This window comes from Polypterus senegalus, chromosome 7, assembly GCF_016835505.1.
Source record: "Polypterus senegalus isolate Bchr_013 chromosome 7, ASM1683550v1, whole genome shotgun sequence".
NCBI lineage: Eukaryota > Metazoa > Chordata > Cladistia > Polypteriformes > Polypteridae > Polypterus > Polypterus senegalus.
The window spans coordinates 30,877,550-30,949,638 of record NC_053160.1 but is presented as its reverse complement, the minus strand read 5'-3'; the positions used below and the strand labels follow the sequence as shown (position 1 = coordinate 30,949,638).

General features: G+C 36.8%; 2 protein-coding genes across 4 annotated transcripts in view; one reads left to right on the top strand and one right to left on the bottom strand.

Moving 5' to 3' along the window:
- Positions 1–2,564, bottom strand: part of LOC120532242 (ankyrin repeat domain-containing protein 31-like) — a 66,581-nt gene extending 64,017 nt beyond the window's left edge. Inside the window, exon 1 of the mRNA XM_039758092.1 lies at positions 2,405–2,564. Within this exon, the coding sequence (XP_039614026.1) occupies positions 2,405–2,509 (105 nt within the window). The 5' untranslated portion in view covers positions 2,510–2,564. The remainder of the gene's footprint in view (positions 1–2,404) is intronic.
- A 35,041-nt stretch (positions 2,565–37,605) lies between these two features.
- On the top strand, positions 37,606–71,599 carry hmgcra (3-hydroxy-3-methylglutaryl-CoA reductase a). 3 transcript variants are annotated; one of them, XM_039758426.1, is made up of 20 exons: positions 37,606–37,692; positions 45,581–45,762; positions 46,495–46,606; positions 46,699–46,786; positions 47,964–48,048; positions 54,008–54,113; positions 56,076–56,182; positions 56,350–56,469; positions 56,795–56,952; positions 57,823–58,064; positions 58,151–58,314; positions 59,496–59,690; positions 60,034–60,192; positions 61,148–61,305; positions 61,399–61,504; positions 61,596–61,766; positions 62,283–62,423; positions 62,619–62,777; positions 66,385–66,539; positions 70,771–71,599. In XM_039758426.1, exons 2-20 carry the CDS (start codon positions 45,598–45,600, stop codon positions 70,823–70,825), a joined length of 2,646 nt encoding a protein of 881 aa, XP_039614360.1. In that variant the 5' UTR covers positions 37,606–37,692; positions 45,581–45,597; the 3' UTR covers positions 70,826–71,599. The 3 variants fall into 3 exon arrangements, with proteins under 3 accessions (XP_039614360.1, XP_039614361.1, XP_039614359.1); XM_039758427.1 differs by having other exon boundaries at positions 37,625–37,682; XM_039758425.1 differs by having other exon boundaries at positions 37,633–37,993.
- Positions 71,600–72,089: the final 490 nt, after the last annotated feature.

Here is a 72,089-nt window from a genome sequence, read left to right as displayed (position 1 = left end):
GTTAAGGATCTCTTTGTATACCACATTGTGAGTTGGCCCTCGGTTGTAATATAACCAAGCTGTGCGCTGAGCTTACTCTTAAGCATGCAACGTACAGTTGGCCATGTGAACAGTAATCTTGTTTCAAATCTCACAGCTTGGATTGCTGCTGTCATAATCGGTTTGAGTTTCATGGTTTGTTTCAATTATGACAGTATTTGTAGGACTTGTGTTGAAGTGACATTCGGCATCTGTCAAGCATTGTAAGTATACAACCAGTTTCATCGATAACTTTACATCCAACTTTTGAGAGTTTAAACATTCATAAACATCAAAGTGTCCACTACTGAAACCGTCACCTGTGAATCTAAGATGTTTAAGAGGCATTGGCGGTTGTCCAAAGGTGTAAAATATTTGGCCATTTCGGTACACTTGAAAGCGTCAACCGAACAATTCAGCGGCAGCCATCAACTCACATGCAGAACCATAGGTGAAGGGCTTAAGCATTTCACTCTTATAGTGCTCCTGTGTAGTATAATTATCTCCTGTACCATCATCATCAGTCCACACCTTGAACCTGTCCCAGTCATTCAATACATAAGACACAATGTTTCTCCAGATATCAAGAGTGAGCCTGATATGGCCGAGCAATATGTAACAAAGAGAATGGAAAAGATAGGTGCCATCTCCAGCCATGGAAACCACTCAGTAAGTGACAGTTCTTTGATCGATGGTGATCACCTCGATAGACATGTTAATGTGGGTAAGGTTGGAATGATAAAGGAAATGGGTACCTGAACAATGTAAAGTAAGTCTAAAATACCGACACAATAACTATAATCGTAATAAATGAACAATAAAACAGCGGAGAAGCCGTGGATTAAATAAAAAGGCTGTAGTTATCAGCAGAGAGACGTGAATCCCGTGGCAAAGCAAGGAAGGGAATGAAGAAACTGGAGCAACGGACGGCCTTATATAGGCAGGCAGCCAACAACGTGGGAGGCGTTGGGACGTGGGACCCAACGCCACCTCACACGGTGACCGAGCTGCAGGCTATGGACGTATATATGTATGTAAGAAGGATTCAGTTATGGTTGGGAACCTGCATATCAAATTTCTTGGAGATGGGCCCATAAGTAACAAAGACCGTTGGAAAGTTCAATATGGCGGCCGACAGTGGCGTTATACCACCGAAATAAGTACGTACATTGGTTCTGGTTAGGGCAGGGAAGCTGCCTACCAAATTTCGTGAAGATGGGGCCATAAATAATAAAGTTCAACATGGCGGACGTTGTCGACTGTTATGACCGTTACGCGTAGAATTTAGAAATGAAATCTGCTTAACTTTTGTAAGTAAGCTGTAAGGAATGAGCCTGCCAAATTTCAGCCTTCTACCTACACAGGAAGTTGGAGAATTAGTGACGTTGGAAAGTCCAATATGGTGGCTGACAGTGGCATCATACCACTGAAATAAGTACGTACATCAGTTTCAGTTAGCGCAGGGAAGCCACGTACCAAATTTCGTGAAGACGGGGCCATAAATAAGGAAGTTCAACATGGCGGATGTTGTCGACCGTTACGTGTAGAATTTCGAAATGAAACCTGCTTAACTTTTGGAAGTAAGCTGTAAGGAATGAGCCTGCCAAATTTCAGCCTTCTACCTACACGGGAAGTTGGAGAATTAAGTGATAAGTCACTGAGTGAGTGAGTCAGTCAGTCAGTGAGAGCTTTGCCTTTTATTAGTATAGATGTGTTTTTCAAGCCAGAGACTTGAAATTTGGCACAAAGGTACAGTACTTCTTATACTAAGTAAGATTTGTGGCATCTAATCATTAGCCATCAAGTTCACTGAATTCTAAGACCACTTTCTTGAAATTTCAAGTATGTTCTTTAAAATATGGCACAATAGCATTCATTTACTAAAAAAAAAATTTTTCTAACAGATTGTTCATTCTAATACTTTTTCTATTAGAGAGCCATGAAACCTAATCAACTTCTGTTCTCCACATTATGCTGCAACATTTCTAGAATTTTCTATAAGCATAAGTACACCAACTCACTTATAACCGAGATTCCAAATTCAATACTTTTCTGCAATTTATATTATGTACAAACAAATCAATGCTAACAATATGTATGTACAAGTGTAAGGGAAATAAAGTTTGTTGATATATAACATGTTATTACTGTTAACCTTTTACCTTTCCACTTTCTGAGCAGGGCAATGACAAATAACTCAGCTTTTAATAATTAATACGCATAATAAATTTAATTCCTTTAGGATTCAACCAAAACTCTATAATAATGCATCATTTAAAGTTCATTTCAAGATATAATAGATTTTTTTTGTTACCTGGACTTCATCCTCCATAGACTCCAGTGTCATGTTTCTCAGGGTAGTTGACGCATGCCTGAATGCACTTACCTGGGTACCTGATAATTCATCCATTGTTTCTGAGGAGCTCTTAAGTATTTTCTGACAAAACGTGTCAAGTTCCTTCAGCTCCACATCATTAGCATTGGAAAGCATAGTATTGTTTTGTTCCTGTATGTCTATTGCAAGATCGGATATGTATGTAGATGGTAAACTCTTCAAAAATGTTAAAGTCTCATTTGACTGACAATTTTCAAGTTCTTCCAAGGACTTTATTTCTGGTGGAGTATTCTTAGCTTCTTGTGGATAATGCACCAATATGTTGTGCAAAGGTAATTGTACGGATGAAACGGAGGGTGTCATTTTTACTGAATTACCTGTTGCAAAATCTATTTCATTGCTACTGGTTGAATCCATATCAACAAAACTGAAGTCAGGCTTGGTAAATGAAAGCTTTTCTCCTGTACTGCCTGAGAAATCCTCTGAACAAACCACTGAAGTGTCCAACTGTCCACATATTTGGAATCCATTATCCACTCTAGTAGAAGAGGTGGCAGTAATTAGAAGACTTTGAGAACACACAGTTTCTGATGAGTCCTATAAATATATAAACATATTATATCTTAACCACCTACATTTAAATACCTTACAAATATTCTGTATTACCTTTTTTATCTTTTATTGAATTTATTAAGACCATGTAACAATACATACATTCAAGTCAAACTTAACAAAACAGAATTCAACTCCCACCCATGAGAAAGAGTGGAAGGCCAACTGCCAGAGTAAAACTCTGAGAGTAGTAAAGAGGGAAAGAAGTCCTTCTCCAAAATATAAATGCTTATTCTAAAATGTCATTGATTAGATCCTGCCAGGTTTTAAAAGAAACGTTTTGAACAGATCCTTTAAGTCAGAATTTTTCCAGTTTCAAATAGTATATAACATCAGTTGCCCACTGACTTAAAAGAGGTGGGCTAGGATTCTTCTAGACTATAAGTCTACATGCTAATAATGAAGTAAGGACAATTACAGTTTGTTTGTCCTTCTCCACTTTAGACCCATCTAGAAGTACACCAAACACAGCTATTAATGGATTATGAGTGATTGCGAAACCAAGGCTGTCTGATAGGCACTTAAAACGTTTTGTCTAGAATGATGTTAATTTAATACAGGCCCAAAACATTTGGCCTAGTGAGTCTGGTGCTCGATTGCAGCGTTCACAGATTGGATCTTGCCTTGGAAACATTTTGGACAATTTTAAACAAGATAGATGTGCTCGATAAAAGATTAAGTTGAATAACAGAATGCTTTGCGCATATGGTGCTAGAATGAATTCTGTGCATGCCTGAAATGTTTTTCTGAAATGATGAGTAAAAGATGCTTTTCCCACTGTACTCTGGGATCTTTTTTAAAGGAAAGGGACTTTAAAATGGTTTTATATATTATAGACATGCTGTCTGAGTCTTCAAGACAGATCAATATTTCTTCTGGAATAGAAATAGGTGGGAGGTGATGAAAATTAGGAAGATTTTGTTTAGCAAAGTTTGAAATTTGAAGATAGTCGAAAAATTTTGTTGATGGGAAGCTAAATTTGCAGTGTAATTGTTCATAGGATGCAAACACATTATTTATATACAAATCTCTAAATGATTTAATCCAGTACATTTTCCAAACATTAAAAACTGTAAGTTTGAAAGAATGGCAAAAGGTGGTTATCATGTAGAAGTGCCACAGATAAAATATTCTCTTACTTGAAGTGCTTCCTACATTGGTTCCATATTCTGAGTGAACGAAAGGCCAATTGGGTTGTTAGTATATTGACGATACCTTGTATTTACCGGGGTACAAAGCAAGGAATACAAAAAAGTACTGCAGGATTTCATTTCAATTGTGGACCAAGCTAGTGTGTATTCATCTATTTGTGCTAATGTCCAGGTTTTTATAGCTTGTGTATTTGCCGCCAAGTGATAATATTGAAAATTAGATAGAGCCATGCCACCTTCTGATTTAGGTCATTGTAGGGTCGCCTTTTGGATGCATGGATACTTTGAATTCCAAATAAATTAAGTTATAATTGAATCTAATTTCTTAAAAAATTATTTGTTGATGTATTTGGGGATGTTCTGTATTACTGTATTAGTCTGATTGTGTTTGTGCAAAGTTAAATGGCAACAAATAATGGACACAAATTAAGAAAAGGGTTAGAAAGAAACCTCTGGCCATAGTACCATCCCAGAACTGGAGTTTAAGATTCCTGCTCTAAAGTTTACTTATAAAGGTAGGAAAAAAATAAAGAACTTCCAGTAAAGAGATGTGTTGCAAAAAGAAATGCATTGTTGATGACAGAGGTCACAGGAGAATGGCCAGACTGGTTCAAGTTGATATAAAGGCTATGATAACTCAGATAACCACTCTGTGCAACTGTGAAGAGCACAGAAGCATCTCAGAATGCACAACATGTTGGAGCTTGGAGGTAAAGGGCAAAAACAGCAGAAAACAAGTCATATTCCATTCCCGTCAACCAAGAACAGAAAGCCGAGGCTGAGTGGGCACAGGCCTACTGAGATTAGACAGCTGAAGACTGGAAAAATGGAGATTAATCTGATGAATCTCAGTCTCTGATGTGGAAAACAGGTGGTAGGGGCAGAATTTGGCACAAACAGTTTGAATCCATGCACCCAACCTGCTTTGTGTCAACAGCCCAGGCTGGTGGTGGTGCAATGGTATAGGCAATGTTCTGAGCAGGATGCACAACATGTTGTCCCTTTAGTAGGATGGGCTACAACAGCAGAAGACTATTTCAGGTTCCACTCCTGTCAGACAAGAACAGAAAGCTGAGTTTGCAGTGGGCACAGGCTCACCAAAACTGGACAGTTAAATTCTGGAAAAACATAGCCTGGTCTGATGAATCTCAATTTCTGCTGAGGTACACAGGTGGTAGGGTCAGAATTTGGCACCAGTAGCATGAATCCACACACCCGACCTGTATTATGTCAACAGTCCAGGCTGGTGGTAGTGTAATGGGGAATAGTGGAAGATATTTTCTTGGCATACTTTGGGTCCATTAATATCAAGCAATCATTGTTTAAATGTTTTGGCCTATTTGAGAACTGCTGTTGACCATGTGCATCCCTTCATGACCACAATTTACCCATCTTCTAATGGCATGATAATGCACAATGCACAATGTAACAAAAATAAGGTTGTCACAAACTGGTTTCATGAACATGGCATTAAGTTCATTGCTCTTCAGAGGCCTTCCCAATCATGGATTTGAATCTAATGGAACATCTTTGGGATGTTGCAGGACAAACCTGCAAAATTTCCATGATGCTGTCATCACAAATTAGGACCAGAACCTCAAAGTAATGCTTTCAACATCTTGTGGAATCCATGTAACGAACAACTGAGGCAGTTTGGAGAGCAAAAGTAAGCCCTAACCAGTATTACCATAGGGTTGCTAATAATTTGTTTAGTGAGTGTACATGTATACCAAAAGATTTATTTGCCTCATAAACTGATTACGAATGCCCATGAATCTTAATCTAATGGAATTCAGGCTTTGAATTATGGATTTTAGACTAAAGTTCGGAACGGAGGACTTGAATGAAAGAATGAATAAACTAATTATACTGTATGTCTGTAAAATGCACTAAATTGTTCCAGGGTTGGCAATAAAATTAAGTGTATTTTGTTATTAAGCAGCCTGTGAAGATAAAGTATTTTATGTTTAACATTTGCCAGGCATACTGTACTGTAACTAATTTTTCTCCCCTCACACACAGCAGGTGTAATCATTGAAAACAGAATACAATTGATAAAAACGTCTCTGAGAGCTTAAAAGAAGAGATAGATCTGCTTCAGACAATATAAAAATAGCAACAAAACTGGCATTATCTATTAAGAGATAAAATATTAATAATGAAATTTATATGGTTTTAATTGGACAAAAAGGCAACACATACCATGTCATCAATTGTATTTTCTGAAGCAATGTTTTCTATCTTTTCCATGAAAGAAGATTCATGTACTACTGTGAAGATAAAACAGCAAAGCCTTTTATATATATCGATACACAATAATATTAAACATCATATAAAAGCAAAATCTTTTTCTAGTGAGACTTTTACAATCGCATTTATTATTCACTTTCAAGTAAAATGTTTTGAAAAATTAAAAACCTGAAACACTTAATAACAGTAATGAACAGTACAGTAGTTATCAAGACTGCAATAATATTTTGAAAATGCAGAGTATACAAATAAGGAATACTGCCTTTGGTAATAATATCAGGTACACATGTGTAGGGCCGCAGGTCATTGTGGTAAAAGTCAAATATTACATATATACATATACTGTTTCAATACAAGCATATTGATTATAAAAAAAAAACCTCTAAAATATAGTGTTTGCTATTAGTTTACATAGAGTGAAGAGACAGACAAAGATACATTCACAATTAGAATAATAATAACTGAAAATCTAAGCTAGAAGAAGGATATCAAAACTCATTCCTAGAACTAGGTTTAGGGTGCTTATTAGCCAAAATGTTTTATATTGCCACTGGACCTAATGGATGCATTTGTCCTCTGAGGAATTCAATTCCTATCTACAAAACATTGTCACCTGTATTCTTGGGGACAAATGGAAGGAGTTGTGAAGAAAAATAGATTGGTATCTGTATCTCATGTGAAATAATGATTTCACAACCTTTTCATGGAACTAGGAGATGGAAGACTCTCAAAGTCACTTATGAGAAAGCCATGGCATGACAAACCAATGGGTGAAATGTAACGGAAAAACTATCAAATGTAGGCAACAGTTTGTAAGGAACAATAATTAGGGAGAAAACATCTTGATTGGACGCATCTGTAAGATAATTTTCTTTTTTTCCCCACACATCACAAATCTGTTTACAATGGATTACATTTTTTATCTCCAGTCATTGGATTTTTATTGTCTTAACAGCTCAAGATTTTATACTTCAAGCCTCCACCTTCCACTTTTGGTCTGCATGTTGGGAATTTATCACTATTCTGTTACAATGCACAGAATTAATTTGACAACTCTTCACAAAACAGCATGAATTTATCGAGGTAAATGTAAATTTGGTAGGTAATCCTGCTTTTGTATAAAATACAATTAATGTTTCATGAGGGATTTTTCTGTACCTTTTACTGTTAAGAGTGCCTGTAAAGCTCATTAAGCGATATCTGACCTTGAATATTATTTGAAAAAACTCAAGGAGAGCCCATCCTTTACAACAACAACATTTATTTATATAGCACATTTTCATACAAACAGTAGCTCAAAGTGCTTTATATAATAAAGAATAGAAAAATAAAAGACACAATAAGAAAACAAAATAAATCAAAATTAATTAACATCGAATAAGAGTAAGGTTCAATGGCCAGGGGGGACAGAAAAAACAAAAAAAACTCCAGACGGCTGGAGAAAAAATGTAGGGATTCCAGACCATTAGACTGCCCAGTCCCCTCTGGGCATTCTATCTAACATAAATGAAACAGTCCTCTTTGGATTTAGGGTTCTCACTGAAGGGCTTGATGAAGATGGTCACGTAGAATTCTACCTTTTAATCCATCCATCATTGTTGGAGCATCATGAAGCTTTGAGTAGGTGGAGGTGGCGCAGGCCACCACCACAAAGAAACCGGAAAAAGAAACAGAAAAGAGAGTAGGGGTCAGTACGGATTTTAGAGCCACCATGAATAGTTATTATGATGAATTGAACATATAGAGTATCAGGATTAAGTTAAATTAAGTTAAATTGAAGTTATAAAAAAGCCATGTTGAAGTAATGTGTTTTCAGCAGTGTTTTAAAGTGCTCTACTGTATCAGCCTGGCGAATTCCTATTGGCAGGCTATTCCAGATTTTAGGTGCATAGCAGCAGAAGGCCGCCTCACCACTTCTTTTAAGTTTTGTTCTTGGAATTCTAAGGAGACACTCATTTGAGGATCTGAGGTTACAATTTGGAATATAAGGTGTCAGACATTCCAATATATACGATGGGGCGAGATTATTTAAGGCTTTATAAACCTTATTTATAAACTTTATTTACTATCTGACCCCTAATATGAATCCCTTTCTCAGATTAAAGCTAAGCTCAACAACTCTCTTTTAAAGAATACCTAACTCATACTGTTCATGATAAATGTTATTTATCAGATGTCAATCCAAGAAAATTACCTGCCCTAAGTCATCGAAAATGCTATGCTTTCTCTTCTTTAACCTCCATTAAGACTACATAAGGCACTCTTTGAAACATTTCTTTAGCAATTAACTGCCCTGCTAATTATTACTCCAAATTTTTGCGACCGATTGTTCCCCCCTAACTCCTGAGGCAACATTTGCAATCTTTGCCTTTATACAACTTCCAAAACATTCTCAAAATCACGCTTTTGTCTTAAATTCTCAGATCACCTCCATCAGATTGTCCCATTTATAGACCAGCTTCTTTGATGAACTCAACCACCACATTGTCACCTCTCTGGGCTGAACTGTGTCATTACCTGGTACTGGCAGCTCTTCATTGTATTCACCCAGTATATATATTGTTTATATGGTTTAAACACTGATAACATGCGAGTCCAGTAATTCTGCTCTGTAACATCACTGTAAACAATTCCCAGTGCTCATGATATCACAGCTATGCTGATGACACACAACTGTATTTATCAATAGCGCCTGATGACCCCGACTCTCTTAGTTCACTGACACAATGTCTTATTTCTGTTTCTAAATGAATGAGTAGTAATTTTCTCAAACTAAATAAGGAAAAAACAGAAATTTTAGTGATTGCCAAAAATGGATATAATGAGGGTATTAGAAATAAACTTGATCAATTAGGATTAAAAGTCAAGACAGAGGTAAAGAATTTAGGGGTAATTATTGACTCTGAGCTAAATTTTAAATCACATATTACTCAAATTACTAGGACAGCATTTTTTCACTTATGAAATATAGCAAAAGTTAGACCTCTCATAACTTTGCAAGATGCTGAGAAATTACTACACATATTTGTTTTCAGTCGACTAGATTACTGTAACGCACTCCTCTCAGGACAACCCAAAAAAGACATCAATCGATTGCAATAAGTGCAGAATGCATCTGCTAGAATCTTAACTAAGAAAAGAAAATCCAAGCATATCTCTCCAGTTCGGATGTCACTACATTGGTTACGTGTGCCATTTAGAATTGACTTTAAAATACTGCTTATGGTTTACAATGCCTTAAATAAACTTGCTCCATCCTATATTTCAAAATGCCTTTCACATTATACTCCAAATCGTAACCTTAGATCTTCAAATGAGTGTCTGCTTATAATTCAATGAGCTCAACTTAAAAGAAGTGGTGGGGCAGCCTTCTGCTGTTATGCACCTAAAATCTAGAATAGCTTACCAATAGAAATTCGCCAGGCTAATACGGTGGAGCAATTTAAAAAAACTGCTAAAAACTCATTATTTTAACATGGATTTCTCATAGCTTCATTTTAGTTTAATCATGATATTCTGTAAATGCATTTAATTATCATTATCATTCATGGTGGCTCCAAAATCTGTACTAAACCCTCTACTGTTTTTTTTCTGGTTTTCTGTGGTGGTAATCTGTACCACCACCACCCGATAAAAGCACCGTGCTGTCCCTACATTGATGGATTGTAGACCAGAGGTCCACATGACCATCATCATCAAGTTCATTCATGTGTAGCCTGAAAACCATGAGGACTGATTGAGATCATTTATGTTAGGAGGTAGAATGCCATGAGGGGATGGGAGGTCTCGTGGCCTCGGAACCCCTCTAGATTTTGGTTTTTTTTTTCCTCCAGCCATCTGGAGTTTTTTTTCTGTCCTCCCTGGCCATCGGACCTTACTTTTATTCTGTGTTAATTAGTATTGCCTAATTTTATTTTTATATATTGTCTTTTTTCTCTTTCTTCATCCTGTAAAGCACTTTGGGGCTACATCATTTGTATGAAAATGTGCTTTATAAATAAATGTTGTTGTTGATGATCATAGAGGACCACAACCTTAGATTTGGAGGTGTTATTTACTCCCAAATACATCGCATCTAGCAGTGAACTGCTCTAGTTCATACCATAAATCATTGTCTGAAGAAAGTAAGATGACAGCATCATCCACAAACAACAAAGATGCTACCCTGAGATTCCCAAACTGAATATTTCCCAGCTTTGATACCCTGTCCAAGAAAATAACAAACAGAAGATAGGACACCAAATAACACCAAATTTAAAAAGCACATTTTTGTGCCTTAAATGCAAGGGGCAGGGTGTATGAAGCAGTGGCATCAGAAAGCCATAATCTAGTGGCTTCCACAAAATATCACTCAGGTCAGGAATCTAAGATTATTTTTAACAATAAATTTCAATGACTGTATTAAGTAGATTACAATCAAATAATTATAACTAAACAATCGAATATTCAGGTCTAAATTCTATTCAAAACAGAGCCAACATCCCTTCCTCCAACCATCTAGAGAGGAAGAAATTACTGTCTAAACATGAAACAACTGCTTGTCCTTATACAAGTACATGAGGGGTCATGGGAGCTCACCACTACATGTGCTTTGTGGACTTAGTAAAAATAAAGAAATGCTTTTTGCTCACACTGAAGTGTCCAAGGAGAGCACACTTCCAACAACCAGAACTGGATGAACCAGCTGAGAAGAAAGGTTAAATACATACATACATCCACCCATGAGTGTTCCCACAGAAAGCTGTGATTTTACTTGTAAAATACCATAGGCTATACTGTAAAAAAATGCCATACAATTTTACAATTTAATTCTCTATGTTGACCAAGTTTTTATTTTATTTTTAATGCAAATAAAAACAAAAACATTGCTGTGGAGGCTTAACAGTTTCAATACAATAAAGATGGCAGAACAGTCTGCATAATAAATACCATTATTATTCACTTGTTTATTGTCCCATTCAGAAACTCTGTTCCTTTGTAATATTGCCGGTGTAAATTTTGGCATACAAAACCTACAATATGAAGTAAAAATTAACTAAATGAATAATAGTATAAAATAATAGATATGCAAAAACAGTAGTGTTGTTAAATTGAAAGAACATGTAAAATCATGGTTCTCTGTCCTAGCCAGGTGGTAGTCTTCGAGTTTAGAGAGATAGAGAGATAGATAACACACACCTGAATGCCTGAAAAAGAAAGAAAACATCTGACATGGCAGTCACAATGAGGCATTATGTAGGCTTATTGCTGTTGGTATAAAGGAGCCCCAATAGTGTTTCTTGACACACTTCTGCTGAATAATTCATTGGCTGAAAGTACTCAGTGCTAGTGTGTCAGAGAGAGAATGTGCAGTATTGTTCATAATGGTACTCGGTTTTAATTCTTTCCTTTGCTACTACTTCCAAGGGGTCAAGAGTGTGTTCCATAATTGAGCCTGCCCTTTTAACTAGTGTGTTGATTCAGTGGGTCTCTCTTGAAGTGATTTTACCAGCCCAGCACACCACAGTGTAGAAAACCGCACTGACCATCACAGATGTAGATGATGTGAAGGCTGTCACTACCCACATTGAAGGAATGCAGTCTCCTCCGAAAAAGAGCCTTCTCTGACTTTTTATATATAGTTCATCTGTGGTATGAGACTAGTTCAACCTGTCATTCATATGGATCACCAAGTACTTGTAGGAGTGCACCACTCTACACCCACTCCCTAAACAGTGACCAGACATACAGGCTCTTTGGTGCAGCAAACATCTATAATCAGTTCCTTCATTTTTCTGATGTAAAGCTGCACACAATTCTTTCTGCACCAAGAAATAAAGTTCTCCACCTGACTAATATTCTCTGCCTCATCCCGCCTTATCAATAAACCTTATATGTTTATTCTCAGTCACCTGAGAATTACTGCAAGTGACATGACTTGTTGTCAGACTTATAGTCAGAGGTGAACAGAGTGAAGAGTGATGTAGGAAATTAATTTATAATAGGCAGCAGGGTGTTGTTGATTCACAATCTCTGCAACATACATAACTGTTAATGTTAAGGTGTTCAGAGCTTCTAACAACCAGAAATTCTCCTATGTAATTAAAAATTAATAAATAAACAGACAGATAAATGTACATTATATTTTCGTGGTCAAAATATCCAAAAGAAAGTAAGTATACATTTCTCATATCAAATAACTGAGTGAATATTAAATGATAAAAAATTTTTATATACTAAATTAGGTGTAAATAGATATTTTAAAAAACAACATAAATTAAGTTGTCTACAAAATTTCATAAAATAAATACCTGAGCAATGATGGGGAATTTTCTTCCTCCTCTGTATTCATAACTGCCTAAAACATTATTGAAATATTTTTTGTAAAAAATTACAAAATTCTTTATAACCCAATTCCAAAAAACATACAACAGGAATTGTATGCATGATAACTTTGAAGCATGTCATACTGATAAATCACAATGCTAATGCTGTTTTTCAGAAATCTTATTGTCACTTTTTCTGACAGCTCAACATCAGTGTCAAAGTCAAAACATCTCCTTTTTTTATGGACGTATAGGATGCTGTTCTACAAGGTAAATTAATTGCAAATTTGGTTGATTTATCACCTAGTTTATCACATTTTTGCTGCAATCAGCTGAAAATAATAATACATTCTAGGAGATTTTTCTTGGTGTTTAGCCTTCTATCTCAGAATTGATCCTTTTACGTTAACTTTGGTCAACACCAAACTACAAAGTGGTAGACTATGTACTTCTTTGTTGACTGCTGTAATGTTGTGGTGCTAAATTCCTTTTTAAGAGAATGACTTATTATTATAGCTTTTAGGTCTATTTTTGTACTATTTTTCCATCTAATTATATCATCTTTCCATTTTATATTTAATTATTTTAGAAATATCTTGAGACAATCTACACAATTCAAAAATGATATTGGAAACACGTCTCCCATGACAATTGCACCCTAGTTATCTACAGTCTCATGCTGAAGACATATAGCTTTACCAGTAGCCACTAACTATTTTTTCACTGTCAATGTAAGTGAACAGTGGTGTACATGTAGCCTTTAGCTATAAAACCCATATTATTTTAACTTGATTTATTACTAAATAAGGTGGTCTCGTAGATGGAGATTCAGTTAAGTATCTATCAACCCCATTTTATTCTAAATTTTAATGACACCATTAACATAGTAACTCCAGATACTAAGTGGTATCATTGGTAATTAATGCTTATTATGCATTTAAACTGTTGTTGTGGAAATCTTATTAGCAGGAAATATTTAATTGTTTCACCCAAACTTCAGTTTGATACATCCACTAAACTGAAACTAAATCCCATTCTCTTAAAAAATTTCCCAGGCAAAGCTAATGTGTATATACGTATAAAAGTAAAAAGTATCTTTAGTGTGTCCATCTGGTTGCTATGTCTCTCATTCCAAAATATAGCTTATCACAAACATTTTTAGTAGTAAAAGTCGTTGTATTTGTCATTCTCATAGATGGCTTGTCACAAACATTAGCACTGCTTTTCCGAATTCCATACACATTGCATAGTGCACTGCAAGTGTTAATGCTGGGGGCTATGTTGATTACTTAGATTTCATATTATTTATTTATATACAGTATATACACACATAACCCTTTGCAGAGTGACTTTATATTACATAGTTCATTTCTTGTAAGTTTTCTGTGGAGTTTTTTTTTGTTGTATGTGGCACTGACAGGAGCTTGCAAGCTAGACCATAATGCTGCCGTTTTAGCCTTTGTTTTTTGTTCAACAGTGTAGACAGCCGGCTAAATGGTTTCGCACCACAAGTATCTTTCCTACTTCATCTCCAAGTTGTTTTTTTTTTTGGAACACTTGGCAGCATATCTCTTGCTTACAGTAAACAACACAAAGTGCCCATAGCCATGGAGGATTTGGCAATAATAGCACAACTAATATGATGGAAAAGCAAAGAAATCAAAGTAACAAACTCATAATTGAATAATCCCTACAGAGTATGTTGCATTCACCTTCTTTCAGAATATTTTTTGAAAATAGCAGAAATGGGGTTTCACATTTGATCCTTGCCCACAGAAAAATCTTACCTCTTATCCATCAGGTTCTGTACTTTTGTCCATATACCATTCAGATGGTTGACGGCCAAGTGATAAATTAGGGGAAAATGAAAAATAACAAATCACTGCTTATATTATAGACTTTAGCTTTTACTGAGGCTGAATTGATCTGAAATGCACAAAGGTAGATCATTAATAGATGTGGTGGAAAAAAATGATGCCATGCATTGTTGCAATTTTCTTTCAATTCATAAGTATTTAATATATTTTATTGCATCCACACTCAACCACACTTTAAATCCACAGCTCCATCTTAAGAGTGTTCCTGCTGAAAGACTCCACTCTTCTATCACCAACCTTGTCTTGCTCTCCTCATCCATATCCACTGCCCACGCTGATTTGAAATTTCTGACTATTAAGTGGGATCCAAGACAACAGTTCCCCCTTGGTCGCCACCTCCTTTAGACAATCCATGCAGGGATCAAGACTCCCCAGGAACCACAAACTAAGGCCAATAGATTTTTGCAAAGTAAAGCATCTTAATAGATATGTGCTTTCTTGCTGCCCCAGCTCCTTTCCAAGTTCTGCACAATGAGTCCACAAAGTTTCTATCTCAGGTCAGGTCTGCTAAAGTTACGTATTTCTTAGTTTTGGTAAACTTGTTTGGTCTACTTTACTTTTTAAGAACTGTTTTAAAGATTGCAATGCAGATGAATATGCAATGAGGAACAAAGATGGCATTAAACAATCATTAATAGTAAAATAAAAATATCCAACCTTTCATTTTAATGTTCATTAATATCTAGCTGTTCTTCTAGAAAAGTCTGAACATAGAAACAGGTCTGTGTTAAAACTTAAATGAATTAAAAATCCACTCTGCTATGAAACAAGCTCAACCTTCACATTGGTCTGGAAACATCTGTCAATTTTTTGCGTTGTTCTTTTTTACATTTGTACATATGGTTTTATGTAATTTTCTTTTTTGTTTGATCTTAATTCATATGTAACTGTACATTCTGTGTAAATTTTTGGATATATAATTTCTATTCAATATCAAGCCAAAATGTTCTTAAATTAAAAAAACTCATTCAAATCTAATTTTTACATTGAAAATACGGTTAGTAATCATCACAAAAAAAAATTTCAATCACATGTTGAAGTTATAGGAAACGCACATTTAGTATGCACCAGTACGCATAGGTTACGGGAGCCACTATTGAAAATGAAGTGACACTGATTAAAAATACATAACTGCAGTGGCAATGGCAACAATGCAACTTTATAATTATGTAATTTGTTTATGATACAAAAAAAGAGAAATGATCCATAAGGAACTGTACTGCATACTAAAGGTGGATTTAACTATAGAAAAAAAACAAGACATTTTAATATATATTCCTCTTTCGGGTCCTAATCAACGCCCAGGTTATTCGAGTAATATCTGGACTTTTTTTCCCCTTTGTATTTATTATTCCTTTATTTGAAGATTTTTTTTATTTTTATTTCCACGTGACGCTGCCCCCTCCCCCCCCACCCCGAACACTAGGGCCCTGTGATGTCACACCCCACACACATGGTAGTTCAGTCCTTGCATCAAAAAATGTATAGCTGTGGTGAAGCTTCTCTTGATACTAGGTTGGAGAGATATTTTAATACATTTTGTTTTTTGGACAATATTTTCACTGTCATTTTGTGACATCTAGTGGATACTTTGAAAACCACAGCTATCCAGTTTTTTTTTTTTAGTCTTTTAAGGTTTTATCATTTTTAAAAGAGAAGTGAAATACATTCAAGAAATTAAAGTGAAACAATTATTATATACAGTGACATGAAAAGGTAAATCCACCACATTAAAAACAAACACTTGGTGATTTTTTATATTTCTGGGTTAAGGAATACAGTATTCAATTTTCAGTTCAACAATACCAGTAGATAAAATAACATTGAAATAAAACATACTTGCACTAATTTGTACTATTTATATCAACAGAAATAAAAATGTGCTTGAAAGAAAAGTTTATACATCCTTACCTTTATCATTGCATCAAATGTCCAGCAATATAAACAGGTGTGCACAAACAGGTGCATATGATTAGAACATTATTACAAAAGAATTTGTAAGTCCAAGTTTAGAAACCTGTAGTGTGGCCTTCAGCTGAGTTTGTGATTATATTATGGCAAGATCAAAATAGCCACAGAAGAAACATTGCTGACACTTAAGTTTGAGAAGGCTTTTGAAGATAATCCACAAAACGGATAAAACGTCAAAGCGCTGACAAACCATCCAGGCCAGACCAAATTCAGCACAAGAATTGAAAGAAAATGCTACAAAAAGTCTCCAAAAATCATAACATCAAACAATTTTCATGCATGCCTGGCTTCAGTCAACGTTATAGTGCACAAGTCAAAGATACAAAAGAGACTGCCCTACATGTGAGGAACAGAACTCAATCAATACACCTCTAACTTCGTCTAATCTGTTCAGAGTGTATGGTCACAACGCCAAGATGGAAAAGTTTGTCAAAAACCAAAAACCTCCTATCAACTGTAAAGTAGGATGATTTAAGCTTTATGATGCAAAGATGCTTTTCTGCCCTGAGTCAACCATAATTTCACATTGTGTACCTGAGGGTACTTGGGAAGAAAGTAAAAACATCTGTAAAAAGCTGAAGCTGAACCCCTAGGATGCACAAAACACTCAGGCAAATCCAAAAAAAGAATGTCCTAAAAAGAAGTAATGGTTATAGAATAACCAAGTTAGAACACACACCCCACAGAAATCTGCAGAAAACTTGAAATTAGTAGGACATGCAAGAAAGCCCACAAATATCACAAAACTGAAAGAGCTCTGTAAGAGATGGTGAGCAATAAGATTATCATCACTTTATGATCCAAGTATCATGGTGATCTTGGTGATTCTCAACCCTTCTGTTTACAAAGTCATGTTAAAAATAATGATTATGATTAAACCAATTACACTTAAGATGCTTTACAATTTTTTTCTTTAAAATAAATACAATAAATATTGTATATATACAGTAATATAAAAAATTGAATGCATCTAGTATTAAATTAACAGAAAAACATCCTGATATAGTAAAGTACCACTAGCATTTTGAAGTAACAAGTATTTATAGTCACACAATTAATCCAGCTTTTTTAAAATCAGATTGCTCAAGAAAATCATAGGCCTATTCCAGTTGTAGCACAGAAACTAGGCAGGAATCACCCATGGATGAACAACAGCCCAGTGCTGGAAAAATTACTGTCACTAAACTATCAGCAAGTAAGTTTTCAATGTACAGTGGAAAAAATATAAATGAAAATAAACAGAATATGCAAACTATAACAAAAATCACACAGGAAATGGAACCACAGAAAAAAGGTGGGAAACTACATCATTACCAGCTGGTCCACCCTCTTGGGGATATTATAATTAAATTACCGGAAAACACATTACAAGAAAACAATTTAGTTTAACAAATTCACAAACATAATGCTATTCTGGTCAAATTTTCTACATGATTGCATATTTTTAAAATGAACATTATCATCTAAAAACAAATACTCTACCTAATCAGATAAGAGTCAACTAGGACTCTGTAACTGGTCACACAACTTTTAGCAGCAAACACTACCACTAGACTTTCTTTTTCTTGTATAAGTACTTAAGTGACTTTTGTTGGTGGCACAAGCTGCTTACTTCATATACACGCTCAACTTCACAAGGTTTAGGAGAACACTTTGATTAAGTTATTCCAAAGCTGTAAACTTGTTTTTCTTTAGTAGTTCTGATCTAACATTGATCGTTTGTGTATTTCAGGTCAGTGTCTTGCTGCACTTTGAAAGTGCATTTCAGCCTTAGCTCACAAATGGAAAACTAATAAATCTTTTTTAAGAATTAAAGTATATGATACAGAGATAATTCTATGGTCCTTCAATGACTGCAGGTCATCCAGATCCTCACATACAAAGGCTTCTTAAAGTCATGACATTGCCAGCACCATAAATGTTGGTGGCATAGTCCTATTGTGCAATACCTTAACAGCCGTTTCCAGAAATAAGTTGGAAATGTTAGAAAAACATTTGATTCAGCAGTTAATAGAACATTGTTCCAGGACTCCTGAGAATCATTCAGTGTAATTTCTTTCCGAAACTTGATGCAAACAATTGTGATCTTATTAGTCAGTAGAAATCTAATTGGATTCAAGTTTTGCCCAATCTTTCTAATGATGCAGTCATAAGGACGGAATGTAGCACACATTTTTTTTTCACTGATGTGTTCCATATAACTTGTTAGTTTATATAAAATGTTACACCTTGACTGTGGACAAATTTTACAATTTTTATTTTTGGATAATTGTTCACCATAGTTCACAGGAGCACTAGAAGCTTAGAATTAGCTTTATATCTCCACGAGGATGGATCCTACAATTTTTTTGGGAAGTCTTCAGAAATGTTAAATCATGCTGCACTTTCACAATTACAACTGACATAGCTGTCTGTTAACGACATTTTCAGTTTCACTTGGATTTAGTTTATTAAAAGATTGATTATCTTACATTTAATATAATGAAAGATGTACAAAATGTTGGTGTCAATATATTGTTATTTAATAATACTACAGAGGACACCATTGCTCTATAAAATACGAAAAAATGAAGAAAATCAGAAAGAAAGGTTAAAAATACTTTTGACACAACTTAATACAGTTGGCAATACACAAAAAGCACAGTGGCATAATAGATTTATATTAATAAATTATAAATACAAACATAGTAATAGAATACCCTCAAACTGACTAACTGATTTTATCTTCTGTGGTAATGGAGATTTGTCTGCAGAGATTTTCATCACAAACAACATTCTGAAAGTTACAACATGAACAGCATAAAATAAATGAAAAAATAAGGCTACAAAAGAACAAGGTTTTTATTTTTTAATTATTCAAATGCTCAATGTATTTATTTTGTCTTACATGGCCACAGGTAATTGGAGTCTATCCCAAATCATCTTGTTCAAGCAAGTATCTGCTTCATCAGATTCTGTGAGACAGATTCCAACTTTATTATAACTTATAATACAGCATTTAGATAGACTTAGAAAACAGAAACTGACATCTTACACTTAAACAGCTTCCTTCAAGAGTGAGCTGCTGAAGGAACTATTTACTGTATTTGTGCCCCAATATAGTTACAAATGCCATTTACCTTGAAGCACTGCATGAATAAATATTAAATAATAACCTATGTGCATTTCACAATTTATTTACTTGAATATTTAAATGATCTATGAAAATGTGTGGTACTTAACTATTTACATTCAGACAATCAGTACATAAAACCTCTGACAGATCAATTAGACGGGTCAAAGACCCCACACGCTATATCTTCCCATAAAAATAACTGGTTATTATGGTCAAAAGTCTTACCAGCATCAAAAGTAAGGAAAGCTACTGGGCTACAGAAGAATAAGGCTCCATTACTGATCCCTGCAGTGTAGACACCAGGGGCCTCATGCATAACGCTGTGGGTAGAATTCACACTATAACATGACATAAGCACAAAAGCCGAAATGCGCTTACGCACAGGAAAATCTAGATGCAGAAATCTGTGCATACTCCAACTTCCACGCTCTTCCGCTGCATAAATCCCAGTCAGCGTGAAAAGTAATGCTTGTGCACGCGCCTTCTGTCCCGCCCCAACTCCTCCCAGAATTACACCTCTATGAATATGCAAATCAATATAAATAGCCCTTAAGCTCAGCCTTCTGTGAAAAGACAATGGGAAAAGCACTGGGGGAAATATAAGAATTTCAGCGAATACCAAGTGGAGGCAAAGAAAAACATACTATTTGTTGGATTAAACAGTGGTATAATCAACAAAAGGAAGTTGATCAAGTGACAGAGTGTCAGAGAAACTTGAAAGCTCAAGTCCACAAAGTCGCACAGTACCCGAAAATAAAAAAGTCACATATCCAAGTCGCCATGAAAAGGCGAGTCGTAGCCCAACGTCTGAGTGTCGTATGAAAGCTTATTAGGGTACAGAGAAAAAAAAATAGGCACACGGTGGGGAAAGAAAGCAGGAAATGTCAACTTTAATCTCAAAATTTCCACTTTAATCACGTAGTTTATTTTGTCATTAAAGTAGAACATAATAAACTTCATCTTAAAATCGATTAATTTACTAGTTTCTCAAATCCCACCGTAACTAAAGTAACACGTTAAATGCTTTGTTTTTTATTTGATCTTCTTTGTGCTCTGTGTGTGAATCACTATGTGGTTCTTAAACCGGCTTTCTCTTCCTCCGACAGGACACAGAATCCATTACATTCGTGTTACTACAGCTGTCTGAATAATTAAAATACTGAGATGTATACGTGATATCTTTTTCATGATGATAGGAATGAAAGCATGTTATTAAACATGGGAACACAGTGGTGGTACTGTCTCTTTCAAATGTACTAACCTCTAATTCCTGTCCTTACTCTTCTTTCTCCAAAAACCCAATCGCCACACAATCAGCTCTGTAATAGACGCTAAGCCATCTGTAAGCTTACAACAACGATTCTTCAAAACTTTTAAGGAACATTGAAATATCTTCGTAGTACCTGTTTAATTATTCTATCCATCTATCCTTCCAGCATACATCAATCAATCAGGATCAATCTGTGAATTAGCTAGCGCTGCGGCACCGTGTCCTCACATGTTTAATTATTAACAATACAGATTATTTAAATGAAGTTAGTTTTATCTGTATAATATAATCAACATACTTTGCTGCATTTCATCTTAAAAATGATATCATCAGCATATGTAAATATGCACTTTATAAAGTGGAGCAGGTTCTGCCATATTATAACTGAAATGCAAGTTTACAATGAGGTAATTGTACTTATAAGTACAAACAGTTCTACAAGGAGCACTTGACGGACTGATTGACTGTGTTTAAAGTTCTTGGGATGAAACTGTTTCTGAACCGCGAGGTCCGTACAGGAAAGACTCTAAAGTGTTTTGCCGTGGCTGAGGCAGCGTGTGCTTGATGCTGTATCTCGATAATTCTCTTTCCGATCAGCTGCTGCTGTGATTCACCACTCAGATACAGTGATATAAATACTCCGAGTGGTGCAGTGAGAGTAATATGGAAAAAGATGATCCGATGTGGCAAACCCTAACGGGAGCAGCTGAAAGCAGAAAAAGAAGGTGCAGTGAGAGTAACAACACTAAAGCAGTTATGGTATTTGGAATACTATGGCTATTCCCTGGACTATTACATTGTTACAGGTTAATTACAATCAGATGCATTACACTAATAAACTATATGCAGTTAGTTTCAGTGTATTTATAAAGCCGCGTCAGGAATGCGCATCTAAGAAAGAAACAGTAACCACACAGGAATAGTAGTACTGCTTTGACGCTGGGTGGTGCCAGTCTGCAAAACCGAGCGGAGAACTTGCATACGACAGGGTATGAGGTACCGTGGAAATGTACGTGGCTTTACGCCAAGTTTAGGTTTTATACATCGCGATTTGAACGTGGAAACGTTCTTACGCAACATTTCTGTGCGTACCCACCGTTTATACATGATGCCCCTGGTGATCAATCGTAACGAGGCTGTCTACCCGGTTCCAAGCTGTCAAACTGTCACTCAAGCTTTCCTTTACTCCATTAGTATTTCCTAATAACAATTGCCACAGAAATTTGCAATCAAATTCAGAATATTTACCGATAAAGCATGGATGAACGAAAATATTGTAACGATCTGGGAAAGAAAGTACCACTGGGCAGAGTGTTTAATTATAAATAGTTAAAAGAAAAAAAAAATTAGAAACAACTGCCACTCTTAATAAAACAGCCTCTGGGGTGCTGGGAAGGGTGGGGTGCTTGTATGTGGGTTGGGTTTTTTTGTTGTGGGGTGTGTTTTGCTGGGTTTTTTTTCTGGTTTCTTGTCCTGACTACGTTTTAGTTGCTCAGTTTGTTAAAAAAGTAGGGAGGAGAGTGAATAAAAACAATTAATTGCCGCCACTTGCCTGCGGGATTTATTTGCCCGTTTGGGAAGGGATAGCCTATTACAATATAAGTAACTATTTTTTTTACACAGTGTGAGTAACAAGCAAAATCCATAGCAATTTTAGCAATGTTATAAATTTCTTCCACGTCCATATTTTCAGCCACAAAAATGGACCTGTCCGTGAAAGGAGGGCCTCTGGTAAAACTGACATAATCATTAACGTGAACAAAAACACAAATAAACAAGCAAGTGTAAATCTCAGGAAAAAAAACCAAAAAGACGTGTATTTAAAAAATATGAGTTAACAGTATACGTACGGATTTCTGTAATCTCCTCTGCCTGCCCTTGTACTGGAAGTCAAACGAAGACGGCAAACGAGCAGGTAAGCGCCGAAATAAACGCGCGAATCGGAGTGGGGAGTGGGGACAAGTGTGGCGCATGCGTACCAGAACATCATCAGCCCGCTAAAATACACGTGTAACAAGTGGTGTAGCGAGTCGGAGTTGGACATACTGTATATATTTGGGTACAGCGCTAAGGGGTAAGTGTAATGGTAGCTAAAGTCAGTCCTACCAGCAGATCAAAACGGTAAGAGGGGCTTTTGAAATGCTGGTTGGTACAGGGTACATGGTGTGATAAGGTCCTAAAAATTCAAAGTACAACAGTATACCCGAATGCAGGGCCGACGATCTCAGTACTTTTCTTAAAGTCGCCTGAGGCGATGTACATTTTTGCAGCCCATTCTCCCCAAAATATTAAACACTTAATTCATATACAGTACGTATTGCTGTTCAGGCATCGCGAAACAGTGCATTCTCTAGAAAATCGTAAAAAATTGCATAGTTTTTGGAAAAAAATGTAAAATAATAAATATGATTAGTTCTAAAACAATAAAACATAAAATTAGTATTCAAAACAATTTTACAGTTTGCCTGAAGAAGGGACCTGAGTTGCCTCGAAAGCTTGCATATTGTAATCTTTTAGTTAGCCAATATTTCTCCATATTCAAAACAATATAATTTATAATACGAAAGTGAATGCAAAACGAAACTTGGCTCATCCGCTCCTTCTGTACGCTTATTTAAATGTGTTTTCAGTTTCTAACTGTCCAGCAAGCTGAAAGACGACTTCCCTTGTAACTCAACACGATCGGTGCGAACATGACACTCGGATATGAAAGTACGTGTTCCATTACAGATGTGCTAAATTACAAGAAAGTTTACAATGGGATTTTTTTTTAATCTGTGCCCTCTGAACATGACATTTGTAAAGATTTGGTCAACCGACACAATGCATTTACATTCGTAGGGACTTATCCTACGGAAACTTAGGGTGCTTTCACACCTATAGTTCGATTGCTTTAGTCCGCACCAGTCAGAAAAATGTTACAATGTAGTAAACAGACGTGGGTACGGTTTGCTTTCACATATGCCGAGTTCTAAACGAACCAAAATAGACCGCGAAGCTCATCGGCACCAGGGAAACTTGTCTTTCTCTTTTCCAGAACTTCCCGTCTTGCTAAGTGCATCACGCACTTCTATATACTTTGCCCAAAGTTTTTTTGTCTTAATACGCCATTGTTCAACTGTCCGAGGATAGCCTTTCTCCCTTAGCTGCTTACTGAACAGCGCGTAAATGCAGCTGTTTTTATGTGTCGTGGACAGTTGCTTTTGGATATGCTCATCCGACCATATATCTATGAGGCACTTCCCGTTTCTCCACCTTTTGATTTCATCGCGAATCGATAGCTTGAAAAATTTAATGGAGTCAACAGGAAGTGAAAAGAATTTTACCCACAACCCCGTATCTCTTATACCCAAAGTGCATTAAACTATACCATTTCGTCAGATTTGGTTTGGTTGCTTTCACACCAGACGAACCGTACCAAAGTAGAGCGGATAAAGCGGTCCGAGACCACCCCTTCAGGCCGATTAAGTTTACATCTCCACACATACAGAGTTAAATGTATTTCAATGACTTGTTCAGCTCTTGTCAATGGATTTCGCGCCTTGCACGTCCTTAATCAGTCCCTTTGTCACATTATGTCCAGAGCATGACCATGCACGATGAGACCGACCATACCAGACAATAGTTTATGCGAAAGTACACAACACTTTAGAAAAATAATGTAGAGTTATTCACAGATTTTTGAAGTGGTTGAAATGAAAGCCTGCAGCTATGACTGTAGTTGAGAATTTCTGCTGTGTTTTATTTTGCATGTAGACACTGAACAACTTACCTTTGATGTTTACGTTATGCATTGCAATACTGATATTTGTAACTTACATGCAAAATCTTCTAAAACTTGCATAACCAATTCACATTCCATATGGTATAAAACACTTTATCAACTAGTGTGCATGTAGCTAAAAATTCAGAAGATGTAGAATATATGCAAAATTCAATGGTAAGATTTAACCACTTTCCTAATAAGCCCCTAAAAGAGAATTTTAAAAGTATTAATACTACTTTCACTTCTTAGAAATAACCGTTAATGTAAAAAATACTGTAGTTACTGTTAGATAAATAAGGCAAGCAGGCTCATTTCCAAACTAAAGCAAACACAAATTTTATACATGAGGTTGTGTTTATAACAGTGTGGGCTGTAACTGGGTAGCTGTAAGTTCAAGTGGAAGTTATTGTCATACCATCTATGCATAAGCAGTACAGTAATACAATATAATACAATTTATTTTTGTATAGCCTAAAATGACACAAGAGGTGCCACAATGGACTTTAACAGGCCCTGCCTCTTAACAGCCCCCCAGCCTTGACTCTCTAAGAAGACAAGGAAAAATGTCATTCCCCAGGACCATTGTGCAACATAGAACAAGTTCTATCTGGATACTGTAGGGAGGGTCGCAATAAAGAAGGGTTATACTTATAAATAATTCTGTAAATATGTGAAATTTAGCAGTTAAAGAATATGATGCAGTTTTTACAATGCAATCAATATGACAGTGCAACACGCAATACACATAGACAGAACATTTGTAATCATTTGAGTTGGTTGGATATGAGGAAACAGAAGTTACTGTATATGTAGGTCAGTGGTTCCAGCAGTTCCAAAGGGCAAACATGTAGTTTGTGCATCACAAGATGTTTAACATACATACGGTGTTTGACATACACTGATGGGAAATCAAGAAAGACAAACTGTTCTGGAATGAGAACTTTAATTATAGCTTGTGTACTTCCGAAAATAGCTGTTGATTTATTTTAGCACCATAAAAGTGCAATACAGCTTGAGCAGACAGGCACTGCAACTACCTAAACACACAAATGCTTCTTTGGTCTTGGTGGAACAACTCCTGATAAGGTCACCTTTAAAAAGGACTTAATTTAGAGCTTAAACCGGAGCAAGATATAAGATAGATAGATAGATACTTTATTAATCCCAAGGGGAAATTCACATAATCCAGCAGCAGTATACTGATACAAAAAACAATATTAAATTAAAGAGTAATAAAAATGCATGTAAAAACAGACAATAACTTTGAATAATGTTAGCGTTTACCCCCCTCGGGTGGAACTAAAGAGTTGCATAGTATGGGAGAGGAACGATCTCCTCAGTCTGCCAGTGGAGCAGGACAGTGACAGCAGTCTGTCACTGAAGCTACTCCTCTGCCTGGAGATGACACTGTTCAGTGGATGCAGTGGATTCTTCATGATTGACAGGAGTTTGCTCAGCGCCCATCTCTCTGCCACAAATGTTAAACTGTCCAGCTTCATTCCTACAATAGAGCCTGCCTTCCTAACAAGTTTGTCCAAGTGTGAGGCATCCTTCATCTTTATGCTGCCTCCCCAGCACACCACCGTGTAGAAAAGGGCACTCGCCACAACCGTCTGGTAGAACATCTGCAGCATCTTAAAGGACGCCAATCTTCTAAGGAAGCATAGTCAGCTCTGACCTTTCTTACATATAGGCAACATATTGGTTTTATGTGCACTAAATGCAAGGGAGAGGATGATTTGCCTGCTGCAGACAGGCATGTCATGTGCCTACATTACCAGACAGTAAGGATTAGGAACCCAGCTGCATTCCTACAAAAAGACAATGTCAGGCCATGGATTTGGCTGCCATGGTCACAGCCATCCTTAGGAATGTGGATTTGCAGGTGCAGCCTTGGCCTACCTTCTGTCCTGACCTTAACCTCATACTGCATGTTTTGGAATGCTCTGGAGTCACAACATCTAGAGATGTAACCCTTTGTCTGCTTAAGGCAAGCGGCTTTGTCTAGCCCATCTGCAGGAATGAGATAACAACCCACAACTATCTGTTCAAGAGCTCATTGATTTTTTTGTGTCAAAAGTCACATAACATACTAAAGGCATGCAAGATGACTGTTGCCAATGTTCACTGCTAGAATTATGTTCCTGTTTTGTTGTTGTAGTATTTTGTTAACTTATTATTCTCATTAGTTTATTGTTATTTCAGCTATGAAGGTTGACATTTCAGTCCAACAATCGTTACAGTTCTTTTTTCCATTAGTGTATAAAATTATGTGCATCATTTAAGATTAACATGAAGGATTCTTGGAGTAAATAGTAGCTCATTGATAGAGTTTGTGGCTAGTGCATGGTACCCACCCATACTTATTTGGACCAGTCTCATTCAGCATTTAACGTTCAGAGTACTGGCTTATGACATCAGACCCACGACTAAAGCACACCTGAACTGCTAATAACAATAAATAGTAGCAGCAGTGCTAAGACCCCAGTCATATCTGTAGGTGTTCTGAAATAATGTGTAACTCAACTGGTGCATATAGAAATGCTCTCTTCCCTTCATAATCTTAATAATGATATGGCTACAAGTGCAATAACAAGGTATGGTACATAAAGGATGTGTTCTCATGCGTAACACATGAATGACAAGTAATCAGAGAATTATGAAATGTTGCATATTAATCTACTCTCTATATATAAAATTCTAAGCCTAAAAGTGCAAAGATTTTATGTAACGTTTTTTGTCTCAGAGCACAATGTGAGCTACCACAGCTATGCTGATGACACACAGCTGTACTTATCAATAGCATCTGATGACCCCGATTCTATTGATTCACTAACACAATGTCTGACTTGTATCTCAGAATGGATGAATAGTAACTTTCTCAAGTTAAATAAAGAGAAAACTGAAATCTTAGTGATTAGCAATAATGGATACAATGAGGCTATTAGAAATAAACTGGATACATTAGGATTAAAAGTCAAGACGGAGGTAAAAAGCTTAGGGGTAATTGTTGACTGTAATCTGAATTTTAAATCGCATATTAATTAGATCACTAGGACAGCATTTTTTCACTTAAGAAACATAAGTAAAGTTAGACCTCTTATATCACTGAAAGATGCTGAGAAATTAGTTCACGCGTTTGTTTTCAGTCGACTAGATTACTGTAACGCACTCCTCTCAGGACTACCCAAAAAAGACATAAATCGTTTGCAACTAGTGCAGAATGCAGCTGCTAGAATCCTAACTAGGAAAAGAAAATCTGAACACATTACTCCAGTTTTGATGTCACTACACTGGTTACCTGTGTCATTCAGGATTGACTTTAAAATTCTGCTTATGGTTTATAAAGCCTTAAATAATCTCGCCCCATCTTATATATCGGAATGTCTGACACCTTATATTCCAAATCGTAACCTTAGATCTTCAAATGAGTGTCTCCTTAGAATTCCAAGAACAAAGCTTAAAAGAAGTGGTGAGGTGGCCTTCTGCTGTTATGCACCTAAAATCTGGAATAGCCTGCCAATAGGAATTCGCCAGGCTAATACAGTAGAGCAGTTTAAAACACTGCTGAAAACATATTACTTTAACATGGCCTTTCTATAACTTCAATTTAATTTAATTTAACTTAATCCTGATACTCTATATGTTCAATTCGTCATAATAACTATTCATGGTGGCTCTAAATTCCGTACTGACCCCTACTCTCTTTTCTGTTTCTTTTTCCGGTTTCTTTGTGGTGGTGGCCTGCGCCACCTCCACCTACTCAAAGCTTCATGATGCTCCAACAACGATGGATGGATTTAAAGGCAGAAGTCTACGTGACCATCATCATCATCAAGCCCTTCCGTGAGAACCCTAAATCCAAAGAGGACTGTTTCATTTATGTTAGGTAGAATGCACAGAGGGGACTGGGCGGTCTCATGGTCTGGAATCCCTACAGATTTTATTTTTTCTCCAGCCGTCTGGAGTTTTTTTGTTTTTTCTGTCCCCCCTGGCCATTGAACCTTACTCTTATTCGATGTTAATTAATGTTGATTTATTTTGTTTTCTTATTGTGTCTTTTATTTTTCTATTCTTTATTATGTAAAGCACTTTGAGCTACTGTTTGTATGAAAATGTGCTATATAAATAAATGTTGTTGTTGTCAAGTTTTAAATCTGGCTTATTTTAAAACCTACATATATAGATTTTCAGATTCTTATTCTGTTTTTAAATTATAAACTAAAAAATATCAATAACTCGCGTCCCACGAAATGACACTTTCTGCCAAAAGATTTAACCACTTCTGGGGCCGGAAATAAAAGACAAAGAGTAGGACAGCTGCTGTACAGGCTTTTAAATGTTCAAAGCACCGCACAAGATGCAGATCACACGACACTTCAGCAGCAGCAGCAAGCCAGCAGCTGATCAATTAAAGAGGAGGTAAAAAAAAATTGTATTTGTTTCCCATTGTATCACCATTTTAACAGGGGGTTTCGGAGGAGCGACTGCATCTCCTTGGGGTGCATTCAGCCCCCCTCTTCACAATGCAAGCGGCAGAGACGCGAAGTGGCTGGCGCATAGTGCAGGTCGGTGGGGTTGATGAGCGAAGCGAGCAGGGGGAACGCCCTAGTATACCAATAAAGATTTTACTGAACTCTGTATATGTGACAATAATGCTACTACTTTCTGATCTAGATGGAAAAGCAGAGGTCAGCCCTTTGTGACGGATGGGCTGGCGTCCTGGCAGGCAAACTAAGATGGTGAACGATCGAAGGGGGTAGAGGCGCATCCTGGTGAAGATGCATGGTGCCAGGGGGCTGGCACGAATGGTCAATATAATGGATGAATAGCACTTTACTTTAAACTCTAACTTTCGTTTTATATTGATGGACAAGTTATACTGGAAATGCCTAAATTATTAGCCTTGATTTACATGTACACCCTGCATTACTTACATATGTGACATCCACCTATCACTTATATCTCAAACACTCAAATCTAGTTGAGCAATATGGCCATGACTGACTACCTTAGCTTCAAAGCAGAGCAAGCAAGAACACCTTTACAGGGACTGAGGGCCTATCTTTGTCCCTGAGTGATTCCCCTGAAAGGGCTACACTTCAGAACACCTTAGCAAAAACCAGGAGCCACTGCTGCTCATCCTGTCAGATTTTTGTATCTTGATGGCTACCTTTGAAAGGTCTTCACAAACTAGCAGAAGCCAAGGGCTAATTTCTACCCCTGAAAGCATACAGTATAACCTAAATGGATGCAGTATGTTTCATTAGCATTCATCTGTCAATGTTAAATGTCAGCAAACAACAGGACAACTTCAGCAAATTATTACTCAAACTCTATTTCAATCAATACTTATGTTTATTTAAAGGAGAAATCAGGTGGAAATGTTAGATATGAAAACATACACCCTGAACAATTCAAATCAGGCTCACACAGCAAGCTTCATATAAGGTGGTTGTAACTTTGGTTGTTGTAGTTTTTGTTTTCTTAAGTGAACAGAGGAGTAGTCTGTCAAAGGCAAAATCTGACCAAGTTGTCTTCTCTCTGGCAGTTGTTATTCTCTTTAAAATGCTTTCTAATATCCTTTGAATTTATAGTGTTTTGCTGCCTTATAAGATGTTGCATTGTAAAAATATTGGAACAACCAATAAGTTTTCATGGTGCGGTTGATTGTTAATTAAGTTACTTTTAATTAAACAAGAAACATGTTAAAATCTCAAGCCTCCATTTCACATATTCTTACAAACGTACACAGGCAGGTTACTTTATCTAAGCTTAAACATATACATTTTAATTAACAATGAGAGTGTTTAACATTTTTACATGCAGAGTTTTATCTAGTTCTGCATTTAACACCCTTGGAAAACCCCCTTATGACTATTATTGATCTTATGAACCCATTGTACCTGCCTGCTATTTCAGTTAAACAATATTTTAAAACATTCAGATTGCACAATTTCAGCTATCCCACATTCTTAGGAATAAAGGTACCAGAGTGGCTCTTCGGAGCGATGCCATATGGGAATCATTTTTGGCTCCCAAAAGACACAACCACATAAAGGTTCCAGAAAGAACCTTTATTTGTAATTTAGATCCATCGCAGGTAACATAAATAGCCATAAACAGATGTTGACAGATGTGAGAAATACTAATGTGTTCCTGATTTTAAAAGGACTCTTGCTGCATATAATAACACAGGTTAAGTACAGATTTTCTTAATCTGTTAGTGTCCTGGTAGGTAGATTACTATATTTTATAGATTTTAACTGTTTTTTTTACATGTTAGGAAGTTTTTAAAAGCACTAGGGGGCTCTGCCCCCTGCTAGCTTTGCTCTCCAACCCCTTAACCCCAGGCAGGCGCTATTCGCTAGGTACTTTGCGGTTCCGCTGTTCACGTATGTGGAAGCAGATTTAAACAGATTGTTATTTTTATGGGAATTTATGCATAAACGAACTAACTAGTTTACATTACAGCTAGTAATTAACTATAGTAAAAAACAGTAAAACATAATAAATTAAAAGAAAATCATGTTTCATGTTGCATTAGCGGTACTAGTTGCGTTATACATTTTCATTCTTTTTGGCTTTGAAATTAACACGCAAATACTTTTAAACTTACACTTTTATTGTAAAACCTCAGTAAAAACAATATTTGGAATTAACTTTTCTTCAATATCACATTGAATTTTGATTCCGTGTTTGAACTTACATCGTGACAACGCAACGTATAACTGCTCGTGAGTGAATATCATTTCTTTCTCTCTAATAAATAAACCGACTTTTCCTATTGTTTGTCCCTGTGCTTTGTTAATTGTCATAGCAAAAGCTATTCTCACGGGAAACTGTAAATGTTTTAATACGAATGGCATATTAAGATCTCCTTTGGTGTCTTATGTTATCCATGGAAGATGTACTACATTACTTTTCTTGTCGCCTGTTAAACTTTTACATGTCCAAATTGTTCAACCAATTTTGAATACAACTGATCTTGTCCAATTGCATAGCCCATCACTCATAAATAAATTACGCAATAACATTATGATAGATCCTTCTTTCAACAGTAATTTGGCTGGTGGAAGACCAAACGGTGTTAACAGTTGTAGATATTCTACGGGATATTGTAAGTTGATGTTTTCATCTTCTGCACCATCACCACCAACTGTTTCAGCACAGTCTATTTAACCAATCTGCCATGTAATCGATCGATAATTTGCACGTTAATTCGCTTGACTTCATCGTTTCTCAGTGGTAGGATTGCCAGATACTCATTTCTTCTGTTGATAACCCTTCAGGATGAAATTCTTCAATAAGATTTGGATATAATTAAGTCTTCTTTTATTGGGATCTTAAAGTGAGAAAAACATAAAAATTGATTAGAGCTCAGGGTGCAAGAACTGTGTCCGACAAAAGCAGGACCGTGGTCGTGGGCCGTAAACCGGAAATGATTTAGAGGAGGGCAGGACCCCTTGTACCAACTTGAAAAAATCTCCTGGCAATAGTCTTGTCTCGTCTCAAGATTTTCTTTTATAATAGAGAGACAAAAAAACAACTTTATATGCAAAGAACCCTTCCCGGAATGAAATTGTGCTTTATAAAGTAATAATTCTATGAGGAACAACCATTATTTTGGTTAAGAGCTATTATTTATATAAAAATATATACACTAAAATAAAACAGATAAATTAATTATTAAGAGTCATATTTAGCATATTGTAAAAGCACAATTTTCTAACAGCATTACAGCGGGACTTGTGTCTTTATACTGGTACCAAGGGTTTGGTGCTCTGCTACACCCTTACTGGCCACATCTGGCTACGGTGCCTTTCTGTGTTGTTCACAGCAGGTCAACTCAGAGATACAAATCAACCTAAAATATACAGTATTTCTAAAAAGAAAAATTAAAGTTTCCAAAGACAACTAACAGATAAAATACACAAACTTAACACAAACAGTGGCCAGGACAGGCACTAAAGCCAGGTCACTGGAACTGTAAAGCAGTAGCAACAACCACAAAAGGAATTTTAGTAATGAAAGGTCAGACAGTCTGCAAAAATATTTTAAAATCCAGTATAGTGGCTTATGACATGAAGCTGCAACAGGCTAAAGCAAACAGGTCTCCTTACTAACCATAACAAACAGGTACTATGCTGAGGAAATTGACCCTAGTCATATCTGAAGGTATTTTAGAGTAATGTGAATAGTGCTCTACCCATGAGAGGACCTAGTATCATCACTAGTTAGAATAATGTGTTGCAAATGGACCTGCAAATCAAAAACTTCACAAATAAATATTGTATTTTTAAGGAATCAACTATACATTAATCCCTTTAGAACTGTGGTTCTTTATCTTTTTAATCTGAGGTTCCAAATAAGAAAATAGATACCACACTAGGACCCAAGAAGAGGATTATTATTATTAATGACAGCAATCCATAATGTCATTTTCTTGCCTGTTTAATCCAGACAAGGGTCATCAGATGAGGCAGAAACCCTGGACAGTGTGCCAGTCCATTGCCAGGTAAGCACACACACGTCCTCACGCCAACCACACACTAGGGCCAATGTAGTGTCGCCAGTTCACCTAATCTCCTTTGAATAGTGGGAGGAAACCGGAGCAACTAGACGCAGACACTCGGACACAGGAGCGTGGGCAAACTACACATGAAGACTCTTAAAAATAAAGGTGCCAGAGCGGTTCTTCAGAGAGATGCCATAGGGGAACCATTTTTGGTTCCCAAATGGCTCATCCACATGAAGGTTCCAGAAAGATCCTTTGTTTATTTAGATCCATAACAGGCTCCATACAGTAATTTAACATGAATAGATGATTACAAATTTGGGAACTACCAATGGGTCCTGATTTTAAAAGGACTCTTGCTGCATACATACAGTTACACAAGGTATTCTTAATCTGTTAGTGTCCTGCTATAGGTAGCCCATAGAGAATTAATTTGTCCTACATATTAGGAGGTTTTTTAAAGCCCCCCCAAAAAAACAACTTAATATGTAAAAAAAAAAAAAAAAACTGCTCCCAAAATGAAATGGTATGAGTGGTCGCATAACTTAGTCCCTTGGATCATGGCGACGAATTGAGAATAAAACAGACAACAACAACAAAAATGGATGTAGTTTATTTACCCTGTCTTATGCAGCATTTTTAAAATGACGTTTTTCAATAAACCGAGTTCACAAGTTGTTCAGCACATCCCGGTTTTCGTTTAATAATTCAGTAAAATGAGTAAAAAAATTGAGTCAGTTAGCAACATTATTCCTACAAACCTATGCCTTATTTGTATTTTAGACAAAGAATAAATTTTAATGAAGAATTCTCCAAACAGTCCAGTTTAAAATGTTTGAACTGACACAACGTGCTGAATGTCGATGGCTTCACTCTGTAACTGGTTGCGTCTGTCTCTCCCCCTTTTCTGGATTTCGTCTGATCCCACAGACTCGTCCCTCACAAAACCTGTAGACTGAAATTTATCCGTTCACTTTAAAATAGTGTTAGCAGGAAAGCGACCCTAGCCAAGGCATGTTAAACTGAATACAAAATCTTTGCCGATTTAGATTCATACTTTAGCGCAACTGCGACTATTTACGTAACCCTACAACACCATGACAATCATCACGTCCTTTGACCCTCCCTCGTTATTTTGATTTCAACATTTAATGCTTAACGGCAGGGCGGCTTTCCCTCACAAGCTTGTCTAAAGAGAGAAGTCGGTGTCATGGGCAATATTTGTTGTATTTTCATACCACAGAAGTTAAAGCTCTCCGTGATGCATCAATTTTTTATAGGCTATTTCTTGGATCGCTTGCCGCAATACGCTAAATAAAAACATTCTTGAGGTATATCACTCGCCTCAGAATTTGAGCCTGTACGGACTCAGCTAATTTTACTACACGATCAGTCACGAACATGTCCGCGATCCATGTAGTTTAAGGAACATTGCTTTAGATGAATAATGTGGGTCATAAATCCCAATGCCTTTAAAACCACTACATTGTGGCCCCTGCGGAACAGTTTACAAATACAAAAGTGACATTTTGAGACAACTATGCTAGTTGGAAATACATGGAGAATCCAATTATGATTTGTCAGTTTCTGACAAAAACACAATCCATCTGCTAAGAGATAAAGTCATTCGTATTGGTCAATTCAACAATTACAGTTACAACAGACCTGAGGTTGTTTGAAGTTTATGTTTTGAGATAATAAGTCTGCTACAAACAAAGGCTTGAGAACAGAATTGGACTATCAGGAAATGTTTTGTATTTTTGTAATTTTTAAACAGCATTATGGGGGAAAAATTAAAATACAAGTTCAAAATTAAGAATACACTGTATTCTAAAACCTGAACTGCATCGGTACATTTCTGTAACTGATATGACTGTCAATAAGTTTATTATGTTAATTAACAGGGATCTCTTTTTGATTGTGCAACCATTTTCACCCCATATACACAATCTATTATCTTTAAACTAATGTCATCCTTCTTTGCATTTACACCAATCATGCAGCGGTATCGTTAAATGGAATCCTGACAGATTTGATATCCTTTAGCATACGAGTACGTCGTAGTTTAGCTTATATTATATCAGACCAGCACTCTGTGTTGGAATGCCGGAAAGGAATTTCCGGCCAAATGCTGAATGAAGAAGGATAAATGTATATTCTAAGCAGATCTTTGGTCACTGGGAGGTCACTAAAGGAAACCCAGGTGTTAATCATACAGGAACCTATGTTGTTGGGTGGCAATGCTATGTGCTACACCACTGTACTTCCCATAAATCCATCGTTATTTTATAAAGTGCATTTAACAGCTACGTCATCAAAAATTGTTTTGCAAAGCAAGCAAAAATATAGTAGATCATTAGCCAGAAACTCATTAATAAAAGAATAGAAACAACAATTAAATATTGAAAGACACTAAAAGGTACATCATTATTTATCTAGTACGATTCTGAAAATTTTAAAAGTCTAAATTACCCAAAGCCGTCCTAATTCTGGGTTTTCAGAAGACATGTAATGGTTTGCTTCATGATGTAAAAGTACATAATAGACAAGAAGAGTTGAATCGAATATTTGAAATCTTAAAATGTTTAAAGTCTAAATATTGTCGATTTTAATGAAGTTTGTCATTTTCACCCTCTGTAATAGTCCATAGATGGCTCGATCCCCGAAGGGGCAAAAATCAAAAATAACATATTTGTATCACTGACCTTAAAATAGTCTTAAGTTTGAAATTTGTCAGTTTTAATAGTCTGAGAGTGACACTTGAAGGGGTAGAACCACAAGTAAAAAATCAAATATTAAAAATATTATATTCATGATTGGTCACCTTGAACTATGGCATAAAACGACACTCCACATGCATGTATTACCGATCCCGATTTTTATGAAAAACAGTAACTTTTCCCCCTCGTATCCCATTAGAGGGTGAAGTCCTGGGGTCGGTTGATGCACAACTTCAGGTCCTTCTGATCATTTTGTTTTATCATACAGATGTAATTTCCGGCGCAAAATATTGTGTAAATTAATTCTTTTTTGTTCTCGAGGGACAAAAATAAGAAGTAAACCAAATAGGTTAACGTCCTGCATAACTAGACCTCGACAGAAATCGAACGGTGTATCATACGTGGGCATTTTCTCGTACTGGCGAGTCAGGAGGCGCCAGATATAAAGAAAAAAACTTAGGTGGCTCCTAGCGTTTAATCGTAAGTGATTCTTATAAACACAGTATGAATCATGTACTGCATATACAGTACTCGATGACGCAAGTGTACGTTAAGGACAAAATCTGGGGAGCGCTTGTTGTTTCCTGTTTTGCGAGTGGATTTACAATGGATGGATGGACAATGAATTATAACGATGACATTGAAATCGCGGTTGGGTCAAATGTGCAAGCTCACCTTGTTAGGTAAATTGTGGTTATAAATACAGTTGTGAAGGGCCGGATTAAGATCTTTAGAGGCTCTAAGCACATAAAACATTTTGGTGCCCCCACATATATTGGCTGCACTCGCTCTCATTGGAGGACTGAACGTGACAGCCGGCTTGACCAGGACAAGAACGATCACCGTGGACCGTGTGACAGTTACCAGATTTTAATTTTGTTGTATGCCCAAGTTTTATTTATATATATATATATATATATATATAATTAACCTCAATAATTACACTTTTATTATTATTGTGCATATATACATGTATTTTTGTCATTTAATGTGGGAGCCTCTTTTTGTGAAACCTAGTTCAATTGTACTATTGGCAGTTTTACACCATATGGCCCATGGTGAATCCGGCAATGGAAAGATTATGTTGTGCCCCCAGATCCCTTCATGTACTGAGCACGTGCTTATTTTACTTGATGGTTAATCTGTAGTCCTGTTGTTGCCTGCAAATTTAATAAAAAAACAGCTGAGTAAACAGTATGATTATATCCTTCCCCACGCCTCGGTATGACCACCATTTTTTAATACTGTATTATGTCTTCCCCAAAGGTTTGCTGATTTACTGCTTAATTGCAAAAATGTTAATATAAATAACTACGTTAATCATTTATGTCTTTTAACTCGTATACAGTTGATCTAGAATATAAAATACGAGTTTACTAATCTTATTTTCCAGAAAAAAAAATCCGTTACATAATCTCACCATAAATGTATGGTTTTACATCTAATAAAGACTAGTAAAAAAAACTAAAGGGGCGTCTGTCAGATTTACTAAGCATGCCACCAAAATTCGCATCAATGAGCTGTTCTTCCACCAATACCATCGCTTCGCTGATGAGCATCCTCTCTAAAATTGGCCCTGGTAGAAGTGGCGAGATCACGCGTTCACTCGCGCGGGCCACTCTGATCTTGTTGTTATGGCAACTTGATGACGTAACGTTCGCCGTCACAGACTCTGCGCCTCGATTGGATCAGCCATCGGACGATCGAGTCGCATTGCACACTCATGTTCCTGCTGTAGTGGGTGTACCGTCCTGTGGGCTGTGGCCAAAGAAAGGTGTTCAGCTGTCAGTTCTTGAGTATATTTTATGATTAATTTAATACACTATTTGTTATCATTTACAGGGTTGGGTGGCGGTAGGTTTTATTGGGTTGAGTTTGACAAAGTAACAGGCAGCGAGTTGGACGCACCAAGAAAATAGTGAGGTCCTGTGAACATTTCCGCTTGACAAGGCAGACAGACAGGCAGCAGTAGCAGGAGTGACTGCGTTAAGGCTAAAGTGACGAAATCGTGTAGCGTGGTTTTTTTTTTGCCAGTCTATTACCGAAAGAAGGTCATAGGAAAGAACAGCATCTGACAGTGCGGTGGTAAGTGTGGCCTGGTCATAACATTTTTTTTTCGCTTATTTTACACACTATGTGAATGGTGTCACACCTATCCAGTCTGTCGTCACTCATTAATTTTCCCTGACAGTGAATACTGTTTATGATTGCTTATTTTGGAACTTGTATATATAACAGGTGATTTAATGTGAGTCGCGAGTATATCGGTGACAATAATATGTCTAATTTTAGAGAGATAAACTCGCAGTGTTCTTCGGGGTTTCCCTCTTCAGAATGTATATGCTTCTATTTGGAGCAGGAGAGATAACGATGTTTTCGAAATGTTGTGCTTTCTATTTGGATGTTTGAGGAAACCGAGTTTTGTTACCGTTATATTTAGTACGCGTTAGGGAGGTTTAATAAATTGTAATTTGTAGAGTTGTAATAAGAAAATGACTTAGCAGACTATAATGTTTGTCTTAGGTTTTGGAGCTGTTGTCATTCTAGTATCAACAAACAGGGTCAACTTTACTAAATAGTGATGAAGTGTAATTTTTAAGAAAGAAATGTTGATTAAACCGGAGTAAATGGAAATGAATCTGTACAATTAATACCTTGCCTTTCACTTTAAACTCTACACGATAGGCTGTAAAGTATGCACAACACATTTACAGGCATTCAAGTCACGTTTTATTTATCACATATAGTACGATATGTCGTGAAATGCTTTGTTGCTTAACTCCAAGACTGTACATTAAAGTCAATATAAAGCATAATAATACACGTGTTTATAGTATCAATAAATATATATATTAAATGAGTGCAGTAGCATACGTTATAATGGGATGACAAAATGTGTCATGAATAATACATAATAACTAAATAAATATCTCGATTTAAATAATGTAAGAGAGATAGCAATAGGGCATCATGTAGCGCTGCGCAGGTGGACTGCGGTCAGAAGCTCCTCCTCAGTCTCTCTGAAGTGGTCTTCACGCAGCTATAGCATTTTCCAGACCACAGCGCAACGAGACCATTGTTGGGATGACTGGTATTACTGGTAATTTTATTAGCCCTGGTACAACATCACTTGATGTAGATGTCCTGGAAGTTAGGGAATGCACAACCAGTCCAGCTAGTTGCAGAGCCTTGCAGTTTTGATTTATAAGTAAAAATGAAACTTGTGCTTGCAGAGACTTGTGTTAGTTCCCTGTGGATTTTCATAATTGTTTGTTGACATTAGGATTTATATCTACTGAAAAAAATCATAAGGCTCCAGTAAGTGTGTGGCAACAATCTTTATTCTAGACCGCATTATCTATATAAAATGTTTTATATAATGCATGTAAATACCTCCAGCACATCTAAATGATGGGCTTGAGTAATGAGGCTGCATAAAAGGAGATTTGAGGTTGATTGGTGTATGCAGACCACTCTGCATATTTTCTACCAGAATATAGTGGCCAGTGTATTTTCTATATGGCAGTGGCATTAATAATCTGATTTAAAAAGGCTGGTTCAGTTTTGAGTGTCAGGCTAGACCCACTGGAGTAAGTGGGAGAACAAAGGGCACTCGGGGAAACTGCTTGGGTTTGGCTAAACTGAGGCGTACATTTTAGAAACAGACTGAGACAACAGTGTTGCACCATGAAGCGCTTTGCAAGGTTGTTTCTACCCTCAGCCATCTGGGACTATAATGAGTCATCCCTCTGCCAAGGTGGTATTCTGTTCTCTGTGTACTGAATGGTACTGAGCCGGTCTATGAGATATCTGATCAGACAATGATGCTGTGAGCTAGTGCAATAAACTGTGCCAGTGTCTTGAATCCTGTACTGTGGAGTTGAAAATATAAGTATGTGAAGTTCTGTTCACTTTATACTTTAGATTACTTAAAGGTAATTGTTGTTACATGTGTATTAGCATACTTAAGATTATTATAATTCTTGTTATATGTCTATTTGTGCCTTTTTGTCTGAAAATCCATCTATCAATCTATTTATCTAGAAGACACTTGACAAGTGATCAACTCGGTAACACTAAATTGCAATAAACCGTCATTTAAACAAAATAAGGAATTGTAGACCAGGACACCATTAAATAAACTCTGTATAACAGGCTGTTAAATATGTACATAGACATGTTTACAACAGTTTACTTTATGAGTTAAAATTAAACTTGTGCTTGCAGAGACTTGCATCAGTTTGCTGTAGATTTTCATAATCTTTTGTTGACATGAGACTCCTGTATGTCTCTGGCTACAAGCTTTATTCTAGACCATGGTATTCATGTCATTTGTTGTATAATGCTAGTTTTTACAGCACAATTTACAATATGACTGTTAAAATATAAAATAAATATGTACATAAGAAAACTTGGTAAAAGCTCTGTGATTTAATTTGGGTAATCCAATTTACCTCTAATGCTGTACCCTTTCCTAGTTCTATGACTAGCAAGAATTTATTTTTTTATCCAGTGGTGTAGTTCTTCAGTGGACTTCGTAAACTCCCAATATGAAGTCCAGCCTCTTAATTCTACTCTACTTTCTAGGAGTGGGCACAGTTTTATGAATAAATAATTAATCTTCAGATTAGCAGCACATATTTTAATTTTCCCTGTGTACAAGTTCTTGACTCGTTTATTTGTTTTCATTATAATTTCAATTAGAACTTGTTAGATCCCTATAAACCTATATATATAAGCTGTGTGCAAGCTTAGTGAAAATTCTCACATCCTTGTTTTTTGTTTACACAATAATCATTCACTGTACAATGTAAATGTACTTTTTACTCTCTCTTTTGGTAAAGTACTATGTCCGAAGCAGACTTTGGCGATCGTGGCCTTCCATGTGTCTCTTAACCTTGCCCTACTAAAAATCTGATTTCAATTCATGTTGTTCCTGAACCATCTCACAGCTTTTCAGCTTATGGTGCTTCTGTATTTTAGTCTTGCTGTCTTCCCATTGGTTGGTTGGTGCCCTGGGTGATTTCATCTACATGTAATAGGTATAGTATATCGAAGCAAGTGATCCACTTGTAGTTCTGATCATGCTAATAAACAAATGAGCCTGAGGTGCTTGAAAACTTTGGGTAACAAAATTAACGAAATGCTGGTACCATACCATTTTGAAGTTTGGGTTTTTCAGTATTGGTATACCATGCAGCACTTCCTTATCTCATTACTTCTGTTTTCTTCATCTGTTTTCTTTACCTCAAAGTTAGAATTTAATTAAGAGCCAGGAAGAAACATACTCTCTAAAGATGCAAAGTATCTTAAAGAAATATTTTAGAAGATTTTATACAGAAGGTGCAGATCAAGAGTATAAAGTACTAGGGTACAAAATAAAAAGAAATTGTGAAACGGCTAAATTAAAAAGTGGGTGTTTAACAGTTTTTAACTGTCTCTGAAGTTTCCTCTCATTACAATTGTTTCCTCCCTCATCTCAAAAAGATGAAAGGAACATTTATTGAGCATCTCTAATATGGTCCAGTTTGGTTGGGTATGCTGTAGAGTGGGTCTCATCTAGAATTGATTCTGGCTGTATGTCCTTCTGTCTCCCTGTGAATGTTGGGGTAGGTGGATGTGGTAAATAAATGTATACATTATTGTCCTGCTTAAATGGTGGGCTGCTTTCCCAACTGATATAGGCATTACTTGCATATGCAGGCTACCCCAACAAATTCTGGGGAAGTCTGTGGATGCATAAACATTATGAAATTTCCCAAGACAGGACTTAGTGGGATTCACAGTATCTGCATATACTAGGTGCGATCCAAAAGTTCCCGAAATGAATTTATTTAAAAGCATACACACCAAATAACAATTAATGGTGAACAGTTCCTTTAAAATCAATCCCAGTGAGATTTCAACCTTTCGAAGCACACGTGGAAGTCTTTTTTTGTCAGTGTGTTCAAGACGTCGGTTGTTACCTCTTGGATCTCCTCCACCGTCTCCAATCTGCGTCCCTTGAGCCTCATCTTCATCTTAGGAAATTAAAAAAAAATCGGACAGCGCTAAATCATGGGAGTACGGAGGGTGGGGAATGGCAGTAAACTTTGCAGAAGCCAAAAATTTGTGCGCAATCAGAGATGTGTGAGTTGGTGCATTGTCGTGATGCAAAAGAATTTACTTGTCAGCCCACATCTGAGGACATGTTCGGCAAATTCGATTTTGCAAACGCCTTAGAACATCCCTGTAGAATGCTCCATTCACCATCTGTCCTTGTGGCACAAATTCCTTGTGGATGACACCCTTTACATCAAAGAAGCAAATGAGCATTGACTTGGTGTTACTGTGAACTTGTCAAGCTTTTTTGGGTCTTTCAAATCACTCATTTTCACGGACAACCCTTCACAGACACAACCAAAGTTTAAACGAGCAGTGCGACTTGAAAAACAACTGTGCTGACGTTATAACGCGTGATAACAGCTCTCAAGGGCAACTTGAACTGCTATCTAGCAGCGATTGATATAACCAAACCCTTCTGGCTGCAGAATAAATGCATTCCGGGAACTTTTGGATCACACCATGTATGTGACAAAAATTGAATTGAGGAAAATTGAAAGGTCAAGCACATAACATACCAAGATGTTATTTATGAATTGTGCTGTATTCATATGAATGAGGCAGTCGCATGCAGAAATCTATAGCTATCTAGTTACATAAGAACATACAGCAAGTGTGACACACAAAAGGAAGCCACATAATCCACCAAGCTTACTGTATTTGGTTAATAGAGGCGATAGTGTGCAAAGATTGGCTGTTTTTAGCTAACTCCACTGATTCAAGTACATTGTTCAAAAACTTTTGTCAGGAAAATCCTAATAATGCAGCGGTCATAAAGTGCAGTTCTTCTATTAGTTTTCATTGCATGTTCATGCAGTGTAGTAGGTGTTAATTGACCTTTTCCCTAAACTTCAAGAGTCTCACACTTGTGACTAGTCCTGGAAATTCCAAGTAATCCTGGGGTTGTTGGACCTGGGAGTTTCCTGAAGGATTAATCTTGTAGCAGAAGGAAAGTTTTGGTTTCTTTCTTAATAGGTGCTCATCAAAAAGCTAAGTTGGTGTGTGAAAAATGAAACCACACTTAGTAACTCTATCAGCTTAGGTTTTTCTTCTCCCCTTAGTTTGCTTGCGATTGAATTTCTGCAATGGCTAAACCTGGAACTTTCCTGAAGGTCTGTGTGAAAAACAGGAGGGCACCTGTAGTTATGTCACAGAGTGCAGTTTTTGATTATGTCCTTGATAGGTGTACCACAAGCAGCTCCCTCCCTCTCTCCTTTGATATTATAAATTACCAGAAAAAGATATGTCTAACAAGGGATTGTTGTTTTGTGATCAACATCTATATGGTATGGAATGGGATACTACATACTCAGTGTTGATTAGTGGGTGGCACTGGTTATTGACCTTGGTGGGGGACGGAGATACGGATATTCTCTCTTAGAGAGGTGTAAACAAATTAATAATTGTAGCGATGACAATGCAATGAATATTTTTACAACAAAAAAATGACATTTTTAATTGATTTTTTTTTTACTTGACTCACTGTCACCTCATTGGTTTGCTTAAGACAGATTCCTATAAAAGATACAAATACATAAGCAAAAATGTTAAAATCTCAAACTTGCAAAGCAGGTAACTAGTCTTTAAATGTACCTGAATATTATGGAATGCATGTGTTTTCTAAGTTGTTACAATAAGTGGGATGCCGGAACACTGTTCGCCCTGCATTATATGATAAGTTATTGAAAGATGAGATAATCATGGGAATGCATTTGCTGAGGAGGTCAGGTGGGATCATGTTACTGTCTAAAGGAGTTCCAGATTTACGTTTTGAAACAAATTGCAGCAAGGTTTAGACTGGACATGTCACAGAAGTACAATAGCTAACATGTTTACATTCCCTAGTCAATGGAATTGTGTGCTTAAGTGAATTACAGTGCATGATTAATTACACAATTGTTTTGGAGTTTCCACACTGCAGATAGTAAAATGTTATGGTCATTTTGACATAAAAACAGGAACTCCATAGGAAAGTAAACAAACACCATAGACAACTCGGGTGCAGTGTTCCATTTTTAAAAATTCTAAATGATTTATTAAATTGATTTCATTTATTTCAAAATTGAATGCTGCAATGTCTTTACACTCCCAACCCATTCCCAAGTCAACTCCTATGGACTTTAGTGGATGGGTGGTCAAGATTGCAGGACAGTGTGTACATTAATTGCAATGGTAGGGGAAACACTGTTACAGTAAAGACAGCTGGTTTTATATTCTGTGGTTACTGTCCGGGTGATCCTGGTGCCAGACCATGACAATAAGATATGTATCGGTCGCCCTAAAGCTCAACAACACAGATCACTAGGAATTATTTGTTTTTTTTATTTTGTGGCTTCTATGCTGTAGACTGTCTTTACTTGTGAGTCAAGTGTGAGACTGAACTATTCTCTCTCTCTTTTTTTTGAGCTGTTTTTTCACAAAGAGTTTTCAAAAAGTGCTGAATCAACATTTATTTTATAGCATTGTGTAGTGACAGTTTTTTATGAGCTATCCTCTTTTAAAATAGTCCTCCCCTAACATGGGTAACCTTCCCACCACTTGAAATCTGTTTGATGTAAGCTACATTTTGTTGAAGTGTCACCTAGTCTTCGTTTTACTAACTAGGAAAAGAAGAAAAATACAAGAGGGTCATGTAAGACGGATGTAGAGGGAGTGGCGTCACAGAAAATGTTTTTTAAGTTAGAATTCATTGATGCTGACTTCTTGTTCCTCTTTTCTAATCTAATGTCATAATGTCTTGAGCTGCAGTCACCTTTGAACACATGTTGTTAACTGCTAATTTCAGGAATAAGAGACTGGCTTAATTTAGGGATGCATGATGTCTCTCCTAATTACATGGTTAGGAACCACACACTACTTTCACAGTGCTACCTGTAAAGCATACATTAAGGCAAGTAGTGGAAAAGACACTTCTCCCTCTGTGCTACATCTGTCTTTGTTAGAGTCTATGAACATTAGGTGTTATTCCTTGATACACTTGCTGTGCTCATTCTGCCATATTTGTGATGATATTTGGTTTTTAAAAGATAGTTTTGTTAAAACTGAAAACTTTAAACATCTGAGCATTTTGGCATTATAACAACAACTGTATGCAGCATATGGAGAGAGACAGACTTCTATAAATCAAGATCTAAATGTTACACTTTTTAATATGTTGACATTTGATTGACCTTAAGGTACATGCTCACACTTGTTTGTAGGTTTTCAGTTTGCAGTACTTTTTTAATAAGTGCTCTGCTTTATACATTACTTCAAGGAGTCCCTTGGAGTGTTGAGGCCGCTAAGATACAAATATTGTGGGGTGATTGCAGCTCCCTCAGAGGTCAGAGTGTGTGCTGCCAGTACACAGTCATTAACTTTCAGCACCACATTTAACGTCATGCTAGCTTTAAAAATTTGATACCATGCAATGCTCAGGGTAGAGGTTATCATAACTAATAAGATGAGTTTGCCTTTCAGAAAAAAAAGAATATTTTTTCTTAACTTCTTCATTACCTCAATAAAATTTAAACAACTTATTAATTGGTAGAGTTTTAATTTTATTTATTATTTTTTTTGTACATATTTCAGGGTAACTACGAGTTAAAATGTTGACAAGACTCTTTCGGATGCATGGGCACTTTGTAGCCTCCCACCCTTGGGAGGTGATAGTGGGAACAGTTACTCTGACCATCTGCATGATGTCAATGAACATGTTCACTGGAAATGATCAAATCTGTGGATGGAATTATGAATGTCCAAAATCCGAGGAGGTAAGAATAGAAAGGAATTATGGCTGTCTCTCTTTGGGCCCGTTTCCTAAAAATGTTAATAGAACTCAAATTCCAGATCAGCAAAAGCACAAACATCAGTTCATTCTTAGTAAGGGAAAATTGTGCAAGAAAGGTTAATGACTAGTTTTTGGCTTGACACTGTTTTGCCAAATTGGATTTTTCATTTTTTGCAACCACAATAGTATGTGCCATCACCAGAGGAGTATACTATTGCTAAATTATATAATATTGTTAGGATATAGGTGAAAGTAATAGTTTTACTGAATAATTACTGGATTATCTATTATTGCAGCTATCCTAAAATTATGTTGTGCTTAGCCACTGAAAAAACCTTGCACTGTTGAGTGTAGTGCTGAGGTGGCACCCACTGCCCTCGGATCTCAATCTGGGTAGTTCATCGTGTGGTGGGTGCAGCAAAGCACTGTAATCAGCGCAGGCTCCCAACCTAGCTGTATTGTCTGATACCTTATATTATCACCAGTCAAGGTTAGCAAAATACTTTATAAAATGTAATGGTTATTTTCTTTACCTTTTGATGGTATCCAGTAAGATACTTTTTATGTAAAGTTCATGGAAACAATATTGCATTTCTTACGTACCAGAAGGTTGACTGGCGATGAGTCTGTTAACTTGTCAGACTAGTTCGTACGGCCTCCTCTTCTTTACTGATTTGTATCATAACTAATGGTTTTCCTTGGTCTGCTTTTACAGGATATTTTAAGTAGTGACATTATCATCCTGACAATCACACGTTGCATAGCAATTGTCTACATATATTTCCAGTTCCAAAATCTCAGACAACTTGGATCAAAATATATTTTAGGTATTTCATATTTTTCTTTTGTATCTTTAAATGTAAATGTTTTTGAATATCATTTCTGTAATTACTTCTGAACATATGTTTTTGCTTTGTAGGTATTGCAGGCCTTTTCACAATATTTTCCAGTTTTGTGTTTAGCACTGTTGTTATTCATTTCCTTGACAAAGAACTCACAGGACTCAAGTAAGTGTTCTGTTTTTGTTGTGTGCCATATTACATATTTAGACTAGAGCTCTCTTCTTTTTTTTTTATTTATTTAAAGACTTTATGATGTTTTGCTTTTAGTGTAGATTGATGTACAGCAGCATGTAATGCCAACTGTGTCCAGCAGAGAGCACTAACTCCTTGAATGGAGCAGGTTCTGAGCTGGACTGCACTGAGAAAGGTTAATTTCAGTCAAGTTCAAAGTCAGAATAGTAACAGTATAACCACAACAACAAAACAAAATATAATTTTGACACAAAATTTTTTTTTAGAATTTGTTTATATTAATCAGCGTACAAACCCACAAACGGGTTCTTCTGGGAGACCCAACCCAAAACAAAAATTGAAAGATATGAATGCTGAGGTAAGATGATGTGTTGGCTCTTATCTTCTCCTGATGATGTAGGAGTGTGTAGACTTTTGAAATGTGTAAGGTTACAGAGAGCCACAATTCAAAAGTTCCGGGGTTGAGCAGATCAGCGGCTGTGGTGCACCAGAAGTTGTGGGGTAACACTTTTCGTAACTTTAGGATAATGTTTTGATACAATAAACCAATCAATGTGTAACTTATTCTCTGAAAAAACAAAGAACTCTGTCACAGCAGAGCCCATGAAATGCATTTTCATGGATATATACAGCGCAAGAATTAAAACAAAGGCAAACAAAAATGAAAAGTGTGTACCGTAATGCAGTGATAATCAGAAATAAAAATGTATATGAAAGAGTAATATTTCATAATGAATGCAAAGCTTATTAAATTTTTATTTGTAAGCAGTAGTGGTAGTTGTAAGTAGAACATAGCAAAGTTGTACCTCTGGCAAAGAGGCAACAACTGAAGGCCATTAATGGTTACTATAGCCACCCTACCACTTGGCAAACAAAGTTTTATTTGAATTTAGCATAAGTAATCAGAGTTCAGAGTCTATATTCAGATAGTTTGGTTAACAGGGGAGCTTGTAATTATATGTTACAATTAACTATTTTCTTGCTTTATAGCTTTATAACTTTATAGTTATTTCTTCATTATCACTGTGGCTCTTTGTTGAAGTTTTGTGTACAATAAGTTTTTGATTTTTTTTTTTATAAATTACAATGTTTCAGAAGTGGATTTTTTATTTTTATTTTAAGGAATACCCTTTTGTTTTTTATATTTTAGTGAAGCTTTACCATTTTTCCTGCTTTTGATTGATCTTTCCAAAGCATGTGCATTGGCCAAGTTTGCTCTGAGTAGCAATTCTCAGGTATGTACAATGACTATAAAAGTTGAATTATTCAGGTACATGAATGAATGGATTTACTTGAAATTTTATAATTTCTGTAATCTGAAAGGGAGGCTAGAGTCAATTCTGGCAGCTGAAAGCATTCATTAGGGGTGTTCGATATTGGGAAAAAAAAAATATCTCGATATTTTCTGGGACTTTGACGATAATGATAATTCCAAGATAATGTATTATTTGAAATTATATTGAATTGTATTTTGTCATCTATAGCTTTACTTATCTTTTTGTATTTTTAAACGTCATAATAAATAAGATCAATTTAACCTAAACTGCATTTTATAGAGGAACCCCAAATTACTCACCAATGGCAATATGAAGCCTATGCCCAAAACAAGGTAGCCTCTTTCAGTTATTAATCCGTAGTGCACTGACAACAGCCCCGCTGTCTGTTGTTATGCAAACCATGCGGTCTTCTCGCAGTGACCATGATGCCAGCACATCTTTCAGACCTTGCGCAATGTTGTCGCCAGTGTGATCTTGTGGGAAGTAGGATGTTTGCAATTAGAAGCTTTGCAGTTGCCAGTTTTCTTCAATGAAATGCACCGTCAGGGAAAGGTATGGCTCGAACTTGCGGCTTGCTGGATTCTGTACTGTTGCATTAGTGAATGAACTATGTTTTGTTTTTTTTGCAAAGCGAGTTACATATTCGATAATTTAATCTCGCACATTTTTAAAACAGCAATTAAGATATAATCATAAACAATGTATATTGCACACGCATTCATACACATACTTTATTTAGAAACCACACACACAGTTTTTAGCTTGCCTGTGTGTCTCTGGAGTGTAAGTGCAAAGTGAAATCCATGTAGAAAACCTAAACAACAATGAGAAGACCTTAGTTGTAAGACCTGAACATTGGTTAATGCCCGACATTAACCCAAATAAAGTGCCCTATTTAATATAAATCGATAAATAGCATTGAGACACACATACTGTACCAGTATAAGTCATTAAATTGGCAGTGCTCCATAACTACAACATCAGAGTGTAGACATCCCTGATGATGGTGGCGTGCATGGATACAGCGGCCCGGGGTTCATACTTTTAGATGTGCTTTCTTCTTATTGTTCACTTAACACATACTGTAGCATGCAAGAAGTACTTGATATTGGAATGAAGGGCTTTATTTTACCACCACCTCCCAATATCCTGGATATGCTTCTCAACACATCAGTGCCCACCTGGATTACCACTCCAGTGATGAGCAAGCAGAAGTGGAGTAAGAGAGCCGGCGTTCATGCTAGACTAAAGAACTCCCTGAAGAAGCCAGCTCTACCCAGCTTACTCGTCGAAAACACCCATTTTATAGTCAACAAATTGACGAGCTGAGTCTGTGAATTTTGTCACACAGGATGAATAGCTGGGCTTCTTTTTCCATCAAAACCTGGCTGAACATTAATGTCCCTGGTGCAACTATTGAGCTTGCAGATCGGACTGCTAAATCAGGCAAGGACAAAGGCGGTGGGGTGTGTATATATGTAAATAATGCTTGGTGTACCTCCACAGTCATTGCTGAACAATATTGTTCTCTGGATTTAGAATTTAGAATTTAGAACGCTTAAGTGCAGACCTTTTTATCTGCCGAGGGAATTTACAGTTGTGCCTCACAGCAGTTTACATCCTTCTTCAGGCTAATGTCGAACCTTGGTATTGACTAAACTGCATGATGTTATGAACAGTCTGCAAAATATTTATCCAGATGGCATATTTACCTTGCCTGGTGATTTTAATCATGCCAACTTTAAAACTGTGTTCCCCAAATTTTATCAGTTTGTTGATTTCCCAACAAGAGGGAATAATACACTGTATTACATATACTGCAATATAGCGAATGCCTGTACAGTGTTGCCGTCCCCCTGCCTCAGCCAATCTGATCACATTTCTTTGTTATTGACTTTTGCATACAAACCCCTTATCACCAAGATGAAGCCTAATGAGCAAATAGTCAGAGTCTGGCCTGAAGGAGCCATAACTGAATTATAGGACTGCTTTTATACTGATTGGGAATTGTTGAATTAGGCAGCTAAAAAGGACAATCACACAGACTTCAATGCATATGTCCCCTCTGTCTTGCCTACATTAACTTCAGTATGGACAATGTCACCATTACTAAGAGCATCCATATTTTCCTTAATCGGAAACCCTGGATGAACAGGGAGGTCCAAGACCTCCTAAAGGCATGTGACATTGCTTTCTGTATGTGAGACCCAGTGGCCTACAAAACAGCTAGATCAAATCTGAGGAAATGCATTAAGGAGGCAAAGTGCTGCTACAAAGCAAAAATAGAGGAGCATTTTAACAGTTCTGACTCCCCACCCATGTGGCAGAGCATTGGGTACATCAGAGACTACAAGAGTAACACCTGCTCAACCAACATTGGAACCTAATTTCTTCTTGATGACCTCGATCACTTCTTTGCACATTTTTACAATACAGTAACCAATATATCACCAAACTGACAGAAGCAAGAGGCCCCATTATGCATTCTGGCATTGAATGCACACGATATGAGACCAGCTCTAAGCCACATTGACCCTAATGAGGCAGCTGGTGCTGATGGGGTCCTGAAACATTGTGCAGAACAGCTGATGGCAGTGTTTGCCAGCCTGTTTAATATCGCTTTAGAACAGGCCACTGTCCCCACTTGCCTGAAGTCTGCCACAATTGTCCCTATTTCAAAGCAGGCAGTGGTGAGGTCTCTGAGCGATTATTGCCCGGTGGCCCTGACCACTATTTTCATGAAGTGCTTTGAGCGACTTGTTCTCAGACACATTAAGAGCAACAGCCCCACGTACACTGTCTCACTTACCCATCACACTGCCCTATCACACCTGGAGCAGAATGCCAGCTATGTGTGGATACTGTTCATCGACTACAACTCTGCCTTCAGCACAACCCAACAATAAACTGGCTATCAAACTAAACAATTTGGGTCTCAGCTCACACCTGTGTAAGTGGATTTTAGATTTTTTCACTAACCAACCACAAAATGTGTGCATGCATAAGCACTCCTCTTCATCAGTAACACTGGACGCTGGGGTACCGCTGGACTGTGTACTAAGCCCTCTCCTTTACTCCCTCAAACTTAACCTATAATACTAACATTATAATAAAGTTTGCAGACAACACCACAGTGATAAGCCTGATCTCTAATAATGACGAAGCAGCCCACAGAGAAGAGGGTTGATAATATAGAGAGTTGGAGCCAGAACAACAACCTTGCACTCAATTTCAGGAAAACAAAGGGACAGATTCTGGACTTCAGGAGACTGAACTACAGCGGTCACCATCCCATAAGCATTAATGGCAAGAGGGTGGAGATAGTCCAGAGTTTCAGGTTCTTGGGAGTCCACATCAGCCAGGACCTGTCATGGATAACAAACATGACCGCAGTGGCCAAGAAAAGTCTTCAAAGGCTTCACTTTCTGAGGAGTCTGGAGAAAGCACAACTCCCACAACAGCTGATGGTTAACTTCTATAGGTGTTCCAGAGAGTCTGTCATCACGCACTGCATCACAGTGTGGTACTCTGGCTGTACGTCTGAGAACAGAAACACCCTCCAGTGAATCATCAAAATGGCTCAGAGAATTACTGTCACTCAGCTACCTTCACTGGAAGATCTCTTCACTACCCGCTGCAGCAGAAAAGCAAAGAACATTTGTAAAGATCCAACTCTCCCCGGCCATAGCATTTTTACTCCATTTCCTTCTGGCAGGTGCTTCAGAGCCCTGCATGCCCACATTACTAGGCTGAAGAACAGCTTTTACCCCAAAGCAATCAGCCTATCAAAAGTACAGCAATCACTACTCCTTCCTATAAGAGAAACTACCACTGATTTAACTGAAAATACTCATACAAGTATACATGGCCCACGTGAAACTCGTGACCATTACGTTGATTATAATCTTCACTGTGACTTCATTTATTATTTATCTATTTATGCCTACATGTTTACAGTTACATTTACTCTCTGTATATTTGGAACTGTTAATAGTAACTGTGCTTCTCATAGTTAATGTTTACTTAGTTTATTTCTGCTCTTTTATATACTGTACTTCTATCTAAGGCATCTATCTATAGGCTTCCTTCAAATGATATTTCATTGTATTGCAGAGTGACAGTAAAGGTATCGTGCATCTCGTAAAGAGGTAGTGTCGTTTCTATCTATGGCTCGCATTTATGATAACTTCCCTAATGTACCAGTTTTCCAAAACAAATATATACATAAAGAATTGTGTTATGAACTTGCGAGTTGTATGTCACTAAAAGCATTAGTTAATCAAATTAAGTGCTGATTGGTTAGTCAATATCTACAACAAGGAGCCAGTTTAGCCTTTGGTACTAGTGAATATAAAAGCAAGTTTAGTGGCCTGCTAATGTAAATCATTGTATTGGTTATTTTAATGGTAGTTTTCTGATTGATGGAGTGCATGTTTATTGAGGACAACTTAACAAAACATACTACAAAGACAGGCAGTTTCTGATGATATTCTGAGTGTCTGGGTGCTAGCAATACATGATCATCCAGAGGTTAGTATGAGTGGCAGTGTGTGCTGACTTTTTTATTCAGTTTTTCATGTTACAAGGAAAAAAAAAAAAGCTGTTACTATATTACATGGAGGGTAACTGAATAGTTAAAAGAGTGTAAATACTGATGGACATAGTTTGCCTAGCAGACAGGAAAGTCCATTCTAGAACTGTACAATAAACCTAAAATAGGTTCACCTTAAATATCGTGTGGTTTTCTATTGCATTTATAGTCGAAATAAATGCATTGTGCAAATACAGTATGACATGTTTTACAGAGTTGTTTCATTCAAACCTGGTGTGCTATGCTGTTAAATTGGCAACACATGACTCTTGAAAAAGTATTTTGATATAAATCTAAAATCAGTTGTACTATTGTATAAATGTAATTACAAAAACACTGATCATTACCCTTTTTATTTATATGTATGTGTGTTTATATATGCATATATTTGTGTGTGTGTATATATGTGTATAATATATATATATATATAATATAAAGATAGATATAATATATACATGTATGTGATACAGTATCTGCCAAATAATACAAGGAGTACACAACACGTGTTTTGCCCTTATTGGGTGTGCACCTGACGAGCCCCAATAAGGGCAAAACACGTGTCATGTACTCTTTGTATTATTTGGCAGATACTGTATCACATATCTATGATCTGTTTCTCGCAATTGAGAGAATGTGGCAGATGTTTGCCGACTGGCCAACCAACCACAAGCCTTTCCTGGTAGATAACTACCCAAATAATCAGATTGGGACTCAGACCTAAAAAAATATATACACAGACACAGGTTTCTTTATTTACATGTATACAATAATACAACTGTCGCACACACATTCATACATACAATGTTAACTATGAATGTGATGCATCAGAGCTGTGAACCTGAGAATATTTTAAGATGGATAGTACAAGTAATTAAATTTTGTAACCGTTCTCCACAACAGTTTCAGTGTCTCGTAAATGACCACACGTGATTGTTAATTCTGCCTAGTAACAAATTTGAATACAAGGTCTTCCTGATCCTCACAGATTGTTTTTATTCCCTTTTCCTACCACATCAAATAAATGTACACATAATGTTAGCTGGTATTTCTAGATTGGCAAAGTATGAGTAAGCACTAATGTCCAGGTTTTGTTCCAGCCTAGAGTTCACTGCTGCCAGATTGGCTCTGGCTTTGTGCAACCCTGCAATAAAATAAATGTGATTAGTAAATGAATGGATGTCTGTGGTAGTTTGATGCATTCAATATAGAATATTTTCATCAATTTAAGTTTAGCAAGGATTTTGCCCTGTGGAGTATTACTACCATGAACAAATATGGTAGTGGCATACTGCAGTGTTTAGTCAAAACTGGTAATATGTTTTGCAGGAAGAAGTAAGGGACAACATTGCACGTGGAATGGCCATTCTTGGACCCACCTTTACACTTGACGCTCTAGTGGAATGCCTTGTGATTGGAGTTGGAACCATGTCTGGTAGGCTGTGTAGCTACCGTATATCAACTGTTACTTTGACCATAATAAATGATGTATAGTCACATTAAGTATGATTTTATATTCTTTTCATTCATATATATGAAATATTTTGGGCCCTAACGAAACACATCTTTTTCATGATTTGGTTTGTATGTTAATTATGGAACAATGTCCTTTAATTGGAATTGATTTAATGAAATCAACTGATTTGTTTCCACTAAAAATCTTGTAGGTTCAGTAGAATCTTGTTTGTTCACTAAATATATGTGAATATAAGATGTTTGCTAACAGCTCAGCTTCTGCCTGTTTAAAAAGCTGTAAATCAGTAGCCAGATATAAATGAGTACATACAGAAACTAAAGCAGTGTCTGCAGGGAAGTGTCTTATTTATTGTCAGGTATCCCTTAATCTAATATGGAAAAATAACCCAGTAGTTAGAATTTTTTGTACCAAAGCAATCATTTTTCATTGCTAAATGTTAAACTGCACGTTCATTCACAGATGGTGGAGCAGAATCAAACATCAGGGGCCTCATGCATAACGGCGTGCTTAGAATTCACACTAAAACATGGCATACGGAGAAAAGCGGAAATGTGTGTGCGCACAAAAAAAAACAGATGCATAAATCTGCCAACTTCCATGTTCTTCCACTCCATAAATCCCGGTCAGCGTGAAAAGTAATGCACGTGCACGCGCCTGCAGTCCCACCCAAACTCCTCCCAGAATTACGCCTCTTTGAATATGCAAATCAATATAAATAGCCCTTGAGCTCAGCATTCTGTGAAAAGGCAATGGCAAAAGCACAAGGGAAATAGAAGAATTTCAGTGAATACAAAGTGGAGGCAAGGAAAAAACTTACTATTTGTTGGTTTAAACAGTGGTATAAACAAAAAAAGGAATTTGATCGAGTGCCAGACAAACTCAAAAGCACAAGTTTACAAAGTCACACAGTGCCGAAATAAAACAAGTTGTCAGATATCAAAGTTGCCGTGAAAAGGTGAGTCGTAGCCCACCGTCTAAGTGTCATATGAAACCTTATTAGGGTACAGAGAAAAGAAAAAAAATAGGGACACTGTGAGAGAAAAAAGCTCGAAATATCAACTTTAATCTTGAAATTTCCACTTTAATCACGTAGTTTATTTTGTCATTAAAGTAGAACATCATAAACTTCATCTTTAAATTGTTTCATTTACTAATTTCTCAAATTTCATTTTAACTATAGCAGCACGTTCCTTGCTAGCGCTGCGACACCGTGTCCTTGCGTGTTTAATCGTTAACAATATAGATTATTTAAGTGATGTTAACATTTAACTGTATAATGTAATAAACATATTTTGCTGCATTTCATCTTAAAAATATCATCATATGTAAATATGCACTTTATAAAGTGGCACAGGTTGTGCAATATTATAACTGTGTCGCAAGTTTACAGTGAGGTAATTGTACTAATAAGTACAAACAGTTCTACAAGGAGCATTTGATGGGCTGATTGAGTGTGTTCTATAGTTCTTGGGATGAAACTGTTTCTGAACCGCGAAGTCCCTACAGGAAAGGCTCTGAAGCATTTGCCGTATGAGAGCAGTTCAATAGACAGCATGGCTGAGGCAGCATGTGCTTGATGCTGTATACCGATAATTCTCTTTCTGATCAGATTGCACACTCGGATATAGTGAGTGGTGCATTGAGAGGAACAATGCTAAAGCAGCTTGCATATGCCAAGCATTTAGCTAGCATGAAAATGTGCGTGGCTTTACGCCAAATTTAGGTTTTATACATTGCAATTTAAGAATGGAAACGGGAGTACGCAACATTTTTATGCGTATGCACCGTTTATACATGAGGCCCCAGGTAATCAAGGAGATTTAAGTCAAGAATGTTAACACTCACACACTGTTTTTGTCAATGTGAAGCAAAATGATTTGTAATATGTGATAATGGAATGATTCCTTTTCTTCCAATTAGGTGTTCGTCAGCTAGAAATCATGTGCTGTTTTGGGTGCATGTCAGTCATGGCAAACTACTTTGTATTTATGACCTTCTTTCCAGCTTGTGTATCTTTAGTTTTGGAGGTGAGTACACTTCTTACACAGCAAGTAAATGATTTGTTATTGTGCTTACAACTACTGTATTAAATGTCATCTGCATAAATAAAATGGAAATCAGATTTATTTTTGTTGCCTTGAAAACTATCTGTTAAATTGCATGCTTTACTTTTTCGATTTTCCATTTATGTCAGCTATCTCGGGAAAGTCGTGAGGGACGTCCTATCTGGCAGCTGAGTCACTTTGCTCGTGTTTTAGAGGAGGAAGAAGACAATAAGCCAAATCCAGTGACCCAAAGAGTGAAGATGATTATGGTGGGTTTACTTTCTTTTTGTAGTTTCTATATAACAATCATTTTTTACTTTCAGAATTAAAAAACATATCTATGACACACAGAGGCCCCCACAATAGCATTTAGTTTCGGTAGTCTTAATGCAGTTCCCTCTCACACTGTGCATTATCAAAGAGGGGCTGATCTTTCAAACTAACTTGCTAAGTATTTGATGTATATTTAGTATAACTGGTATATTATTAGAACTGGAGTAGAAATAGCCATTCAGCTATTTATTGCTAAGTCTTTTCACTTTACATACAGTTTACATTTTGTAATATATATTTTTTTCTCCTATTTCTCCTAAGTCTTTGGGACTTGTGCTTGTCCATGCACACAGTCGCTGGATAGCAGAGCCTTCTCCTCAGAATAATACAGCAGACAGCCGCAAAATTACTGCAGGGCTTGAAGTAATGCCAAAAAGAATTGAGCCTGAAATGCCACTCTGGCAGTTTTATATAACCAGGTAAAAAAAAGAAATACAGGTTTCACATAAATTATTTGCAAAATAAAGCCCAACATAATACTTTCCTTGTTTAGTGTTTAAAGGTTTGTTCTTCTGTATGTCAAGAGTTTTCTTGAAATTAAATTACTGAATTTTTGTAAATTTGAAGTGAGAAATTTATTTTAAAAGCTGTGTCATTAGTGAGGCCATGTAATCCAACTGAATTAATATTTAAAAGTATCACTTATAATTTGTATCAGTGAATCTCTCCGATTGCTGAGTTTAAAAGTGAGACTGACATTGAAGTCACATTTGTAACTTTTAGTCTTCAGATGCTTCTCTCATTTTTTTTTAAAGAAATATTCCTCCCAAAATAAAGTCACTCACCCTGCATTTGTAGTGATGACTGAAAATAAAACTAATGTTATATGAAGAATGGAGACAACAAAATTCCTGTTGCAATGTGCTTCAGTTGGTACTCAGCTTACATGAAGTAAATCTCAATTTAGACACACTTTTTTTTATCTTTCTATAACGTATTTAATAGATGTTTCCTCATCCTCAAAGTCTGCTTTCTGAATCTTAAATTTTTGTTATGATGATTTCATATTTATACAAGTTGTGTTCGCTGTTGTTGCAGGGGACCTATCTTAACCCGCAATAATTTTGACATGTTTCCTTAAAACGTACTGACACGCAGTTTAAAAAGATGAGGTAAAATATGAAAGCAAATTGCATGCTTAAGTTTTGGCATTGATGCAGAGGGTCATTTCAAAATCGTTTTATCAAGATTTCATTACCAACATGCGTTAAATATTTATTCATTGTAATTTATATTTAAGGAACTTATGTTTTTTTTTTCTTCTTTTTTTTCTGTTCTTTTTTTAACAGGATGGCCAGCATGGATTTGGAACAAGTAATAACTCTGAGTTTAGCTTTGTTGCTCACTGTCAAGTACATCTTTTTTGAGCAATCAGAAACTGAGTCAACACTGTCTCTGAAAAAAACACCTATGTCAACAATATTAAAACAGGATAAAATAACCGATGAATGTTGTAGGAAAACTGTAAACTCTTCAAAAAGCCCCCAGTGTTCTGCAGCACCGGACATTTCATTTAAAAAAGAAGAGATAGGTATTTGGATTTTAGGTATTTTTATTGGATGTGCAGAAGATTAGGTTTTATGTGTTTCTTAAAATGTCCTAAATTTTCTTTTTCAGATGAAGTTATTAAACCTTTGCCTGTTGTGAGGACACCACAGGCCACGTTTGTTGTGGGTGACAGTGTTTCCCCTAGTGCATCAATTTTGGAACCATTTCAAGACCCAGAAGAATTGGCACCTAGGCCTGTGGATGAGTGTTTAGCAATATTTAAAAATCCAGAGGTGAGACTTCATATTTAGCTCAAATAGAAGAACAGATTGTATGCTGTACACAAGATGACATTTGGTCAGTAAAACTGATAAATTCCAGGGCAATCGAATGAGTTAGGAATCTGTCTTATGTCCGTGTAGTCCTTTTTTTGTGTCAGTGTACTTGGAAAACATACATTGACAGTAATTTTTGGTTATGTCCTCCACTAATGTTGTCAGTCTTGGTAAATGAAAACAAAAATGCCTGAAGAAAAGCTTTTATTTTTATGCTTTTGGATCGTTAATTCAAAATTCTGCAAAATTTCCAAACTTTAATTGTCTTTATTATAATTAAAAAAAAATGTGGGACGAGACAGGACTTTTTAGCCTGCGATGAGACGTGACTTTTTCAGAATGATACTTTTAACGTCCCGCGAGACAAGACTTTGTGCAAGGAGATTTAACCACGTCCGGGTCCAGAAATAAAAGACAAAGGGTAGATGAGAAAGTAGAATGTCGTAAAGAATTCAAAAATGTTGGCACGATACACATGCAGAGCAGGTTAGAGATAATGAAAGCACTAAAATTCTAAAGTCTCAAAAAAATGATAGTAAAGATTGCGCGCACGCAAACAAACGGAAATAATTATTCGGTGAAATAACGGAACAGCAAAAAGATATTGAATATATTGTTTGGATTAAACTTTAAGTTGGAGACTTGTAGATCGTCTAATTTCTGTTGCCATCAGGGAAAAGTAGTGTTTATTCCCAATGAAGAGGCGTATCCACGAGAATTAAAACATTTGTTGTTTAGTGAAAGTGAAATCCATATACGTGAATGGCAGAGACATGAAGTGGCTGGTGCGTAACACAGGCTGGGGGGTTGGCGAAAAAAAAGCGAGCAGCGGGCGAAACCCCCTAGTATACTAAAATAATTGAAACTAAAAAGAAATTCACTTTTTTTTTTTAAATATATATATATATATATAGAGGGCATGATGTGTAGTTTGGCTGCTCACTTTTAGAAAAGTATTTAATCTTTCATTGTTTCGTTTTTACATTTAAGGCAGTCACTAGTTTGTTGATAAATATTTTGTTGCTAATTTTCTTAATATGCTGTTTGAGGATAATCTATAGAACAGTAAAAATTCATTTTTAAATATTGTTTGATTAACTTAATATTTACAAAGGCTTTTTTTTTTTTTTTTTAAACAGATGGGCCCTACATTCTTAAGCAATGATGAGATCATTTCTTTGGTTACTGGAAAGCATATTCCCTCACACAAATTGGAATTTGTTGTGGAGACTCCTGAGCGTGGTGTAGTAATTCGGAGGAAAATGATTGCATCCAAACTTAAAAATCCATTTGCCCTGGAATTTCTTCCACACAAAGACTATGACTATAATCAGGTAAATTAATCTATAATGAAAAAATGCTGAAAATGTATGCATTTGAGGGTTGTGGTTGGTCGTGTAACATACCCATTCAGTTTCTGATTTCTAATCTTCTGATAACTTGATTTAAGATAAGGATTCACATTTTAGTTGAAACTGAAACCATGACAACCTTCAAGATATATCTGAGTGAGATGTCGGTACAGCTTAGCTGTTAGATAAACAAAAAAGCTTGATGGACTGAATGGTGACTTCTCGTTTGTCAGTTTTCTTATGTTCTTTTAACAACACTGCAGAGCAGTGCCATATTTCAGTTTGTGGATTTGTATTTTGAAATTGTTGAATTCTCCTTTTATAGGTGATGGGAACTTGCTGTGAGAATGTTATTGGGTACATGCCTGTGCCAGTTGGAGTAGCAGGGCCCTTGACTTTGGATGGCAAGCAATTTCAGGTGCCCATGGCAACAACAGAAGGGTGTCTTGTAGCAAGTGTTAATCGTGGTTGCAGAGCAATCACTGTGAGTATCCTAATATCAGACATCTTAATGCAGTGGCGTTCACTTATTCAGAGGGAGATGAGCACAAATAATTATAAACTTTGTTAATTGAAAACGGTTTCTGACTTTTTACAGTGTTTATACAATGTATTAGGCAGTAATATGATGACAGACCGTTTCCTACATCATTACACAGCTACAAAAAATTTGTATTGCATTGCTATGTGTAGCAGTAGGTCTCCCATCTAAAGTGGAATTGCAACTGCTTCCAGTCAGTTTTGTTTGCTTATACATGCCAAAAATTTAGTTCAGATATATTTCTTGAAATTAAATTGATCAGTCAAACAAAATATCTTGCAGTTTTGATTCAAACGTAGCAATGTAACCAACTTCTAATGAAACTATGACCCTTTTTAACAGAAATATCTTACACATTTACTCTATTTAGTTCATTCTTTTGTGGTACTTTAGTGCAATCAATCAAGTCTTATGTTATGAGGAGTCTGTCTGTAGTGAATATCATTCTCCTGTTATGAGGAGTCTGTCTGTAGTGAATATCATTCTCCTGTTTATGCTTATTTTTGTCAGGTACAGAACAGGCATGTCACATAACTTGCTGAGGGTCACATTTTTATTTTTTTTTTTATCAGTTCAGATGCAATTATATTCCAACAATTACTTGTGCTGTTAAGTCTGACATGATGAATCATTTTAGTGTGTGGCGCATTTAAATCAGTGCAAGGTTTTACAAGAGTCGCATACATATTAAACCTGCCATTGTGAGTGTGTTTTCTTGCAGTATATTTGTAGAAACCTTTTTAAGCAACTGCATAATAAGTTAGCACTTGTAGAAATTTGTATTATTAAGGTTTTTAGATGTATGTAATGTTACACTTTGCAGGTTAAGTTATACATATAGAGTATAGTATTATCTTGACAGATAATTATTTTGCCTTTTTTATTTTTTAATGGGAAGCTTGGGGGAGGAGCCAGCAGTCAAATCTTGGCAGACGGCATGACACGCGGCCCTGTGGTCAAACTACCTTCAGCGTGCCAAGCAGCAGAGGTGAAGGCATGGCTAGAGAGCCACGAGGGATTTGAGTGTGTTAAAGAAGTATTTAACAACTCTAGCAGGTTTGTTGATCAAATATTTCCACACCAGTCTGTTATTTTAACAAAGTTTGCCAAAAACAGCTGCTTAATTCGTCTTTTTTTAATTGAATAAAGATTTGCACGTCTGGAGAAGCTTCTTGTTACGCTTGCTGGACGAACTGTCTTTATTCGGTTTCAATCAAAAACTGGAGATGCTATGGGAATGAACATGGTTTCAAAGGTGTGTTGCTTTATCTTTACCTTATTACCGTTCTGTGTACCATAAGAAAGCTCATCATGGACATGTTAACCTTTGTGCAATATTTTGGCAGGGTACGGAACAAGCACTTGGCAGACTTAAAGAAGAGTTTCCTGAGGTGGAAGTTGTTGCTCTTAGTGGGAACTTCTGTACAGACAAGAAGCCTGCAGCCATTAACTGGATTGAGGGCAGGGGAAAATCTGTTGTCTGTGAATGCATGATCCCTGCAAAGATTGTCCGTGAAGTATGTGCTTTTTAAGAAGCTCACTGTAAATTAATTTCAGGAATATAAGTCAGTGTTCCCTTCCCCCCGAAAACATAGGAACAGATTATCTATACATTTGTTTTTTTTATTATCAATTGAATGTACCTGTTGCTATACCTCTTAGTCCATCCCAGCCATAAAGATCAAAATGGTTTGTAATTCACATTGAATGGTCTGATTACATCTAGGAGTTTGCTTCCTTCCTTTTCTAAAGTGATGCTTTATTGGTACACGGTTTTAAACGTGCAGCCTACTAATAGTTAAAGTCTTATTTTGGATTTAATTTTTGTCTCCCTTTCAAGCCAATCCTATTTTTATGATCTCGGTGTGTATCCTTCTAATGTCTGTGAAACACTAATGTTGCTAGCAGCTGTCCTAAACTAAATCCCACATATCTGGGCAAAATTTCAAAAGTGTGAGCATCCAATATATATATATGTTGAATTGATCATAACAAACTTAATAAAATATTTCCATTTTTTATCTTTTGTTCAGGTTTTGAAAACATCTACAGCTGCACTAATTGAAGTTAACATTAGCAAAAACCTTGTTGGTTCTGCTATGGCTGGCAGCATAGGAGGATACAACGCTCAAGCAGCAAACATTGTAACTGCCATCTATATTGCTTGTGGTCAGGTAAGGCTTGTGATATTCCTCATATGTTTTTAACATTTTTAATACCAAACATTTTATTTTATTTTGGAGTTTATTTACAGTATTTAAAACTGCATTATTTTATATTTTGCCATAAATCTTCATGTAATAACTGTTAGCTTATAATTGTATTGTTAGCTTTTATTATATAGTTTAAATAGACCCTGTTTACTTCAGGATCCTGCACAGAATGTTGGGAGCTCAAACTGCATCACCCTTATGGAAGCAACTGGTCCCACAAATGAAGATCTGTATATCAGTTGTACAATGCCATCTATAGAAGTTGGGACAGTGGGAGGAGGAACAAATCTGGCACCACAACAAGCTTGCTTGCAGGTATATGATGGAAAGAGCTACTTTCTTTGCTAGTGCATTTTAGTTTTGGAATTTTTTTCTAGTGGGACGGTGACCCACTACAAAGCTATCAAATCAAAAATAACTATTACACTAGTCTGTTTAATTTATGATAGCGTGTCAGATATCATTATACCTTTGATTAATATCCTTCATCTCCTAATCCTAAACGCAAAGTTACTTTTACTGAGCCTGAATTGTCATAAAAACGACTATGATAAAATCTGTCACTTCATACAAAAAAAAAAAAGTTGTGCTGATCAGTTTAATACCTTTTTGTAATAATTACTACAACAATTACAGTGCCAGGAAATTAGGTCTATGGTATTTCCATGTTTGTGAAACTATTTGCAAATTTGAATTGCATTCCACTTCAGCTACTGTTCAACCTCTTGGCCTACCTTAGTTTGATTGCCACACTATCTGTATGTATATAGCTGTCGTCTAATGCGTATGGTATTTATACTCTGTAGTGCAATTGCACCAAGGTCCTGCTTTTTGGATTTTAGTAACACAATTATAACAGGACTTTTCTGTAGTGACACATTTCTTTATAGACTGTGTAGCAGAACAGTTACCAGACAGTGCCACTGGAACCAGGTACTGTGTCATTGCTGCATTGTTTTGGTCTGTACTGCTTTTATCCCAGCAAGCGAACAAGCAAATAAAGGTTGATATCCCTCTGTTGATTGTTCTCAGAATGGAACAAAAGTGCCATATCTAATGACAAAAAGACTTTATAAAGAGAGTTCAACCTGTTGTCACAAGAATCACTTAATGTGCATCACTTGTTCAACAAGCATGTACTAATCTTGTTAAATTTCCCATCAGTTAAACAAAAGGCACCAACTTGAAAACAAAAGTCTATAACTTACCAACCATTTCCACTTTAAAGGAGCAAGTTTCTCGATTTAAGAAAACGTGCCTTCTTCTATTCCAAGTCATGCTTGTGACAGCAAAACTAAAACTGGAAATAGTGCATTTTTTCACAAATTCTTGTTACTGTTTTCTTGAGGCAAGGATATGTTTCCTGTTCGTATGTATTCTAGCAATGGGTGTCATGGATAGAGTTTTAACACTTTGTCTTGACAATTCAGTTTTTTGGCCATGGCTTCGTAACAACAGACAATGCACATTCAAATCATATGATTTTTTTTTTTCTTAACGGCAACTACTTTTCCTCTGTTACATTCTGTGTTATTTTATTCAACTTGTGGAGAGAGGTTTACATTGAGTGGCAGCATAGTTGCAAAGATTGCGCACATATGAATTTCATTGTATGCTGTAAAGCTGAACTCGACTGATTACACTGAACTGCTCTTTATTTATTTATTTTTTTATTATTATATAAGAAGCAGTAGATTTTTTGACGGAACCAAGACGCCTGCACATCAATACTAAGTTCACAGGGCCAAACAACACTCACTACTATGCACTCTCCATAGTGTATCTATCATGTGCACACATAATAAAAAAAAATACTGACAAAGTAAAAATGCAGAGAGTACGATGTAGCAAACCACAATGTAACAGATGGAAGCTGTACAAACCAAACGTCAAATTTAATAGGGCTGTTCCTGAGGATATTGTAATAACTGAAAATGTTTCAGAGCTAGTAAACTCACCGATACCAATCAATCCATAAGTACGCAAGTAGAACATGCAAACTCCATGTAGACCCTAGGCACTGTGAAGATTGTTTTCACCCTTCCTATGCTAAAACTTGTGTTCTGACCTTTCTAAACTTTACCATGACTAAAACTAAATGTATGCCTGTAACATCTGTTTAGTTCTTGTAAACCTATTTCACACTTTGTGCTTATTTCAATGCTAGACCACTTAGGCGGAAGCAGGCAATATCTTTGTGATATAACAGAATAAGCTTACATGTAGTGAAATACATAGTGAAGGACTGTGAGTAATCAAGTGTGGTTTTTTTCAGTGATTATTGTCTAGTTGTCTATAGAGCACAGACAGCAGTCCACATCTGGGTATCTGCATTGAATAATATCAGTAAACAGTGCTTTGAGATGACTTGTCAAGGTGAAAAGTATATGTTGAGGAGAAACTGCACCCCCAGGGCTGAAAAGTTTCCAGGGAGCACTGCCTGTTTTTTTTTTAATGGCTAACTCTCACAGCAGTATTGTATTCTTTCTAAAATGACATGGACATGCTGTTTTACAATATGTGTGCAATCTCTGGACTCGAATCAAGATTTAATAACATTTTTAGGTGAAAAAATGGATATATTCATATTTTTAAGGCTTGGTGGATGTGTTTGCTCTGAGGCTAGGGATCTGCTCTGGCAATCGGAAAGCAAGTTTTAATCCCGTAAATGCCAGAAGTGACTTTACTCCATTGGTCCCTTGAGCAAGGCCCTTTTCCTGCAACTGCTTCGTCCTGGGTATGATGTTAATCTGTATCCAGCCCTGCAAGCAGGTCCTCCAACTTACAGGGAGAACTTGGGGGTTGGTGGCAGGTTTGGCACTCCAGCCACCATTAAAAACAAAAACAAACACCTCGCATTGTTTCAGTTTGATGCTGCACTCTAGTCCCAATCCAGGTGGTCCATTATGTGGTGGGTGCAGCAGCGTGCTATCAGTGCATGCTCCCAAACTTTCTTCTCTCTCTCTCCTTTTACATTGGTATTCTGGTACCCTTCACCTTCATTAAATGCAAGAGTAGGCTACATTTTTTTTTTTTTTTTTAAATAAAGGAATGCTTCGCTTTAGACCACAGTTTCACATGTCAAACTTAATACATACCTTGATGTTGAAATAAATAACATAACTTGAAAAATACCAGAGTTCTCCTTTTAATCTCAAGGCCTCAGTTTCTTCAAACAATACGTATTGTGAGTTTTCTTACCTTAGAATTTGATGCGGCTGACCTTTGTTGCTTTGAAAAATGCAACAGCTGTGTTTTTCTTGCATTTTCTATTATGTAGACTGTATTTGCAGATCATTCTTACTGATAAGTAAGTATTTCAAAACCAATATAGTACAAAGGTTTTCACAACAGTATTTTTAAGATAATCTGTGACGGTGATGGATAGGCACAGCATTTTACTACTCTCATCACAAAACATGGGCCAATTCAGTTCAAAATTGTAAATCTCTGCATCTCTGTCTAGGTTAGCATTGTAACAAATCTAACCTGGATTACACTTCTTCCACTTGTACCCTACTGAATTATGGCTTTCACCTGCCTATTGTGAAGCAGCCATCAAACTCCATGCTTTCATTGGCCACTTTGAATTAATATCAGATGCAGTGCCATTTCCCTATGAACACTCGGGAGTTGGTGCACTGTATTTACTGCATTACTGATGTGGCTTCTTGTTTTGCTCAATCGGAAAAATCCAAACCTGTCTGTTATAGCATGGTTGAGGCAGCCTGTATACAGTATTTAAAGATGTTAATTATTATAAACGGGTCATTAATTATACATTTACAATGAATGTTTACTATTTAAATTAATCAAAAGAAAAGTCATGCCTGTATAACTGCTTCATTTATAAATGGTGTCTTTCAGAACTTGTATTGCATAGCTTTAAAGTCTTTTCATTAATATTTTTGTATGTTTGCAGATGCTGGGGGTTCAAGGTGCTAGCAAAGAGAATCCTGGTGAAAATGCCCGCCTACTGGCAAGAGTTGTTTGTGCTACTGTACTGGCAGGAGAGCTGTCTCTAATGGCAGCACTGGCAGCTGGCCATCTTGTAAAAAGTCATATGATTCATAATAGGTAAGAATCCTTCATATTTGGCTAACTAGTAATTATGTTCATTGTAAGCTTCATGGTACTATTTTCTATTTGTATAAAGTTTATTCATGGTTGTGGAATGATTTGAGCTATAGCTTCACAAGTCCAGTGTCCTGGGTTCAGATCCTGCACTCAGTCTTTGACTTTTTCTCACCCCTACACCACACAATTGCTAATGTGTGGTGAGCATAACGGCGCAAAATGGCTGCCGTCACATCATCCAGGTCGGTGCTACACATTGGTGGTGGTTGAGGTGGCTCCCCACTCTCTATGTAAAGTGCTTTGAGCAGTGAAAAAAACACTTATTATTATTCTTATTACAGCCGTGTCCAAAAGTTTTGAGAATGACACAAGTATTAGTTTTGACATAGTTTGCTGCTTCAGTGTTTTTAGAACTTTTTGTCAGATGTTTCTATGGTGTAGTGAAGTACAGTTAGGTCCATAAATATTTGGACAGAGACAACTTTTTTCTAATTTTGGTTCTGTACATTACCACAATGAATTTTAAATTAAACAACTCGGATGCAGTTGAAGTGCAGATTTTAAGCTTTAATGCAGTGGGTTGAACAAAAAGATTGCATAAAAATGTGAGGCAACTAAAGTATTTTTTTCTAACACAATCCCGTCATTTCAGGGGCTCAGAAGTAATTGGACAAATTAATTAACTGGAAACAAAATGTTCATTTCTAATACTTGGTTGAAAACCCTTTGCTGGCAATGACAGCCTGAATTCTTGAACTCACGGACATCACCAGATGCTGCGTTTCCTCCTTTTTAATGCTCTGCCAGGCCTTTACTGCAGTGGCTTTCGGTTGCTGTTTGTTTGTGGGCCTTTCTGTCCGAAGTTTAGTCTTCAACAAGTGAAATGCACGCTCAATTGGGTTAAGATCAGGTGACTGACTTGGCCATCCAAGAATTTTCCACTTCTTTGCTTTAATAAACTCCTGGGTTGCTTTGGCTGTATGTTATGAGTCATTGTCCATCTGTATCATGAAACGCCTCCCAATCAATTTGACTGTATTTAGCTGGATTTGAGCAGACAGTATGTCTCTGAACACCTCAGAATTCATCTGGCTGCTCCTGTCCTAGTGTCACATCATCAATAAACACTAGTGTCCCAGTGCCACTGGCAGCCATGCACGCCCAAGCCATCACACTGCCTGACTCCACTGTGTTTTACAGATGATGTGCTATGCTTTGGATAATGAGCTGTTCCACGCCTTCTCCATACTTTTTTTCGTGCCATCATTCTGGTAGGGGTTGATCTTGGCTTCATCTGTCAAAAGAATGTTTTCCAGAACTGTGCTGGCTTTTTTAGATGTTCTTTAGCAAAGTCCAGTCTAGCCTTTCTGTTCTTGAGGCTTATGAGTGGCTTGCACCTTGCAGTGCACCCTCGGTATTTACTTTCATGCAGTCTTCTCTTTATGGTAGACTTGGATATCGATACGCCGACCCCCTGGAGAGTGTTGTTCACTTGGTTGGCTGTTGTGAAGGGGTTTCTCTTCACCATGGAAATGATTCTGCGATCATCCACCACTGTTGTCTTCCGTGGACGTCCAGGTCTTTTTGCGTTGCTGAGTTCACCAGTGCTCACTTTCTTTTACAGGATGAACCAAACTGTAGATTTTGCCACTCGTAATATTGTAGCAATTTCTCGGATGGGTTTTTTCTGCTTAAGCTTAAGGGTGGCTTCTTTCATCTGCATGGAGAGCTCCTTTGACCGCATGTTGTCTGTTCACAGCAAAATCTTCCACGTGCAGCACCAAAACACCTCAAATCAACTCCAGGCCTTTTATCTGCTGAATTGATAAGACATAACGACGGACTTGAACACACCTGCCCATGAAATAGCCTTTGAGTCAATTGTCCAATTACTTTTGAGCCCCTGAAATGAAGGGATTGTGTTAAAAAAATGCTTTAGTTGCCTCACATTTTTAAGCAACCCACCGAATTAAAGCTGAAAGTCTGCACTTCAACTGCATTTGAGTTGTTTCATTTAAAATTCATTGTGATAATGTACAGAACCAAAATTAGAAAAAGTCTCTGTCCAAATATTTATGGACCTAACTGTATAATTACACATATTTCATAAGTTTCAAAGGCTTTTATTGACATTTGCATTAAGTTTATGCAGAGTCAATATTTGAGTGTTGGCCTCCTTTTTTCAAGATTCCTCTTGAATTTGCCCTGCCATGCTGTCAATCAACTTCTGGGCCAAATCCTGAATGATGGCTGCCCATTCTTGCATAATCAATGCTTGGAGTTTGTCAGAATTTGTGGGTTTTTGTTTGTCCACCCACCTGTTGAGGATTGACCACAAGTTCTCAATGGGATTAAGGTCTGGGAGTTTCCTGGCCATGGACTCAAAATTTCGATGTTTTGTTCCTCAAGCCCCTTAGTTATCAGTTTTGCCTTATGGTGTGGTGCTCCATCATTCGTCACCAAACTGTTCTTGGCTGGTTGGGAGAAGTTGCTCCCTGAGGATATTTTGGCACCAGTCTTTATTCATGGCTCTGTTCTTAGGCAAAATTGTGAGTGAGCCCACTCCCTTGACTGAGAAGTAACCCCACACATGAATCTTTTTTCTGGATGCCCCAAACTATAGGAAAGGGGATTCATCAGACAAAATGACTTTACGCCAGTCCTCAGCAGTCCAATCCCTGTACCTTTTGCAGAATATCAGTCTGTCCCTGATATTTTTCTTGGAGAGAAGTGGCTTCTTTGCTACTCTTCTTGACACCAGGCCATCTTCCAAAAGTGTTTGCCTCACTGCGTGTGCAGATGCTCTCACACCTGCACTGGTGGTGCCCCCCGATCCCACAGCTGAACCGACTTTAGGAGACAGTCCTGGTGCTTTGCTGGGTTTTCTTGGGTGCCCTGAAACCTTCTTCACAACAATTGAACTTCTCTGTTGTAACTCCATCAGTATGACAGAATGATCTCCAGCCTTGTCCTCGTCAGCACTCTCACCCTTTGTTAACGAGAGGATCACTGAAATGATGTCAGCAGGGCTGAAATGCAGTGGAAATTATTTTTTGGGGGATTAAGTTCATTTTTATGGCACAGAGAGACTTTGCAATTAATTGCAATTCATCAGATCATTCTTCATTACATTCAGGAGTAGATGCAAATTGCTATCATAAAAACTGAGGTAGCAAACGTTATGAAAATTACTATTTGTGTCATTCTTAGAACTTTTGGCCACGTCTATAGTGTTTCTGGCATAGGCTTTGGACCTTGTGTTAGGTTAAGTTTTGTACTATAAAGCAGCATCATTTGTAGTTGGGATGGGAGAGAAAAGATCCATGATGGCTGTATTTCAAAAATACAAAAAGGTGCCTTAGAAACAGCAGCTGACACAGTTAACATTTCTGTAGAAATACAAGAACAAACTTTTGTGTCAGTTAACCAGTTATTTGGAGTGTTTCAAGTGCCGTATGAGATTTTTCAGCTGGTACTTCATGTAACACATACATTAAGGTGTTAAGATGGAAGTCAAATACTAGAAAAGCTTCCTTCACAACACAATTTGATGTTTATTTGCAATACAGCATCTAAATTGCATATTTTGTTGTTGTTTTGTTGGTTTTTCGGCCGCACGGTTTCATATTTCAAGGGCCTAACTCTGTCCTCACAAATTAATTCCTATCTATTCTCAAACGCCAAGGGTGATGTGACAGCAGCCAGTACAGCAGTTTGTTATCCAAGGCATTTGAAGAATCGCCCACTCATTAATGTTTTAACCATTTCATTGTTTTCGATTCAACTTTGACCTTTTATCTGAAATCAGTAAAAGTATGTGATATAAATATCTACATACTTAACCCATAAAAACATTTGAAATATCATCAGTTCTAATAGGTAGGATCATCAGTACTACAGGTTCAGGTGATTAATAATAGAAAGTCTGGGGTGAAAGATCACCTAAAAGTGGTGTCGGAGTCGGGTCAGTCAAAAAAGACCTGGTAGGTTAGTATTGTGAAAATGAACGTTCACCTTTGTCACTGTTACGGTATTCTAGTATTTTCAGTTTGATTTTTACTAGATTGATAAACATGGACATTTGTCTTAATTTCCTACTTCTGTAAACGGTCATCTACAAACACTTAGTGTTAGCAGTCAGGTCATTCTGGACAGGTTACATATTTGTGCGAATAAATGAAATATGGTGGAGATGAACTATTTTAACTGTCCTTGATCTCGTGATTTTTAGGTCAAAAGTAAACTTGCAAGAGCTCCCTGGTACATGCACCAAGAATGCGGCTTGAAGAGAGGGCACTGCCATTTCTGTGAAAAGCTGCTGTATTTGCAATGGCTGCTGGGAAATGAACCTCTCCAATGACATGAACACACTGAGCTTTTTTTGCGAAAAGTTATTATGTAAAGGCCATTCAAGAAAATGTGCTTTAAGGTATACGGTACAAGTATATTGTAAAAAGACGGATGAGTTCATTGCCACTTTTACATGTTTTCATATCTGTACATTCAAAAGTGTTGTGCTGCCAAACATCCCAACTAACCGTTCTAGTTCAAAAGACATGGCTGCCTGGGGTGAGGATGGAAGATCTGGGGTGCGTAGGCTGCGATGGAAGACCAAATTTGTTTGTTTGTATTTCTATAAATTCAGATTCAGAGAGCTTTATACTGTAAGTTCTTTAAAGACCACCATTGTTTGCTGTACAATTTCTTTGTAATTATTGAGAAAAATCTGGGGTTACTAGATCAGTCATCATAAAAAGTTGCAAACGGAGCCAATAACGGATTAATCCTGCGCTGAATGGTTTAATTTTGCAAAAACTGGACTGCGCTGATTAACAGTTTCTGTCCTTTGGATTCCCCTGCTGTAAAGTACTTTTTTTTATTTCCTCCCATTTTCTTTGGTCCATTTTATTGGTTCCAGTAATGTGAAGATTGGGGTTATTTTACAATCTGGACACTTAATGTGCAATTTGATTTTCTAAAATGCAAATATTATGTTAAGTGAAACATTGGCCCACCGATCAACATGCAGCAGTGCGCAGAGCCCCCCATTGGGTGGAGATGCTGGGGTGCCCTGTCTTAGGAGCGTCATGAGAACGCAGATTAACATTCAGGGGCGGAGTTGGACGGAGGTGACGGAGGGCTGCAGCTTTTTGTTTTATTCATTGGCCTCGCCTTTGATTCTTGCGCTCGGCTGCAGCAGCCGTTTCAAGTGTTGAAGATTTTGAATCATTGAGAACTGAAGCAGATATGTTGGGGGTTGTTTTTTCCCCCTCCTAATTTTCTTTCTAAATATTTTTTTAAACTCTTCCTCTAAATGCATACCAATATTAGCCGTTGTCTCTCTTATGAAATGTTAACTGGCTGCAGGTTCAGGAAGCAGAGCAAAAATGAACAAAAAAAAAAAAAAGTGTTCTGAAACTTCAGCATATAACTGACCAAAGTGAAAAGTGGCGGCCACAACAGCCCTCCAAAAACTGGGGACTCTGAACTGAAATCGTCCTTCTGTGCGGTGCTACAGAAGACCCCAAATTCAAGTCCCTACCTCTGCCC

Excerpts from the sequence above, each read along its gene's own strand:
- hmgcra (XM_039758426.1), top strand. The coding sequence starts at position 45,598 with ATGTTGACAAGACTCTTTCGGATGCATGGGCACTTTGTAGCCTCCCAC. Across the intron at positions 46,787-47,963 it reads AAAGAACTCACAGGACTCAA|TGAAGCTTTACCATTTTTCC; the intron begins GTAAGTGTTCTG and ends TTTATATTTTAG. Across the intron at positions 56,470-56,794 it reads AAAGAGTGAAGATGATTATG|TCTTTGGGACTTGTGCTTGT; the intron begins GTGGGTTTACTT and ends ATTTCTCCTAAG.